This window comes from Amblyomma maculatum, chromosome 10 (genome assembly GCF_055883805.1).
Source record: "Amblyomma maculatum isolate TAMU_Amacu chromosome 10, ASM5588380v1, whole genome shotgun sequence".
NCBI classification, from domain to species: Eukaryota; Metazoa; Arthropoda; class Arachnida; order Ixodida; family Ixodidae; genus Amblyomma; species Amblyomma maculatum.
The window spans coordinates 68,390,305-68,462,393 of record NC_139353.1 but is presented as its reverse complement, the minus strand read 5'-3'; the positions used below and the strand labels follow the sequence as shown (position 1 = coordinate 68,462,393).

Below are 72,089 nucleotides of genomic sequence, written 5' to 3'. Positions count from 1 at the left end.
AAACACGACTTCATTCAGGTGATGTGTGACATACTGGGGTATCTTACTGCTGTATGCCTATTTTATGTGTGAAATAAAGCATAAATAAACAAATTAGTGAAGGAATAAATTATTCAATGAGTAGCAAAGTTCATGCTCTCCAAGTATAACCGAATGGGGAGACACAGACGGTAGCCATTCCTGTGCCGCGTCATACCAATATAATTAAAAACAGAACTTGATTGTCTTTTGAAATTTTTTTCGCTTCACTGAAGCTAACCCCTTCTGATTAACCATCTAACTGTTGCCTACAGATCTAGAACATTGACCTTTCGTAATCATAACCAAATTTCGAAAATTGAATTCCGGGCACATTTATCGGGGTTCTGCTCTAACAATTAGGGATAGATGTCCAATTCTACATTTGAGCTGTAGGAAAAAGGATTCTGACGTTTTTTACCTGTATCATCCCAGTAAGAACTTTCTTTTGTTCTTTTCTTACAGCACCGAAGGTGAAACCGGTTTCAAAGGACAAGAAGGTTCAGCCTTCTGGAGTCAGAGCAACTGGCATAAAGCAATCTCTTTGATTGGCAAACTCTTCCTTAAGCTGCTTTTATGCACGGGTTTTGGAGTAAATACTGTGAGCAGGCTACTGTGTAGTCTCTTCTGTTCTCATCCTTCTGGAAGACAGCAAAGGCCATTAAGACACTAATTAACATCTTGTGATTCCAACAAGAAGAATAAGATTGGGATGGAGCGCATTTGGCAAGCCCTCGCAGACAATGACTACCAGCTTACCGGTAACGCTCAAGAGGAAACTATACAACAGTTGCATCTTACCTGTACTCACCTATGGGGCTGAAACGTGGAGGCTAACCAAGAGAGTTCTACTTACGCTGAGGACAACCCAGAGGGCTATAGAACGAAAAATAGTAGGGGCAACATTAAGAGATAGGAAGCGTGCAGAGTGGGTCAGAGAAATAACTCAAGTTACCGACATTCTAGTGGAAATTAAGAAGAAATGGGCATGGGCAGGACATTTAGTGCGAAGAGAGGATAACCGATGGTCGCTTAGGGTAACAACCTGTATTCCAAGAGAAGGAAAGCGTAGCAGGGGGCGGCAGAAAGTTAGGCGGGCGGATGAGGGTAGGAAGTTCGCGGGGGTCAAGTGGATGCAGCTAGCACAGAACCGGGTTAAGTGGAGAAATATGGGAGAGGCATTCGCCCTGCAATGAGTATAGTCAGGCTGATTATTATTATTATTATTATTATTATTATTATTATTATTATTATTATTATTATTATTATTATTATTATTATTATTATTATTATTATTATTATTATTATTATTATTATTATTATTATTATTATTATTATTATTATTATTATTCCATACCAGCTAGTTCTTGGGCTAGCCATGTCTTTAAATAACTACTAGCGGTGTTCTCATAATATGTATCAAATCTCAATCCATAATAACAGTTGCACTCAACATGACACATACAATAATAGAGTTGAAAGATCAGTAATGTATAATAAATCGTTTTTATTACAGCTTAACAAACCGAAACCAGCCCTTTTTAACTACGAATATTTTACAGCATGCCATTCTACTGCATGCAGTCGAGTCATTGTCTTTCCCGCGGTGGAATTTTATTATATGTGATAGCCATATATTTCTAAATAAATTTTCTTTGTGGGTGCTTGCTGACGAAGTTCACTGCTTGATTGGTTGGTTGTACAACTTTTAATTCCATCGGAAACGGGGAGTCGTGAGCCCGCGGATTAGAGGCTGGCCGGTAGCCCTTGGCTTGTTGCGGCCTCTTCCGCCAGATGGACGGTGCGGTGCTGGATCGCAGGGTCCGCGCTTCGCAGCAGGGTATCCCAGGCTTCTCTACTTGTTATATTTTGTCCTATCCCTGGAGATTGTGGGCACTCCCAAATTATGTGGTCGAGGGTCCCTCTCGCCCCACAGTGTTTGCAGAGATCATTATCCCTAAGGTCTGGTAGTGCGTGAAACACCCAGACCGGGTTCATGAACGTATTAGTTTGTAGCCGCCTCCACGCGACAACTTCTCTATTATTTAGTCTAACATCTGCCGAGGATACCAGTCTACGTCCCAATTTAAAATGGTCAATGAATCCACGTAATTTTGCAGACGCTCGTCGTATGCCCAGTGTTCGGGAGGGCTCGACGGCTACTCGGATGTAGAGAGCTCGGGCTAGCTCGTTAGCCGCCTCATACCAAGAACGGCAGCATGAGCGGGTGTCCAAATTAACTGAATTTTCCTATTTATCGTTCTTTGGGTGAGGATTTTGGCCGCCTCCAGCGATATCCTCCCCTTCCGAAAATTTGAATGGCAGTTTTTGCTGTCGCTAATTATGAACTTGGCTTCTGTTCCTACGCAAGCTAGCGCTATCGCAACTTCCTCCGCAGTCACTGTGTTGCGGCCTCTGAAGGCTGCCGCAGATACCGGTGCCCCTCTGCCATCGACTACCGAAGCTACCGCCGCACCTGCTCAGCCATTTGCCGCATCAACATAGACTACTTCTTTTGCACCTATGTTCTTGAACCGTCGCTCTAGAGCTTCGGCTCGTTTGGCCCTTCTTCCGACATTACATTCTGGATGCATATTCCCAGGGAAGGGGGGACTACCAAGGCATTCCTGATTTCACTATAAATTGTGACTTCTTTTTGAACTCCCCTGTCTGGGTTGAGGCCTACTTTTGCAAGGATTACCCTGCCCGTCTCGGTCGTGCTTAGTCTCTCTAATTGGGAGACTCGCACTGCCTCCGCCAATTCTGCCCACGTGTTATGCACCCCGAGTTCGAGCAGTCGTTCGCTCCAGGTACCCATGGGCAGTCCTAGCGTCTCCTTAACGCATCTTCGAATCAGGCAGTCTAACTTCTCTTTTTCGCCGGCCTTGATGTCCAGGTAGTGCGTGGCATAACTGATTCTGCTTATTACGTATGCCTAAATTAGTTTTAGTAAATTTCTCTCCTTGAGGCCCCTTCCTTTAGTGGCGACCCTACTCAAGAGCCCGAGGGTTTGCATCGAGTAACTTTCTAATTTTTTCAGGACCTTTCCGTTATGGCCGTGGGATTGAATCCTCAAAGTCTTGATCTGATCTACTTTTGGCACCAGTTTGCCCTCGACCTGAATATGAAACTCCCGGCTATTCTTGCAGCGGAGGTACTTTGGGTTATAAACGAACAACTCAGATTTATGCGGGGAGCACGAAAGTCCCCTTTAGCCGCGTAATCGACAATAATGTCGGTCGCTGCCTGCAGGCGTTCCTCCGTACTCGCATCGCTCCCATGGTTAATCCAGAGGTTAATATCGCTCGCATACATGCTAAAATTTAGCCACTTGATTTGGTTAAGTTTACGTTGAATAGGAAAGGCGATAGCACTGATCCCTGTGGTGTGCCTTTGCTTCCTAACTCTATCGTAGGAGATTCTAAATTTTGAAATATCATGCAGGCTTTTCTGCCCGATAAGAAGTATTTTATGTAGTTGTACGTTCTCTCCCCTACTCCGAGCACTGCTTGAAATCTGGCGTATGAGCATATAGAGCAAGCAGCACTGCACATCGCACTGCCGCATTGTATTGTAGCGACACGCGTGGCGAAGAGCATCTAGCAATTCGTCTCATAACACTTCGAAACGTTTGCCTCGGTCGGGCGCTGCCGCCACCGCTGCTCCAAATTTCTATATATGCACACTGTTGCCCCTTAGCGGTTACCTCCGCAAGAGGTGACCAGGACGTGATCAGAGGTGTGTTCGAATCATGTCCGGGTCACCAGCTGTTCCAGTCACCAGGAAGTGCCGACCGCGTCTACATTTATTGCAGAGTATCTGGAGGAGCAGCACCGCCGACTGAGGCGAAATCTACCGTGTTCCGAAGCGCTCGTTCTAGCACTGGTCATCTATTCACGTGGCTGATTGATTTATTGATTTATAGGAAGGGAAAGGCGCGGTAACTGTCTCACTTGTTTTCTGTGCACACCTCAACCGCGCCGTAAGGGAAGGGAGGAAAGTGAAAGTGGAAAGAGAAATAGGAGTCGTCGTGAAGGGCTACGGAGTAATTTTGACCACCTGGAGATCCTTAACGTGTGCTGACATCGCACAGCACACGGACGCCTCTTCATTTCTCATCCATCTGTGGAAGCCTCAACCGCGCCGTAAGGAGAGGAAGGAAGGTGGGAGTGAAAGCGGGAAGAGAGAAAGAGGAGCCGTAGGGAAAGGCTATGGAGTAATTTTGACCACCTGGGGAACTTTACCGATCCTACGGGGTTGGGCCGGTGGGCTAAGGCCGCTTGCGGCAGGGGCTAGCCAGCCACCGAATTTTCATCTGTTGTAGGCCGTCATTGCACCCGCCACCGTTCGGTGGTGGTGCACGACGGCAGTTGCTGCGGCGCGCGTCTTTCTCTCCCTCCTTTTTTTTTTCTTCTATATCTTGTCTTCTGCCCGCACGAGGCAGCGGAGGTGGCTCAGCTACAGAGCCAGTAGCAGGCCCGTGCATTTTCTTTTCCTTTTTTCTACAGCCGCAACAACACAACAACTGACATCGCACAGTACACTGACGCCTCTTCGTTTCGCCTCCATCGAAACGCAGCCGCCGTGGTCGGTTTGAGCCCGGGTACTCCGGCACAGTAATCGGGCGTCTTACCACTGCACCACCCCGGCGGGGCTGCTGTTGTGGCCATGGGAAGAAGGAAAAGAAAATGCACGGGCCTGCTACTGGCTCTGTAGCTGAGCCCCCTTCACTGCCTCGTGCAGACAAAAGAGATTTATTGATTGATTGATTTGATTGATTTATAGGAAAGAAAAGGCGCGGTAACTGTCTCACTTGTTTTCTGTGGACACCTCAACCGCGCCGTAAGGGAAGGAAGGAAGGTGAAAGTGAAAGTGGAAAGGGAGAAATAGGAGTCGTAGTGGAGGGCTACAGAGTAATTTCCACCACCTGGGAATCTAATGTGCGCTGACATCGCACAGCACACGGACGCCTCCGTTTCGCCTCCATCGAAACGCAGCCGCCGAAGTTGGGTTCGAACCCGGGTCATCCGGCACAGTAGTCGGGCGTCTTACCACTCCACCACCCAGAAAAAATAGAGAAGAGAAGGAAGAGGGAGAGAAAGACGCGCGCCGCAACAACAGCCGTCGTCCACCATCTAAGCGGTGACGGGTGCAATGACGGCCTACAACAGATAAAAATTCGGTGGCTGGCTAGCCCCTGCCGCCAGCGGCATTGACCTTTCGTCCCACCCGCGTACTTGGGTTTGCTCGGTACGGTGGCTCCGCAAGAGATTGAATTGGATTGGATTGGAAAACATTTATACACCGGCAGAAAGTGGTTCAAGGTGAGTTCTTAGTCGCGCTAGATGGCCGTCAGCCCATGGCTAACCGCGACCTCGTTGGCCCGCTGCACTGCCCGAAATTGGATCTCCGGGTCAGAGCTGAGCAGCACGGCCTCCCACTGCTGGGAAGTTAGGAGCTGAATTAAGTCCGAGGGAGGTGGATCCTCCGGACAGTTCCACAGGATGGGGTCTAGTGTGGCTCTGTCGCCGCACTTGCTACACTGGGGGGAGTATTGCCCGGGGTACATGAGCGAAAGTACAACGGTTTGGGGTGGGAGTGGGTTTGAAAGCGACGCTATGTGGTCTCCTGGGTCTTCGTGAGCGATTTATGCGGTGGAGGGAAGATGCGTCTTTCGAGGTGAAAGTGGTGAGAAAACGACAGGAGAGACGAAGAAAGCGGGCTGTTCCGAATAGCGTCTACCGCCCTCAGGAGCCGAGCTGTCTAGCAATTCGCGGCGCATGCTTTTTCAATGGGCGTCATGTATTATTATTATTATTATTATTATTATTATTATTATTATTATTATTATTATTATTATTATTATTATTATTATTATTATTATTATTATTATTATTATTATTATTATTATTATTATTATTATTATTATTATTATTATTATTATTATTATTAATTATTAATTGGTTCACAGGATGGGAAAGGCGCAGTATCTGTCACACGTGTTTCCCTGGAAACCTGAACCGCTTGCGCTGCCTCTGGAGGCGGTAGATGCTAGTCGGAACAGCGCGCTTTCTTCGTCTCTTCTGTCGTTTTGTCCCTTGCGGAGCCACCGTACCGAGCAAACCCAAATACGCGTTTCAGCCCCGTAAAGCCAGGCACTGCTCAAACATTTTGGTTGGTTGGTTGGTTCATAGGAAGGGAAAGGCGCAGTATCTGTCACACTTGCTCTGTGGACACCTGAACCGCGCCGTAAGGGAAGGGAGTAAGGTGGGAGTGAAAGTGGAAAGAGAGAAAGGGGAGCCGTAGTGGGGGGCTACGGAGTAATTTCGACCACCTGGGGATCTTTAACGTGCGCTGACATCGCACAGCACACGGACGCCACTTCGTTTCGCCTCCATCGAAACGCAGCCGCCGAGGCCGGGATCAAACAAACATTTTCGCTCGAACCTGTTTCCGGGAACGTTCGGAGAAAGCCTTTATTGGCTCATACTGTCGTCGAACAAAGCTGTCCGGGCGAGCGCCGCACCTGATTGGTCGACAGAGAAGTGACATCCTCAGCCACCAAAATCGAAGCGACCAACCAAAATTCTCATTTTCTCTAGCGTTCCTGCCATCTGCAATCCCACACTTGAACGTGCTCCAAGGAACGCCACGCGACAGTAGCGATGGTGTACCGTCCCAACACCAACGGTGTGGGGAGAAAACTTGGAAGACGCTTAAGCTTCGCCTTCAAGAGTGGAACGCGATAGCCTTATTGCACCTCGTCGAGAAAACTTACTAAACGCAAGGGTATTGGGGCATCCTCGCACCGGTACCCGCGCGGCCCGAAGGGGAGAAGCGGGCGAGCGAAGATAGTGATCTAAAGAAATGAAAGACGCTTGATTCTACAACCTGTGAGGGTGCACGGCGAAACGTCAGGGGCGAGTGGCGCGCCACGTGTCGGGGCAGCGCCGCGCATTGCGAGGAGGGGTTCTTCTGTGTTTGCCGCAAGATGGCTCTGCATGTGCGCAGAGCGCAGAAGAAATGTAGCGGAAACGTACTTCGCTACTCGTGTAACTGCGACTTCTGTAAGCAACATGCTCATAATTACCGATATACACTGCACTATAACGTTCTACGGCATGTTTCTAAGGCAACACCGCATTCACTAGAAGCGCTTTTGTACCGCTTTCAAGCATCGAACTCGTGGCTGAGCGGTAGCGTCTCCGTCTCACACTCCGGAGACCCTTGTTCGATTCCCACCCAGCCCACCTTGGAACTTGCTTTTCATTTATGAAGTGCATGCCGGGATTTATCGCTCACTGGACGCCGACGACACCGGCTTTTCTGCGACACGAGCTCCTTAACGCTACCGCGTTAAAACGACAACTAGCGTGATGTAGACCTGGAGAGAGGAGGATGTGCGCAGGCTTTGTAAAAGTTGTCGGTCAGAAGCGCTGCCGCATCGTGCTTACATCACAGCATCACAGATCAGTGTTGGTCTTCATGACCGGATGTCACGTCATGATGGAGTCACGTCACAGTGAGTCTCCCCTGATGGGGCTGGTACAGGTGGGTCACCGCCGCTTGTGGCGATGGCTAGCCTGGCACCGAATTTTTATCTGTTCTAGGCCGTCATTGCACACGCCACCGCTGGTGGTGGACGACGGCTGTTGTTGCGGCGCGCGTCTTTCTTTCCCTCTTCCTTTTCTTTCTTATCTATATTCTCTTCTATCTGCTTCTATCTGCACAAGCCCCGCCGGGGTGGTGCAGTGGTAAGACGCCCGACTACTGTGCCGGAGTACCCGGTTTCGAAGCCGACCTCGGCGGCTGCGATTCGATGGAGGCGAAACGAAGAGGCGTCGTGTGCTGTGCGATGTCAGCGCACGTTAAAGATCCCCAGGTGGTCGAAATTACTCCGCAGCCCTCCACTACGGATCCTCTTTCTCTCTTTCCACTTTCACTCCCATCTTCCCTTCCCTTACGGCGCGGTTGCGGTGTCCACAGAAAAACAAGTGAGACAGTTACCGTGTCTTTCCCTTCCTATAAATAAATCAGTTTTTTAAATCTATCTGCACGAGGCAGCGGAGGTGGCTCAGCTACAGAGCCAGTAGCAGGCCCGTGCATTTTCTTTTCCTTCTTCCTACAGCCACAACAACAACACAGTCATCATTGCTGTCCCTATCACTATCACTAACTACCACTATCATTATCGAGCACTATCTACACTTACTGAAGCTCTTCAATAACAACTTTAAAGGTAAAAAGCGGCGGTGGTCACCATTTTTATGGCTTTGGCATGACACTAGACACGGATAAACTGCCCATCGTTAAACGTTCGCCTTGGATAGTCCACTTCTCAATACCGCACTTGATCGTGTAGGGCTGCATACAATTATGATAATGTCGTACATGTTTTCAGTGATGTTGAAGACCTAACACGTGCATTTCGTGTACTTCTTATTACAGCGTTGGAAAATGCGTATATCATATTGTTAGAGTGAACCCAAGCTACGACTGATGAACAGCCCGAAAATCTAGCTGTGCGTGCATCAGCATAGAACGCTGGAAAACACACCTATTAAACCGGTAAGGGTTGAGTTTTCTGCTAGCTCAAGAAGAAAGCAACTTTATCTGTCACCATTCATTCAACAGTACCGTTGTTTTTAGCATTCTAAGTGCAACTGTTATTGTGCGTAGGACTCATATTTATGTACTGTGTAAAACATTACTAGAGACTTTAGTGACTAATGTAGTCAAAAGGCGAAAGCCTCAGGTTTCTTCTTGTCTAGCGTTCCTGCCATCGGCAATCCCACACTTGAACGCGCGCCAAGGAACGCCACGCGACAGGAGCGACGGCATACCATCCAAGCCCACACTTGTCGGAGAAAGTGTGACAGATAATGCGCCTTCCCTCCAGAAATCTCATCTTCTGTAGTGCTCCTGTCATCTGTAATCCCACATTTCAATGCGCGCCAAGGACCGCAACTCGACAGCCGCCGCAAAATTCGGTGGCAGGCTAGCCCCCTACCAGTCCCAGCCCCGTAGGGCCAGGAACACGAAACCGTTTCATTGGTTTGCGCTTCAGTGCATCTCTGTTCCGCCATGGAGCTCTTCGAGGTGCCATCGCTGGCGACACCGACCAGTGCCTGCACCGACGGACGGACGCGACAACCGTAGGCGGCCATTTTAAGGCGACAGTAATGCCTCATCATTGTAAGCAGGCGCCGTCGGCAGAGGGTGTCACACTTTCGATGGTTGGTTGGTTTTAGGGTTTAACGTCCCAAAGTAACTCAGGCTATGAGAGACGCCGTAGTAGGGGACTCCGGAAATTTCGACCAACTGGGGTTCTTTAATGTGCACTGACATCGCACAGCACACGGGCGCCCTTCTTTTCGCCTCCATAGAAAAGCAGCCGCCGAGGCCGGGATTCGATCCCGCATCACTGGGAACAGTAGTCGAGCTCGAGCGCCGTAACCACTGCGCCACCCCGACGGGGCACTTTCGACGAAGATAGTTAAAAATAAATAAAATAATCTTGTCTTCACGGAAATCGAACCTCCATCCCTTGAATATCCAGCCGAGCGTTTTACCAACTGCGCCACGCAACGGATCGTGAAACGTTCATTATAATTCCCCTTGTCTGCGTGACGATAGCGGGATTCAGCGGGTGACAGATACTGCGCCTTTAATTATCTATAAATGAATTTGGAATGCCGTTGACTTTGAATGCGTTCAATGGAATTTAATGTCGAAAGAAGGGCCAAATGAGCCGAAGCTCTAGAGCGACGGTTCAAGAACATGAGAGCGAAGGAAGTACTCTATGTTGATGCGGCAAGTGGCAGAACAGATGCGGCGGTAGCCTCGGTAGTCGATGGCTGAGGGGCGCCGGTATCCGCGGCACCCATCAGAGGCCACAATATAGAGACAGCGGAGGAAGTTGCGATAGCGCTAGCTTGCGTAGGAACGGAAGCCAAGGTTATAATTAGCGACAGCAAAACTGCCATTCAAAATTTTGGAAAGGGGAGGATATCTCCGGAGGCAGCCAAACTCCTCACCCAGGGAACGCTGAATAGGAAAATTCAGTTAGTTTGGACACCCGCTCACGCTGCCGTCCCTGGTAACGAGTCAGCTCACGAGTTAGCCCGAGCTCTCTACTTCTGGGTTAGCCATCGAGCACCCCGAACACTGGACGTACGACGAGCGCCAGCAACATTACGGGGACATCATCGACCCGTATACACTGATACCCCGCTAGATGTTAGCCTAATCTTAGAGAAGCTGTCGCGTGGAGGCGGCTACAAACTAATACGTTCATGAAGCCGGTCTGGGCGTTTCACGCGCTACCAGACTTTCGGGACAATGTTCTTTGCAAACAGTGTGGGGTGAGAGGGACCCTCGATCACATAATTTGGGAGTGCCCACAATCTTCAAGGATAGGACAAAATATTAAGTAGAGTAGCCTAGGATACCCTGCTGAGAAGCGCGGAACCTGCGATCCAGCACCACACCGTCCATCTGGCGGAAGAGGCCGCAACAAGCCAAGGGCTACCTGCCAGCCTCTAATCCTTAGGCGCACGACTTCCCGTCTTCCCAGGCACGCGTGCTGGGGGCGGGGAAGAGGACGCCCATTTTCGATGGAAATAAAAGTTGTGCAAACGACCAACCAACCATGCATAACGAAGCTTACCCTGCCGGGCATCCAATCCAGGCATCCGTGCCGCGCTTTCATTGCCGCTTCCTCGAACACAGCACAAAACAAAAAGCAGACCCAGACGTCTACAAGGCGTTAGTGCAGCGGGCATAAGCGGAATTTCAAACTTATTTACAGGATAGAAACAGGCAGTATCTGTCACAATTCCCCGCGGACATATGTAACACGCCCTAAAGGAAGGGAGAGAGGCGGTAATGAAACAACAGAGGGAGATAGAGGTGGCGTAGTGGAATGGCTTCATGGCCTAATCGTACTTTAGTGATTCAAAGTGCCCTGAAGAATTTTTTGGTAAATGTCTGGGGGGATGGTGGCTGATCCTGACCCTGATGGGGCTGGGACAGGTAGGTCACCGCCGCTTGCGGCGGGGGCTAGCCTGCCACCGAATTTTTATCTATTGTAAGCCGTCATTGCACCCGCCGCCGCTTCCTTGGTGGACGACGTCTGTTGCGACGCGTGTCTTTCTCTCCCTCTTCTTTTTATTTCTTCTTCATTTTCTCCTCTGTTATTGTTGTTGTGGCTGTTGGAAGAAGGAAAAGAAAATGCATGGGCCTGCTACTGGCTCTGTAGCTGAGCCACCTCCGCTGCCTCGTGCAGACAGAAGAAAAAATAGAGAAGAAAGAAAAGGAAGACGGCGAGAACGACGCGAGCCGCGAGAACAGCTGTCATCCACCACCGAAGCGGTGGCGAGTGCAATGACGGCCTACAACAGCGGCGGTGACCTAGCTGCCCCAGCCCCATCAGGGGAGTGTCTCTTCTCTTATGTCCGCACATAGCAGCGGAGGTGGCTCAGCTACAGAGCCAGTAGCAGGCCGTTGCATTTTCTTTTCTTTCTTCCTACAGCCACAACAACAACAACAACAAAGTCTGCGAGCCTGTGAGTACAGAACAACACGTTTTTCTGTTTGTTTTTCTTTTCCCGTTTTTGTAGCGACGTCACACAGCAGTGCCATGTGCTGAGGGCGTCCTTTGAGGGCTGTTAGTAGCTTTTTTCGTGACCTGTGTCCGACTATAGAAATCTATTCCATGCGACTCTTTTAGCTCACTGCAGATTCAGTAAGCTATCTGGCGCCCAAAATGACCGCAAAAGATTTCACCGGAAATTGGTTAATCTAGTGACGTCATCACTAAGCGACGTCATCAGTCAGTGATCTCATGAGAGGTGTAATATTATAAAAAGTGATGTATCATCGAGTGATGAGCCATTAGTCATTGTCACTATATCGGCGCTCATTCTTGATAAGGGTGGAACGAAGAGGTGTCCATGCGATGTCAGTGCCCATAAATGATCCCGACGTGGTCGAAATTACTTCGTTGCCCTTTACTAGAGCGCTTCTTTCTTTTCGCTTTCACTCCCACCTTCCTCCCTTTGCTTACCGCGCAATGCAGGTGTCCACAGAACAAGTGTGACAGATACTGCGCTTTCCTTTCATGTGAACCAATTATTGTTATTAATATTAATATTATTTTTACTATTAATGTTACTATTACGATTATTATTATTATTCGGCCAGCGTGGTGCGAAGCAAGCTTGCACGTGACGACGCGTAAATCATTCAAGAACATTCGAGAAATGTCCTTTTCACACGTTGAAAGCGATGAAAGCGCGAAACCTCGTGTCTGTGATTCAAGTATCAGTGTGAATTCTTCTGTGGCGTCTCTTGCTGTATAAAGTTTGTTTTGCTCCTCACTTCTGACTCCGGCCTTTTCTCCGGCTTGAGCCGGCTAAAGCTGGGGAACAGACGGCCACTCCATCTGTCACTACACGTATAGTTGAGTTCTGGTTGAGCTTATCACACAGTCGAGGGCATCTCCTTTCAATCCGGAGAGTAACCCCAAAAACAAGTGGCGCATGGTTAATAAGTATAATTAAAAACGGGTGACATTGACGTGACGTGAGAGTGTCAAGTCTTGTAATTCATGAGTCATAGGTCATGAGACAAAATATGCTGAGTCTTACTACATAGGTAAGTAGATGCAGAAAGGCGTCAGCTAGGAGCCACCAGCGTCGCCCCAACGTTGTTTCCGCCTTCTCCCACCGCAGTTTCTCCAGCGACCTCTGCGTTATTTCAAGACATGGCGAGCCCTGAACAAACCGCTCTTAAATCACACGATATTTATTCCAGCACACTATCGTAATGGTCATTGCTTGTTTTCAAACAAACGGGAAAAATATATACTAGGCAGTATGCTGCTGGCATATTTATTTCAAAACAACATATATACAAAAGCAGATTAATTGTAAGAGCCGACTAATCAGAAATTTTTGGATGCCAGTTGTTCTGATTCCACAATGCTGAACTTTCTTGCAGTGCTTTGAAACCGGCTTCATGTCGGCAACCGTGATTTTTTTAATTAAGAAAAAGCGCGTATTGTCATTGTCGTCATCATCACTAGGATCAACAGCATTTGTCTTTTTAGTATACAGTAAGAACAGGGCCGGCTTGCACGAGAAAGTCCGAGCTAAGTCCAGACTTAAATGGTGCCTTTAGAAAGACCAAGCTCGTGTTCCGAACGTCGAACGCTTCGGGTTCATGTTCACCAGAGTGGCTTCCCAGAACGGCCTCAGCAACCACTTGGGGAATTTTTCCTCGTAACACAACCTTAAGCCGCAAAAAGCAATGGCACGGATTTTACACAACGCAAAATTGACGGACTGTGTACATCTTACAGCAGGGACAGTGCCAGCGCATCCCTGTATTTCCCTAATTTCTCTACTTAGACACCTGGCGTCCTTGTACGTGTCTTAACCAAGACAGCACTAGAGTCGTAATCATACAAGCGACTTATTCAAGTCAGGACTGAAGCCCAGTCTTGACTCCAGTCTTAAGTGGCCATGCTAGTGGCCTATTCTTTAGACTCCAGTTAAGTATGGACTTAGCTAAGACAGTCTTAAGATTGTTTTGTGCAAGCGGGCCCTGGCTTGTTTTATTTATAATGCGAATCTTATTCACGTAGGTCGAATGAGATAAACTGTTTGTATTAAATTATGGGCCTATGCGTAGTAATGTGGTAGCCATGTAGGCCTCAGAATGAAACCGACCAAAAAAGGTAGGCGAGGAGGAGAAGAGGACTGCCACTTAAGTGCAGAGTTGGACATGTAGTCTGCGGAGTTTTTTGTTTTTATCCGGGATATTAACTGTTTTATCAAATTAAAAATTAAATACAACCTTCATACGACAACATTCTGGCTTGCCTAATATCCCAGGATTATCGAAAAATGTATATTTGCTTTAAGTTACGGTTTAATTTAATTTTTTTTTTGTAGTTAGAGCGCCCGACCTCAACCTCACCTTTTGAATTTGAAGTGAAGCTGAGTGAGGTCGCCAATGGTCACTTGAATAGTGAGGTGAGGTCGTCTGGGGGACCTCAACCTCAATTGCTTTGGTTGACGTTGAGTGAGGTCTTCGTGAAATAGTTTTTGAGTTTGAGGTTAGGTCGAGGTTTTTGAGGTCAAATTCCCACCTCTGGCTGTGAGTATTGCCGACTGCGCCATCGTCTGCTGCAATGCGCGATTCTCGTTCTGTCCATATTGTCGTATGGCGTTTGACAACTGCTCTTTAAGTGTAATTCTGTTGCAGGATTTATCACTTGAGCGACAGTATTAAGCTAATTTACCCCATTAAGCAGCATTTTAGACTGTAAACAAAACTGCCCGATTTGCTACGCCCGGCTTGCAGTGAGCCTTTTGGGGGTGTCCGGAAGCACAACACAGAATATTTGGGAAGTTTTAAAAGTAGACTGCCTCTGAAATGACGCAGCATACTTTGTCACACACTACTTCAAAGCGCTGGCCAACATTTAACGACCGGCCACCACTTCTGGTGCTCCGCGAAACGAGAAAAACGTTGCCGTAAGTTTTGTTTACGTGTGTTCCTAAAGGTCACCCTCCTGGGCCTCCCAACTCGCACCCCTATGTATTTCGTGGTAATTTAAAAATTTTCCGCCTCTGAAATGGCATTTCACGCTTTCACGATCTTTTCTAGGATGTTCATAGTTGCTCTTTACCAAGAAACCACATCATAGGTACCCCATGAAATTAGAAAAATGTTTCGAAACGTTTCGCTTCCAAGTATGACTATGGTTTGGTTTGGTTTGGTTTGTGGGGTTTAACGTCCCAAAGCAACTGAGGCTATGAGAGACGCCGTAGTGGAGGACTCCGGAAATTTCGACCACCTGGGGTTCTTTAACGTGCACTGACATCACACAGCACACGGGCGCCTTGCTTTTCACCTCCATCGAAAAGCTGCCGCCGAGGCCGGGATTCGATCCCGCGTCCATGGGAACAGTAGTCGAACGCCGTAACAACTGCACCAACCCGGCGAGAAAAGTATTACTATGGGCACTAAACCTACTTTAAAGCGAAAGCCTTTAATGGCTCCTGCTGTCGTGTACAAAATGCGGCCCGCTTTTGCGGCGGAGTAGTTTGGCCGAGGCGGGATGACGTCATAGAGGTCTCGACTAATTACAGAGCACCACCACAGTATGCGCGAATGTGTGGCTTATATGGACATATGTCAATCAATGATCAATTACCAATGAATGAACTTAATTACCAATTGATGCCCAATTAGGTTATTCAATAATTAGGTACTACTTTATTATTAATTAATTACTAATTGATTACGTATTTACTAATTAGCGCCAGTTGCGTAGCAGAATGCGGATCTCAGGTTCACTACTGTAGTCGTTAAAGTTCCTCGTAATTTTCTCACCCCCCAATCTGTTGCAGCGTCGCGACCGCCCGCTTTGTTTTCAAACGCGGGGTTGGTCTATAATCACTTGGCGCTCGGAAGACGACACAGGACGTTTTCCGAGGCGAAGACGCCCAGGGCACAAGACATAGCATACAGGCCACCGAGAGAGAAAATAGGTCAAACTTCCCGTCGCTCTTTTGGTGGGTGGCTTACGACTAAACTACAATTCTTTTTAACAAAGTGTTCCGTATTCGAGGAAGTACTATTCACACACTCATAGCCAACATCACAGCTCCGTGAGAAAAAGGCGAACAATCGCATAATACTTTATCTTGCAGATCAGGTGCAATACTTTCGCCAGAGATAAGAGCTTTTGGTGAATTCATACATTTTAAGGGGTATTTGCTTACAGATCTACAAATACATTCCTTGTTGCGTCATTGTCATCAGTTTTATGAAAATAAATGTTAATAGTGGGATTCAGCATCCACAGGTCCCTAATGGGCCATGTGGCTCTGAATGCGCCGCTAGTGATGGCTCGGAATTACTTTAGGACAGCTGGGACACTTCGGCGTTCTCCGAATTCCACACAACATTGGGTATTCTTTCATTTTGCCACAATCAAACTACGCTCCCTCTACCGGATTGCATCCGCGACTATAGGTTTTGGCAGCCTAGGACCTAGAGCGACCGAGGAACCGCGATAGCTTAATTTGCGAAAGCCCGTTGGAAATGCTTGCAATGTTGAACTAAAAATCACGAGGGACTTTAGCGACTCAAGTAGTGAAATGCGAAAGCCTGAGTGCCGCACCCTGCTGCGCAACTGCCATTGATTAGTAAATAATTAATCACTACGTAATTGTTTATCAATTAGTAATAAGTAGTCAATCAATGAAATACTTGAATTGTCATCAAATAGTAATCATTTAATTATTAATTGACAATTGATTGACATGTGGCCATATAAGGCACGCATTCGCGCATACTGTGGTGGTGCTCTGTGATTGATCGAGACCTCTATGACGTCATCCCGCCTCGGCCAATCAGAGTCGCCGCAGAAGCGGGACACATTTTGTCCCCGACAGCATGAGCCATTAAAGGTTTTCGCCTTAAAAGTAGTCCTTTATCGCTTGGAGACCAACTCAAGTTTCCTTGCCGCTTATCCCCGTCATCCAGCAGGCGGTTGTCGGTAACACATTTCATCAGGAATTTTTCAAAGTAAACCCAACGTTGCAAAGAAGGTGGCTGTGCTATTCACAGACAGGCAGTTATTGTTTTCATTACAACCTCTAAAAATGTGGTTTATTCCGATTAAACCTCTACCGGTATTACAAGAAACCGCTGAACTGATTTCATCACGGATTTGATTTGATAATTGGTTCGACATAGCAGAAATGGGTCATGTTACAGTCTTTCATGCAGCATATTTCCCCCTTCTTGCACTGCATATCTTCGCATGATTTGCCATCGTGCTTGTAGCGGCTGCAGTCTTCGTCCTCCCTCAGTACGACGCATGTGGTCGTCACAATTCTTTCTGCAATAACTGAAAAAAGGACGCTGATGAGAAATGCGAGCTGATATATTGTATATATATCATTACAATCCCAAAGAGCTTGTAGGTTGTCCATACGTATTTATTTTCAGAAATGGTTCATTCCCAAGGAAGGCAGCACGAGGAAACCCTGACGAAACAAGAGTCCCAATTCTGGCTGCAAACAACACTGATAATGGTAACCAACCTTAAGCTCCCCTCACTGCCGACACAGTGAGAGATTGATGATTTGATTCATATGATGTGGACGGGCCAGCAGAATTTCAGTCTTCCACAAAAAATAAAATTAAAAAGCACTGCACAATCTGCATTGGAGTAATGCGAAAGCACGGGTGTTGCGGTTGGGTGCTTCTGGTTGCTTCTAGTTGTTTAATTCACTTCTTGTTTAGCTATTTTAGATCTTTGGTACTTTCAAATTGTGCGCCAACCCTTCCTATCCCCTTTTTCGGCTCTACTTCCGGTTGCGTGACGTCACATCCTTGACGTCACCCTAATTTATTTGCTTAATTAACGATTTTAGTTATTGGTGCATTCAAATTTCACGTTAATCTCTTCCTATGCCCTTTTTTGGCTCGACTACAGGTTGCGTGACGTCACCTTAATTGACTGATTGAATTAACTATTTAGTATTTGATACATCTCGACGTCACCTTAATTTACTGACTGAACTATTTTAGTATTTGATACATTCATTTGTGGCGCCAAGCCATTGGCTCGCGGTAAATAAGCGGAATTATGTAGAGCGTTTCACGATCCGGGGCGTGACGCAGTGGTAAAGCGCTCGGCTGGGGGTCCAAGGGAGTCCTCCGGTGGAGGCTAACTTTTGTTTAATGATGAGGAGTCACACACCTCTTAAGCGTTGCTAGGCAATGGTGGCAGAAATTGGCGAGGGGGCTGCGCAGCTGGTTTTGGTTGTGACGTCACGCGCATGCGTAGAACTAGGCTGTGTGGAACCACGTGAAGCTGCGGTCTGACACGGGTAGTGAAGCTTTCGCTTCAAAACCTTCCCTCGTGCGATGGAAAGCGACTCAGCTCATCGGTCACCCTAACCGGCAGAAAGTACTGGTGGATGCCGGCATTAGCTGATGGGACCCCGGCTGGTATCCCATCGGTTTTGTGCCTTAGGATTTAAATAAAAATGCTTGCTTCCTCCTCCTTAATGCATGAGTCTCGCGGTGGAGCTGCACCTGTTGCGCAACTTCCTCTTTACAATCTATATTATTAGGCGAGAGCCTTACTTTGCTATGTTTGCGAAAGTGTACGTGTCCGCAAGACGTTGAAGCAAAAAGTGTAAGCAAAATATGAAAGCATAATATGGAAACACAATGTAGCGTGATATGATAACACATTAAGATTAAACTGGCAGTCGTAAATGTGTATGTAATGACAGGTGGTGTGTAAATGCGATGTCATGCCTAGTCATGTCATGTGAGTGATTATAGTTTACTTTCATGACTCAGTCAGATCGGAGATTTAATATCCATGACTATAGAGTCCATGACTTGTGGAAGTCAGGAAATGTCATGCCTATTAGTCTCTAGTCATGACTCTCAAAGGTGCTTAGTCACGACACTCTAGGAGCTACTAAAGAGCAGCTAACGCACATGCTTTTGAATTTCTGCCTTGCAGATCTCTGCACTGCTCTCAAAGGACTTTCTTTAGGATCCTTTTAAAGGTCCTTTGTTGGTGGTACTGCACAGTTGGGAAGGCAAATAGCACTCCAGACAGAACATAACACTGAAACAAAAAATATCCTATATCAACATAGAAGGAAACGACAAAACCTCTCAAGACGTAAAAATAAATAAGTTAATAATTGTTAGAGAAAGCGCGCACCTAACCTGGCATTACGTTTGGCAGGAGCGGCAAACTCGGGTCGCTCTTATTCATGTGAATGTGTGATATCGAAATCAACGTGCCAGGGCCCTTGCATTCACGTCACCACTAAGCGGTACAGGGACATTCATATGGCTTATGTAGGTCGGGACTTTACACTTGGGCTAGTAGTCCACATTATCGCGTCATGCTCTTTAAGGCGGAAATTAAGGTCCCGAATAATTTTCGAATAAATATAGGCATTTCCATAAAGAATAATGCCCAGAAAACATTGTTAAAAATCATTATATATAGACAGCAATACATATCAGATGAACGCTTAACGAGTGTAATAACGAAAACAACAAGAAAATCTGCGCGATGAGATAAAAAACAAATAACACCACTATGACTGCCAGTTGTGTTGCGCAGTAATCAAGGAGCTGATCTCAATAATATTAAGCTGCATCTAGACTACGTAGTGATACATGAATAGAATAGAAAACGTTTATTTGATAAACACGCTCAGTATGAATGACGTACCCAAAAGTGTTTGGTACATTTGGTGCGCTCACCTTTACGATACATTACATCTCAAATATATGCAAAGTGAGAAAATAAACGAAATCTTAGTTATGACGAACCATTTCGAACAAAATATAAGGGAACACGAGGCAAGCATTAGCCACTTCTGCCAGCATTGGACATGTATTTTAAGAAGTATCCACGAAGAGCTAAAGACATATCACTTTGATAGAATGTGCATGACCTGAGCACTGCTTTTGAAATGAAGGCTGCTAATGAGCAACTAATAAAGACTAATTGATAAATACCACATGTGGTGACCAGTGACACTTCTCAAAGATATCTAAATCAATTTTGTTGGCACGAACAGCTTAATAATTAGCAGAAAAATTATAACTGCAGTTTAGTACACCTCTCTACATACATGAATTATGTTAGGTTTTTTTTGCTCACCAAAACATAAGATATATGGTTTCATGAAGATATAAGAACAATAATTCACTTCCTTGCCTCAGCCATTTGCATTTAACGTCCATCTTTGGTACTAATGAAATTTAAGCGGTTGACTGAAGCTTGTAGTTGTCGATAACAGCCACGCCATGTACATGTGATTATAGTTAGGTAAACCCCTTTAGTTTATCCTCAAAGAACAATTGCTTTATTGTGCCGCAATATTCCGCAGAGATATTAATTAACTCAAGTTCCGGTTGCAGAATTATTCTCTCAGGACAATAACAATTATTAGCACGACACCTGAAAGCTCTTCTCCGCGGGCTCAATGTGAGGATGAAGCAGCAGATAAGCCTCACTGTGTGGAACTGATCTAATACCCACTCTGAGCAACTTACAACGCGCTGGCATTTGTCGCATCTGGCACTGCTTCCACGTCTCAGGAAAATCTGTCCACGGAGCTCAGTTCAACATGCGCTTCGTTCTCTTTGTTTAGCTGGCTAATTGCATTTTCTTAACAATGTTCCACTCCAAAGCTGTTGACGACAAACACAATCTTCATTTAGTGCTCAAAACGCCACACTGTTCCTGTATTGTGACAAAAAAAAAATATAATTTTCGAAAAAATATATTTATTCATTAGCATGCTTACCAACGTCGGCCCAAAAGTTGAGCGCCATGCATAGAAGGAAGCCAAAGGCAGCGAATGCGAGAAGAGCCCCGGGTTTCATGGCAAAAATTGGTGAAAGTACACGCTCTGAAGCAAAGGCGTATAGAGCAGCAGATTCTCCTGGTAGGATAACGAGTGGAAACGTTCCTTCCTTTATATGCGTGCTCAGTGCAGAAAATTACAGAGATTGCCAAACACTGCCCACCGGAAAAGCGGAGGCGTCTCAGTCGTGTTGGCCTTGCCTCGTGGAAACTTTGCCGTAAATTTTCTCTCAGCAGGTCTCTTATCAGTGTTTCTGGCATGATTTCTATTACAGTACGTCCATAGCAACATGCTGGGAGTCGTAAAATCTGCGCTCGTGCCTTCTCACTTCGTGTGCACTACATGCAAGGCTAACACCGACATTTGCAAGCTGGCGGCATTCGCAGAAAAGAAATCACAAAAACATGCGCAGTTCGGCACATACAGTCTTAGTCAAAAGTTCTGAAGCCAAACGCTTTTCGCCTCAGCCGTACAATGAAGCTGTCATGGCGCCATTAATGACTAAAGGGCAGGGCCGAAAAATGCTGTGAGAGAATTCCTTGCTGCAACAAGAAATTATTTCCCATCATTTGAAATAATATTTGGCCTTTAATGATGGCGTAACGGCTTCATTTTGTGAGATGAAATTGATTTGGCTTGAGGACTTTTGGTCAAGAGTGTGCATAAAATATTTGTTATATTTTATGTTGCGGGCCAAACATACAGAAAATGAATTTTGACCATGCTGGACAAAGCGGTTGAAAGATGAAGGCCATCTCTTGTCCTTGCGCATCCAGCAAATTGCTGACAAATTGGCGACGAATTGGTGACGAATTGGTGACAAAAGGTTGTTCGTTCGAAGCCCGCTGCCGGACACCCACCAGCAAAAATGGGTAAAAGCGTCCCGCGGCTCTACAGGGGTGTGCGTTTGGAGGAGGTTCCGCAAACCCCGCTGTGCTCCTTTGGGGCAGTATAGTTTCGAACGCTTCATATTGCAAAAGTGGTTCGAGTTACCGTGTCTCATGGGGTTCAAAGAAGGGCCACATAATGGGCTATTGCCGAGCGAGGTGGTCTTTATTGTTGTCCGATGGCGGAACGAATCACTATCCCATCGACGCAACTATTTGGGACCTATGACCCCTTTCCCAAGCATTTCGCCCCAAAGAGCCGAGCACCGGGCCGGAGAAAAGCTTGCACCCAGTGAAAAACCAGTGGTTACACGGCGGCACCAGGGACTGAATCTGGTACCTACCGAATGCGAGGCGGATGCTGCTCCGCAAGGCCACCGCTCAGCCTCGCATTCGGGAGGTAGCAGGTTCTATCCCTGGTACTGCCAGATGTCCACCAGTTATCAATCGGTACAAGCATTCCCCCGGCCTGGTGCAAAGCTCTTTGGGGTGAGGTGCTTGTAAGAAGGGTCCATGAAACATTTGAACTTGGGCCCGCCCAAAGGATCCCTTTTCATCGAAGCGGTGGTCTTGTGGTAGAGCATCTGCCTCGCATTCGGGAGGTACCGGGTTCGATCCCTGGTGCCGCCGGTTACCCACCGGTTTTCAATGGGCCTGGTGCCCGACTCTTTGGAGTGAAGTGTTTGGAAAAGGAGTCATAGGTCCCAAATAGTTGCGCCGTTGGGACGGCGCACTTTTGTATGACAAAATTATATAAACTATTTTCTGACATGGACGATAATGTGAGCGCTAAGTTTGGGGGAAACAGAGGGAGCTATACCATGACACTTGGAGCTTTCTGTGTAGCGCCAAAGGCAAAAGGAAACAAACCAAAAAAGTTTGGCGAATCTGCATTGTAAAGGGGCGGGTACGCACTGAAAGGAGAAGAAAGTATACGAAAATAGCGTGGGGAGCCAACAGTAACGAGAAAGGGAGAGTGCGATCGGGGTATGACACATTGTGATTGCTGTATTGGATCCAGAGAGTACAGCGACGCCGTCTCACACTGTGGTTGACAGTCAGCATTGGCAGTCTATGCAAGGTCTAAACCTGCCAGCGGCGCCACAGCTCCTTCTGAAGTTACCTATAATGCTAACTCATACCCTGACGCAATAATGCATTGATCCGCTCTTCCGTTTTCTTTTTGTTCTGTAATATAGATAGCACACAATGCCTCCTTAATTAACAATTGATCTTAATACTTCGATATTGTCGGTTTAGCATGCATGGCGTAACTGTATTCTTTTACGGCTAAAGTCATTCTTTGCTTATGGTGAAAATCTCGCGTGCGCGATATCTATTCGCGAGATCTTTCCACGAGATTCCGCGGGATCGTTCCTGCCGTCTGCAAGGCACAGTAGGGGGGGGGGGGGCGACGACGGGAGATGCCGTACTGCCAATTCCCACACTTGCAAGAACACTGCAACGAACACACTCCAAGGAACGCCATGCGAGAGGAGCGACGGTGTACCGTTCAATCCCCCCCTTGTAGGAGCACTGCAGCGAACTCGCTCCGAGGAAAGAAAATTCAGTTCAGGACGAACCCTGGCCTTGCTAGCAAAAGCTATGCGAAGAACGCGTGGTTTACCGTGGGCACCAGCGACGCTTCAGCTTTCGCATTTCTCCTCTGCAGATTCTGCAGTACTCTTGCAAGTTTTTTTTTTCTTCTTTTTTTTTAACAGGAAGAACACGAATTTCACATTTCATTTTGCGTGCATCTATCCTTCCAACAAATTCACGAAGGAATTCTAGGCAAACGGCTTCGGGTAATGCAAAAGTAGCTTGGGCGCGCTGCCTTTAGGATAACTTATTTCCTATACCAGCCACGTTGAGTGATGCTAGCGATCTGAATCGCGGAGATACACTACACGGGAAAGGAGCTGCAATTATAAGACTTCAGGCTGTTTACTTCAGGAAACTACGGCTTTAACTTCACGCTGTTTTCAGTATTCAGAGACCCCCCCCCCCCGCCGGCGGGGCTGCGTTCCGATGGAGGCGAAACAAAGTGACTTCTCTTTCAAATTTTCCGAAATTCCGAAATTTCCGGAGTCCTCCAGTAAGGCATCTCTCATAGCCATGGTTGGTTTAGGATATTAAACCCTACAAAACGGAACTAAAATATTCAAACCTAATAAATGTGTTACCCCTATAATGGTCCCGCTGTTCGAGAAGCTTCCCGTCATAATTACTCAACCCCAAAATTAAGCCGCACATTTCATTGGTCCACAGAATATAGATGTGTTACGAAGGCTTTTTCTAACGAGTCAGTACCAACGTCACAATGCGAAAAAGCCGCGCCTGTCTTGTGTTTTCTATCTGACTTTCTGTTTCTAGCCACGGAATGTGGGCCTCCTCCACCATTATCCACCATCTACCAGTCATATTACTATCTCCTCTCCATCTTAACTCTCGATAAGCGATATTCAACACCTGGCCACATGCATCTTCCAGAAACTCCCTGCACCACCAACAACCCACCTCCCTCCGCACGACCTCCAACCTCAGAAGCTCAGCAAGCAGCAGAACTAATAAGCGAGAGTGAATTAGAATTTAGCAACAAAGGGGACCAACTTGTTACTTTCGAGGAACATTTCCTCAGCAGCCATCTCGACTATTCATACCCCAAGAAAGGGGCTGTCCGCCCACCATCTGCAGCCCTCAACCCTACCCACCGACAAACCACCACACATCACCTCACCTCTACCTTCTAAAATATGCTGACGAATGTGAGAAGCTTTGGCTTTGAGTAAAAATATTCACAGAGTGAAAGCAGCACTAGAAATCATCGAGAGAGCCCAACCGCATTCGCAAATTGCAGCATCCGATGACTTAATGCCCCATCGTAACCTCTTTCAAACTGTTGACCTTTGTTTTCTAGTGCCTTGAGTAATACCGATATGTTATATTCACGACATTTGGCCATCCCTACAGGAAGTTTGGATAGAAAGTTTGATGTCAACTGTGATAACTACGACGAGCAACGACGAGCAGAAAAAGCACATTGATTTCTGAGAACATCGTGTTCTTATAGATCACTGCTAGCGGACTATGCACAGCTTATAACAAGCGCTGGATGAGTGACACAACATCGGCTCGCTAGTCGCTCGCGACATCACATCTCATCCACCCTTAGACAACACTATGCAGTCATAAAATCTGATGGTCGGAACCAATCAGGCTGTCGACGCGTACGTTGGCTACGGCGAGGAAGCACCGCAGCTTCGTTGTTAGCTGGCAATTATGCGGAAAGTTAAAAGTGACAGTGCCGGCCATCTGTCAGCTTGCGCTTTCAAGCCACTCTGTGGTCATGTGAGTTTCTTCGGACGCAAACATGAAATATTTGTTTATGGGAGACAGTTAAGATTATTTTCGTGCTCTTGATACGAAAAACGTTAATGTCACATCATTAGTTCACTTGCGAGAGTCCTTGACTAATTGGCCGACGTGTAAACATCCGCTTGTTAGGAGTCCTGCTAGCGTAACTTGTGTGGCCTAGTCGATAGTGTGCATGGCTCTCAACCTGAAGGTCGCGGATTCGAAATTTGACTACAACCAAGACATATCCTTCTTAACGTGCACATTTCAGAAAAGACCTCTTTATTCTTTTGAGAGATATCATCTAACTCGCATTTGTCTGCCGTGTTTTCATCCCATTCGCCTCACTCGTGACGTCAACATTTAACGTGAGCGCTGTGAAGTGCTTGAAATTTTCGCTCGAGGTCACGTGGCTGTGACGTCGATGCCGTTCTAACGCAACTCTTCAAGGACAACGTAGGGTTTCGTTGGCGAAGATTCCTATAATGCTTCCTTATTAGAAAGTTAGGCGCTCGATTTCCCAACCCTGTAGGCCCGACGAAGACCTTTGAAAGAAGAATGTGTGTATCCCGCTACCAATATAAGCCAGGGCCACAAGCGAACAGTTGTTTTGCCTATGCCAAAATCTCGAAGTGAAATCCACCCGAGTCCTTTTTCCGGCGCTTGTAAAAACCAGCTCGGTCTACAGTTATTTCACGCAGGTGCGAACTAAAGTTAACGCGCGCACCATGAGGTTTTTGCTTTTTTGTGTTATGTTTTAATAAACGTGGCCTGTAAATGGAAGCTGTGAGGCGTGATAAGCCTCAAAGCTAGAAGAGGGTTGCATCTGACATGTTTTTAAAGGCATCTTTTGCACAGCGGCTTTGTAAAGAACATGAGCGGAAAATGGGTTGGCGTTTATAAAACCGGAAGGCAAAGATTTATGGCAGCGGCAGCCTTTGTCACAAAACGTTTTTTCTAACCTCTCATGGCAGGAAATGCGCCTCAAATATCCATGCGCTACGAAATGCGAGCTCTTTTAATGAATTTTCCAATATGAATTATGGTGTCAAAGTACATCAGAACGTTTAGCGTTACAAATAAAATTGTGTTGCTTTAAGCCAGCTCCACTGTCTTCCAAGCAATGGAACATTACGTTACCAAAGTGCTTTACAGTAGCGAGCTATTTAAAGTACTGATAATTTACACCTCAATATATTTTTGTTTTATGACGTATTGCCGTAAACTTCAATCCATTATTATTTGGTTTTGCAACGGGACCTATAGTATGGTTATGCGGGCTCAATAATGAAGGCATACTCCTTTTATTGTGATAATATTGGAATACATTTGCACTACCAGTGGATTTTTGCGTCTAGCTCAGGAAATAAAGCAAAATGAACTGTGAAACAGTGTGAAGCAGTGTGAAGCAGTCACGCGAAAGAAGGCGTAGCCTTAATGTGTCTGGTAATAGAGTTCTCAGTGTGCAACTGGAACGGATGATTCTTTCTTTGATTTATTGTGGACTTCATTTCAGAGGATGTGGACTTGACGATACTGAAAAAGCTTTGACACCTTTTGTTTTTGTTTTCTTGTTTTGTTTTGTTTTCAAGATGAAGGCTAGTGATAACAGGTACCCAAATGTATGCGCACTGGTCGCAACGTAGAAATGCAGTACCAAATGCTGGTAGACACTTAAGTGCCGCTTTTAGGGGTATGCAACAGTGCAAGGGCTTCAGCCTACCGGCACCCATTGTAGATCCCCGTTCACCCATATGCACTTTTCTCGTTGTATGTAGTGTGAGCCACCGCCTTGCCAACATCGTAAGCGGTCAACATCTCTTGCTGCCAGCCCCCTGCAACCTCTTCCTTGCCCATCCGTGCCTTTCGATTCTGTCGCCATTGACTTATTCGGCCCCTACCTCTCACGGCCGCCGGTCATCGATGGGTTGTAACCGCCATTGACTATCTGACGCGCTACGCTGAAACAGGCCCTCTTTGCTCCGGTTCCGCTTCTAAACTTGCCGAGTTTTTCTTGCGAGTGATCGCCTTGCGTCATGGTGCTCCCCGTATCTTAATTAGCGACCGTGGAAGACATTTCTTTCCCAAGTCCTGGCGGAAGTACTCCACGCTGCCAACACCATCCACACATATTCTAGTTATCATCCTTAGACCAATAGCCTCATCGAACGCTTTCACCGCATCTTGTCTGACATGATACCCATGTACGTCAGTCCTGACCATAAGAACTGGGACAACATTTTGTCTTTCGTTATCTATGCCTATAATTCCGGCGTTCAATGCACTACTGGCTACAGCCCATTCATCTTAGTTTATGGCGTTAACCAGCAACCCTATTCGCCACCACCTTCTCTGCTCCTGCCTCCCCATCTGCGTCGTTGGCCGACCAGTTTTTTACACGTATGGCCCATTACCGGCAAATTGCTCGCCGCAATACTGAAGCCGCCCAGCATCATTCATCGGTGTTCACAAGATCACGCGCAGCGTTCCAGGTTGTGGCTGGAATAAAGACGTTTGTTCGAGCGGTGGCTCACAATAGAAAATCCTCTAATGTGTGCCTGTACTTTCCCGTGCGTACTCCTTAGAATGCAGCCGTAAGCTACTAGATTGTGCGAAGGGCCAACAAAGATGGATGTAAAACCCCGCTTTATTCAAGCCTTACGAACGGGCCTTACTGGCGTAGAGCGGCGTGTCTAACTTGGGATCCGAGGGACCTGGACGGTTGGATTCCCATCTCGCTCTCCCATCTCAAAGGCACAGCTAGAGCTGGCATCGTCTTCCCACTCGACCAAGTAATCTGGTTTTGTAAGGTGACGACGAGTCAGCGCACGACCATGTCTCCTGCTGTCACGGGCCAGAGCCATGCTCTTCATTCAAAACACTGACGCCGATAACGACGACCCCGGTTGATCTAGAGTACGGAACTTCTAACTCTTCACTGTTAAGAAAACGGTCGACGAAGAACAAAGAAACATGCCACAAGTGATTGTAATATGTGCCTGTGTTATTCGTTCTTCGTGGCATTTGCACCGTATACGTAAGTGAGAAGTATCATAAACTTGCCCGAACGTTTAACGTTCAAAATACGACGCAACAGTAAAATAATATCGATCCCTGTAACTGACTTATATGACCAATAATTTTCTTCTTGTTCTCTGAAGGAAGAATAATGGGTGATTATAAAAATATTTCCTTGCAAATTGGGCCTTTGTCGAAGTGTACTTTTTTCTCAGAGTGACCGTAGCAGGAAAGGTGCATGCAGGTGATATAGAACAAATGCAATGAGAAGATGAGAACATAACATAGGCAATGATCGTAAAGCGGTTAGACCGATCATCTTCATCGTTAATGTATGTAAAACTACACACACTGAAGGGCAAATATTTATCTCTAATCTCTGCTACTGACCCTGGCTCATACCAGTTTGGGCGGCCTTATCAAGACTTATGCACCACTGGGCGCCACAAATTTCGACACCACCCTTCTAATCAAGCACAATCTTACAGCGGTCCAATATAAAATCGAAGGCGTCGATATAGACCATGTTCTGATAGAGCTTTTGCCACAAAAATGAGGCCATCCAAGCATTTTCATCTTAAATTAATGTAGCTCTCCACGAATACGACGACGCAAATTTAGCTCTCTTCTCACAGACCCTTCATCTCGTACAGCACCACGGGTTGATTATAGTAGGATATTTTAACGCACTCAACACAGCCTGGGGCTATCGCAAGGACAGCGCCAAGGACAGATATTTACTGATACATTTACAACAGCTGAGCTTCACGCTCGTTACTGACCAGCATACCCCAACACGGCTGGGTAACAGTGTCTCAGCAGATGCAACACCCGACCTTACTTTCTGCCGAAATATACATGTAGAGCAGTGAAAAAACACAGGACAAAACCTCGGTAGTGATCACTACCTTATATCTACTGCCTTTACCTCTGGATCATGCCGAAGAAAACGGCATAAAACTCTCCTGACTGACTGGGACAGATTCCGCACCTTCCGTCACCAAACAGCACCATCCACAATTGAGAACATGGACAAGTGGGTTGCTGCCCTTCGAGAGGATATTACCCGCCAAACTGAGGAGACCCCAGAAGAAATAAACGAAACAACACCGACAAACACCTCCTGCACCTGTGACAGGCCCGAAATTCAATCCAAGCACGTTGGAAGTCGCAGAGGCACAACCGCGCCTGAAATTGAAAATTGCGCAGCTTGACCAACGCATTGAGGAGTACACCCTAAAACTAGCTCACCAACAATGGGGACAGATATGTGATAACATGCAAGGGCAGTTAGGTCTTGCTCGAAATTGGAGCATACTGCGGTACCTTCTTGACCCAGCCAACTCCAAATCTACCCAATGAAACAGCCTAACAACGCTAATGCACAAATACCCGGGAACCGACGCAGATCTCCTCTGAGACCTACAAACAATATACATGAGCTCCCATCCCTCGACCACCCTTCCAAAATATTCGGGGCCTACCACTACAGAGCTTGACGCCACCATCACCGACGCCGAAGTACGCTTCTCCACAGCTTCGCGTAAACTCTGCCTCCGGTGTGGACGGCGTTACCAACAAATCTCTACGAAGCTTGGACGATGTGTCAATTACAGCAGTTACAAATTTCATGAATGAATGTTGGGTGGAAGCGAGAATTCCTGCATCATGGAAGCATGCGAAGGTAAGGTTCATACCTAATCCGGGCAAAAGGCTAGCCCTTGAAAACATCAGGCTCATGTCTTTAACATCATGTGTGAGGGCATGGGCGAGGACTTAAGGCTGAGAAAAGGCTGGGCGGAAATTGGGCAAGGCATCCAGCATTGAACAGGGCTCAGGTAACGGAGACAAACTTTAATAAAGAGGCATGGTGCCCCACTACTCCGCTTCACGTCTCCGCGCCGAAGCACGCGTTCAACAGACACTCGCACACACACACTGCACTAGGCTTGGCCGCTTGGCCTCGGTGGAGCGATGGAGCTGTAAGCGGTAAGTGGCGCCTGTGGTGAGTCGCTCACACATGTATAGTGAAACTAATGGAGCATTTTATCCTCAATTGCCTCCACACCTATGTCCAGGATCGTCATCTCCTACTAGCCACAATGTTGGGCTTCCGTTAGTACGCGATGGACGCGATGGACGCGTTAGTACTCGATCAGGAAGTACGCGATGGAACCCGGCGCAAGCTCCCATTGCTACCCGAAAAAAAACAAAAGCTCATGCAATCTTCCTTATCCAAGATTTTAATGAGCAAAGAAGCGAGTGGTCATTCTCATGAGTGCAGCGGACATTTCAGCGAACAAGGTTTCGTCCATGGACTTCGCGGTAAACAGTTCGGTGACTAGCTGCATAAGTAACTGCGCGCGCGTTTTAATTTGCGCATATCACTTGCGAAGTAACTACCTTCTGGCAAGATAGAAAATATGGTGCTTTCACGGAGCAATACGCTCCCCGAACAAGGAAGAGTCGGGGGAAAGACAGGTCTCATTCTTCTGAATGAAGGCGTTGACACGGAAGTTTCACTGAAGTGAATTAAATATTCTGCAGCCATGGGCAGCGGTATGCATGACGAGTAGTCTTAGGCAGCGTCTGCAGTGCTGATGCGATTTCAAATGTCAGAGTACGTTAATAAATGAGAAATAGAGCATTACATGGTGTAATGTCCTGAGGTATGCGTCAGCAAAGGTACTCTGCGCGGGGAAAACAAATATGCGCGCTCGAACCATGATTGCCAATGATGGTATCAGTGCGCAAGAATTCTCTGCGTGGGAAGCACTTTTTCACTCTTGCTATAAAACTTGAACGACGCCTTCCCCTACCCTATCTTCTCTGTTCTACTATGTTCAAGGGAGCAGGTGAACGGCACCGCTTTCGCCGGCGCTATTTGAAGGCAGTTAGCATCGGTCACACGCCTGGCAGCTCTGCTTCATCTAGCAAACAATTCTTACAATTGAGATTCAGGTGGTGCTTGCTGATGACTGGTGGCGTGGAAGCTTCAGTTCCTTCCATAATGGCAACAACAACGCTGTCCAGTCCTCGTCCTCGTCCAAGTAAACTTATCGACCGGCCCCACGCTTCGCCAGCTAGCTGCCTCGATGAAGTGCTGTTTGGCTAAATGAATAGGCCTAATACCAAACGTTAAGCTTAAACAAGACGATCGAAGTGTAAATAAATAAATACGTGAATGCAACATTAGCTCAGCAACTAAAATGCATAGGAAACGATCTCACTGCAGTAGTTCAACGCACGTTATCCCACTTAGTACGTCACGCGGTGCTGCCGAGAGGTTGCGCCACGGTATGTCCCCGCGCTCAATACCCAATCTGTCCCATACGTTATACGCCGACAACATAAATGTTTCTCCTCCTCCTCCTCCCCATATACTTCCTATCTGGCTCTTAAGTTCCACTCCATGACCGTAACCTCTCGCAAATCGCCGTCGACCGGCCGGATGTCAATCTTGTAGTCGTTTCGCGGTAGTGCTTTAGCTTTGTAGGCTGGTCTTTGTCTTCCTACGTTAGTTGGCTTATTGTCCTCGCCAACTGTGTTGGCGTTACTAGTTTCGTCTTTCCGTGGGCTTTTTTCTGCTGGATGCTTTTATCCACACGCCTACTAGGGTTGCTCGCTGGAACTGCAGATACTGTTCCCAGTTTTTTCGGTCTTGTTAGGGTGTGCCTTCCTTTGGTATTTCCGACAGATTTACTGCAATGTTGTCTTCCTCGCCCGCGTCCGTTTCCATGTTCCTGAGCAAGTTGAACGGGTTTCTCGTAGTGATCGACGGCTCTTCGGCTGGAATCATGCTGTCGCGTTCGTCGATCGATGGCTCTTCGGCTCGACGCATTTGCCGTGTTCGTCGCCAGGCCTAGGGGCGACGTGGTCACATGCGCGTCTCTTGTTTTGCCTTGCGAAGTAGGCCCAAGCAAGGCCGGTTTCCGCTTCGGAAGCTCAAGTGCCGATAAAGAGTTATTGGATGGTTCCACGTACCAGAATTAGGTATCTACGTGAAGCATCCAACTTGCTGCGTCGATCCCGTCGGTTTTCGCTGGGTACACAGTGAATTCTTTCGCGGCCTGGCGTGCTCAAAGCAGGACCTAATTTGAGGCTCGTCCGCTCCGTCTGTCCCCCTAGCTGCCTTCTCTGGGATCGGAAAGCGTCCGAAAATGGCGAATTATGTTTACAGCATGGAGGAAGGAAACAACTTAGGAGAGGCCCTTGCCGTTCCCAGTGAGTACTCCCCTGATGGGGCTGAGACAGGTAGGTCACCGCCGCTTGCGGCGGGGGCTAGCCTGCCACAGAATTTTTCTGTTGTAGGCTGTCACTGCACCCGCCACCGTTTCGGTGGTGGACGACGGTTGTTCTCCTCTAACTTGATGGCACATACCCACACAGGAGGATCGGCCAAGAATTGGGGTGCAGAGATATTAGATTTTGAGATGTATAACTACATCGCAAAAATAGAAATAATTGCTAGGGAATAGAAACGGAAATGTAAATATGAAAAACCAAAATAAAAAAGAGTAAATACTAACGCACGCAGTAGGAGAATATTGATTTATATGTACAGTATAAAAATTCAAAGCATATTAGCAAGGTAGACGTTTTGTTTCTATTAAAAAGCTTTGAATGGCGTTAAAAACAGGCCTGTGGCTGTACCCAAGCATGGTGGCACCGAATGATAATATAATCTGGCGGTTGTTGTTGCGGCTCGCGTCTTTCTCTCCCTCTTCCTTTTCTTCTCTATTTTCTCTTCTGTCCGCATGAGGCAGTGGAGGTCCCCCCGGGGTTGGAGGCGAAACGAAGAGGCGTCCGTGTGCTGTGCGATGTCAGCGCACGCTAAAGATCTCCAGGTGGTCGAAATTTCTCCGTAGCCCTCCACTACGGCTCTTCTTTCTCTCTTTCCACTTTCACTCTCACCTTCCTCCCTTCCCTTACGGCGCGGTTGCAGTGTCCACAGAAAACAAGTGAGACAGTTACCGCACCTTTCCCTTCCTATAAATAAATCAGTTAATAAATCAGGCAGTGGAGGTGGCTCAGCTACAGAGCCAGTAGCAGTCCCGTGTATTTTCTTTTCCTTCTTCCTACAGCCACAACAGCAGCATTCCCAATGCATTGGCGAAAGTGTGGCAGAAGTGACGTCAAAATTTAGGGTTAGGCAAGTCGGGCCATTAGCAATGGCATCACTGTTGCTATGAAAACTCGGGCCACTAGCAACAGCGTTGCTAAGGGCCCGAGGTACACTGATTTACACTGATTTATTTATAGGAAGGGAAAGGCGCGGTAACTTTCGCGCTTGTTTTTCTGTGGACACCGCATCTGCGCCGTAAGGAAAGGGAGGAAGGTGGGAGTGAAAGTGGATAGAGAGAAAGGGGGGTCGTAGTGGAGGGCTACGGAGTAATTTCGACCACCTGGGGATGTTTAACGTGCGCTGACATCGCACAGCCCACGGACGCCTCTTCGTTTCGCCTCCATCGAAACGCGGCCGCCCGAGGAAAATGCGGAAGATAAATGAGAAGGGGAGACATTGCAGCGTCCGGTCGCGGCGCGGCCGCACGGCCATGCCGGCTTCAAAAAAATGACGTCGGGGCCTAAGTTCTTTCCTTCCTCCATGGTTTACAGCATGCTCCGATTCACAATTCCCGTTATTATATTGCTGCGATTGTCCGATAGGTACACTGCAAGTTTGGCAAGCTGGTTTGGTAAGGCTGCTAGCCGGGCACGCGGGAACGATGAGATGCCACGAGGCGCATCCCGACGCTCGGCAAGTTGTTGTCCTCATAAAAAAATGCCCACGTTTATGTTACTTCTTAATGCGAAATTTGAGCGCAGCTCATCAGCTGTTTCATCTTTTCGATAAATTGAGGCAAAACGAAGAGGCGTCCGTGTTCTGTGCGATGTCAGGGCACGTTAAAGATCCCCAGGGGGTCGAAATTACTCCGTAGCCCTCCACTACGGCTCCCCTTTCTGTCTTTCCACTTTCACTCCCACCTTCCTCCCTTTCCTTACGGCGCGGTTCAGGTGTCCACAGAGCAAATGTGACAAATACTGCGCCTTTCCTTTCCCGCGAACCAATAGAGAAAAAAAGAGGCAAGGATTTCGAGCAAGGCACATAAGCACAATTACATACTTCTTTTTTTTTTTAATCTTTCACACGTATTCCTTCAAGAAACACTCCACTAACAGTTCTTGGCTGTCATGAAAGAAGCTTTGTGGTCCGAGAAATGAAGAGAGCAATTGAGTTATCGGGAGGTTGCGGGAGGCAGCGCGTGGGTCCATAGGAACGTTGCGCAACGAACAGATAGCAGCGACTCGCTGACGCCGCTAGCGAGTGAAGCGAGCCTGGAAGCGAGTGAGAACGGGATGCACGCGCCCTGATCCGCCGCTGTACGGTTGCTTTCTGCGGATGAAAGATGCGAGCGCTATTGTATCCGCCTCCGGACCGGTCGTCTCGGTGCACCCGCATACTTGCGGAGCGGGTCGGCGTTTCCGCAACCGGAGAGCACCCTCGCCTCCACTCAGGAAGAGGGGGGGGGTCTCCTCTTTCTGCATGGCGGCGACGGTGTTCTACGCAGCACGTTGTGTTGACTAGCTAGCGACGTCAGTCAGTCGCTGCTAGCGCTGCCTCCGGCGACCCCCCTTTTTTTTTCCTCGCGTGCTCCGGTGGCTGCGCGCGCTCCTGCCCCCCTCATTCGCCGCTGAGTGTACCCCCCCCCTCCTCCTGCGAGGCTCCGGTGGCCAAAGCGCCGGCTCGAACGGGGGGGCTGAAAGGGGGGCGGAACTGGTTACGAGGCCGACGCCGACGCCGCCGCGAAACCCAGGAACGGCCGCCAAAGAGCTGTTCTCTAAAATAGCGCATACCACAATGGGGATTGGTCACGACCAGGCAGTGATTACAGCTTCTGTGATTCCATTCTGCAGAACTGAGATTAGAATTTTGATCAAATCCAGTTCACTGACAGTGATGGTTGAGGGTGGAGCATGGCTTGTTTAAATTTGTGAGATTAATAAAATAATAAAGAAAATAACGAGCAAAAATAAACAATACATAAATAGGTATAACAGAAGTATATAAAATAAAGTACATAGAATTATAACGACCAATTATGATGGAAAACGTTTTGATTCTAGAAGAAAAATTTGTACGGCAGAGCATACATTCCCATTGGCACGTCCCAGCATAGAAGCGTCAAAAGACAGAAGAACCACTGACGACAAGCGCAAGAAGTTAAATTTCTGTAAAGGTATTTCTAAAAACCGCCTCCTTAGCGATGTATATCGGCGACAGAAGAGCGAAAGTGTTCACTGGTTTCTGGCTCATCACAATATTGGCACAAAGGAGAGGCTGAAAGACCGGGCCTGTGAATGTAAAAATTTAGCTGAGGGACACGACAACGAAGTCGAGTAAAGGAAACTTCAAGCTTTCGAGACCGCCAAGTTTTACTCCTACAAGGGAATAGAAGGTGTCGAAAATCATCCAGGGAATTCGTAAGGGCAGTAGTGCGACATTCTCGCATTAAAATATAAATACGAAAACGTGCTGCCGTGGTGATCGCATAGGTTGGAAGGAGGTCGAAGATCGGACCACTCGGGGCTGCTTTTGCTAAAATATCAGCAGTCTCATTAAAATGAAGGCCCTTGTGACCAGGAACTCAAACAGTCCTAATCGATTGGACATAAAGAGGGATGAGAAATTAAATGTGCGAACTGCGACTCATTAGACGCAGATAGGGAAGTACACAACGATAATGAGTCTGTAAGTATTGAAGCCGTTGAAGAAAAATTTAGGAGCATGCGCAGAGCTAGAACTACTGCTAGTAACTCCGATAAATCTGGAAGTCTGAGTGAAAAAGACCAGTCAAGAGACTGAGAGAAAATTCCCACACCCCTTTTTCTTTATATATCGAGGCATCAATCGCAATTATAACATGTCAGTGAAAGGTCCTCAAGTATGTAATATGATGCTTATGAAGGGGAAAAATAATTTGGCATTACGCGGATAAATGTATTCGACGATTATATCCACAAATTATTTGATTGGTTTGACTGGAACAATTTCAGACATTTGCACATTTAGTGGTCCCAGCAAGGATTCAACAAAATTAATATGAGGAGACTGAAAGCGAAACAACCTTACACTAAAGAATTCCTCTTGATGATTAAGGGAAGTCAAGTTGGTCATATGCCGCTCCGAATCTTATAATTTTAAAAATTTTGGATTGTCAGAAAGCGAAACCTGGAAGTAAGGTGTGGCAACTGTGCTTTAAGGTATAAATTACTGTTGGACACCAACTTGGGCAGTCCCAGCTGACGAAGTTTATATGCAGCGGCTCCAGGAAACAGGACACAGTGATATTCTAAAATTGGGCGAATACACATTTTATAAACCTTCAAAAGAGCGTACCTGTGCATAAGCCTACGCAGCATTCCTGCCACCCTGACTCCTTCCGCAGCAACTTACTCTAAATAAGTCTGCCAAGTCAGAGAGGCGTCATATGTGACCCTGAGGTACTTTATAGAGCACACCTGAGGTATCAAATTATTCCTGCAAGTTAGTGACAAGTTAACTTGCTGAACCTGATAAGAAATCTATAATACTACCCTGATGAAAATTGTAACTGGTCTTACTGATTTATGAACAATTCCCAGCTGGTACAAGCTGGTTCCCATTGAGTTCCAACTGAGTTCCCATAGTTTGTCATTTGTTCCAAAGGGAACTCAGTAGGAACTCAATGGGGATCAACTGGGAATTGTTCCATAACCCAGTAAGGCCAGTTACGATTTTCACCAACAATGCACATTTATGTACCTTAAGGCATAAGTGGATATATGTAAATCATTGGTTAAGGGCATCTAAGTATGACTGCAACACCCTGCAAAAAAACTGTCATCAGCATACACATATGTAGACACATCAATTATCGGAATAGAATTGAGTAAAAGATTAGAAAGCAAAGGAGAATAACGTAAACACTGGGGGCACCCCTCGTGTTTGTCTGAATTTAGATGAAGATACCCCACGTTGACAACAGGAATATTTCCTGTCAGTCAGGAATGCTGACACTCATGCAACAAAGTAACCTAAGCCTAGAACTTGCAGTCTGCGCTGCAGGGGCCTATGTTCAACACTGTCGTACGCTTTATTGATGTCCAGAGTAAAAAGTAGCATATTGGCGATGCCGGCGGGCTAACCGGAGACGGCTTTCTAAATCAGTATGCGTATACCATATTGAGCAGCCCGGCCTAAAACCAACTTGACAGGAACCCAGCATTCCCCTTTCGGTAATGAGGGGCATGACTCGGCCATATAGCACACGCTACATCAATTTCACCAGATTCGTAGTTAAAGAAATTGGTATAACATTATCTAAGACTAACCCTTCACTTTGCTTTTTAAGAACAGCTGGGTAACTTTTGATAGACGCCAGACATCCGAAATCCATGGGGTCCTAATAGAATAATTTACAAACTCCAGCAAACCTCTGGGTTATTTGTCAAAAATTAGTTTAATCATTTCAGAGGTGACCAAATGATTCACAATTTGGGAGAGTGCAAAAATAGATGCATTAACAAAGTCGTCATACTGATTACCCGGACGTTGTGAAGGCACGGGGAACAACCGCAGAAAAACGACGCTCAAGGCGAGAGGGGTATCCAATGTCTCGGGGAGAGAAGCGCACGAGACTCCGTCGAGACGAGTTAGAGAAAATACTGCTCCGCGAATCGTTATGTAACCAGTTGTTATGTAATCCAGATAGCGTTTATTAAATTTGTTTTATTGCGATTAGTTTTCATCGTTTAATCAGCCCGCGACTGACACGATACATCGATGGGACGTTTTTAGACTCGTTTCGGTTTCAAGCGGTAACCGCATGAGACGACAGCCCCTAGCGATCCGTCGCGCGACGCCGCCGCCAACGCCTGTGCTAACCGCACGGAGCGACGGGGCTCAGCGACAGAGGCGCGTTTTCAGCGTAGCTCTGTTACCGCCGCCTCGTCGTTCAGTCAAGAGGGGTGCAATTGCGTTATATCCCGTTTCTAACACTAAACAGCATGAAGTACAATAAAACTGATGAAATTTCCTGTAACGCATCGCATTTTACAGGGTCACAGCGAAGCGGTGCGCTACTACACTGCAATGCCGACTTGCATTGCAAGCAGCGACTTTCTCCTGTTCCTTTCGAAAATTAACAATATCTAGCCATACTAGCCTTTTTTTTACTACCTTTCCAAGCTTGAATTGTCTCGATGTTTTCCTATATACACTGATCAGACGAAGTGAGCGCGTGCAGGCACCAGGTTCTTCTCCCAAACCGGACTAGGAAAACAAACTTAACACGCAAAAGCCAAAACAAAAAAGAAGAAAAAGCCAGAGCGGAAGTGGAGCATCCCAAAGCTTTCTGCGATTGGCCGCGAATAGTCGCCTCATGCGGTTAGCGCTTCATATTTGACTGTATCGCTAACACATCCCGTTATATAGTGGCACGAGCAGAGGCACAATATTTTGTTTTGTTTTTTTAGTAGCCTCGCCATAATGTATGTATCGCTAACACAAAAATCATTTATGATGCCTGAAATCTGAAAACAAATTTCTGATTTAAATTGTGGAATTAAAATAGCTTGATTTATTTAGTTTAGCTATCCGCCTTAGCGCAAATTTAAGCGGCATTTTTCTTTAGTGATTTGGTCACCAGGGGGATCAGGTTTGTTGTTGTTGTGGCTGTAGGAAGCAGGAAAAGAAAATGCATGGGCATACTACTGCCTCTGTAGCTGAGCCACCTCCCCTGCCTCGTGCGGACAGAAGAAAGTAGAGAAGAAAGAAAAAGAAGCTGGAGAGAAAGACGTGCGCCACAAGAGCCGTGTTCATGTGCGGATCGATGACCGCCAGCAGCTTTATTGTTAATATAAAAGTCATAGAACTCTATGCACAGATTTATTAGTTATTTATTTCTAGTTGTACGTTAAAGAAACTCATGTGTTGGAAATTTCCGGACCTCTCTACTACGGTGTCTCATGTACGAGTCGCTTAGGGATGTTAAACCCCATAACCTAAACCAACCAATTTGGCAAATGTGTGTCAAGCATAGATGCCATCAATGCGCGATGTCATTTTAATTTTTGACGGCAGTTAATGAGCGACGATCTAGCAAATTGGCGGCACGAGGCGCACGGCGATGAAACAACATAAAGGAATAATATTTCACAATGAAAAGTACAATATTCCCAACCGCACTGTGATAGCGATGATATAGTAAGTCATTTTTTTTTTTGTTCAGGGTGAAAATGGGCGCGACCAGTGCTTTAGTTTTGCATCACTTAATGACGGCGCCGCAAAGGAATTAAGTTCACGCAATACAATATGCTCCAACAAAGCCTGATTGGCGTTTTTGGCGCAGTGACGGCGACACTAAATTGTATGTTCGTTTGTTAAACGCTGTCTCGGTGAACCTGCTGCTTCGCTTTGTGTTCATCGTGTCAGAGCGTAATAAACGCTGCACCTCGCCTTCCGCGTCTGGCACAGCGGCGCCAGCGGACGGCATTCTCAACTACTTAACAAAATACGCACACGTTCCTGTGATCTTCGCCGACATGCTATTCCACACTTGATCACTTTATAACGTTATACATAGCCTCCTTTATACAGTATGAAGGAGGCTATGTGTTATAACACCACTGCACTGCGCGTAGAACACGAATTGATCTAAATGGCCGGCGATGTAAAAGAGCAGGCTCCCTGAAGTGTTCGCCTGTACACCAACACACTTCATATTTTCTCATCGTTTGCTGACTAAAGTAATAAAGTTAATGGCCACATAATCACTGGTGGTACTGTTCTGAATAGACATACCAAAATAATTCAGTTTTGCTAGCTTTATAACATGTTAGAAGTCTACGAATGCGGTCACTCGCCGTTCTGACGGCGGCTTGGTCCGGCGGTCTGGAAGGAAGATGGCGCCCGCGGCCACCAAACCTTTGGGGTACTCTGAAAATTTTCCAGTGACTCTATCGGGAAGCGGTCGGCCGGCGGGTGAGCGCGCGAGTGAACGTGGGCTCGGTCGAGCTGCCGGCCGCGCACGGCTCAGCTAGCACGGCTCACGCGGTCGCTTTCAACTGTGCGCTTCCGTCCGCCTCAGTTTTTCTTAATTTTTGCACATGAATAGTGTTTTAGATTACCTGAAAAGGTTACATTTGGACATTGCTGTTAATTATGAATTTACCACCTAAATGTTCTAAATGTCGACGCAGCATTCTGTTCAGTTTTCTTTTCTTTTTTTTTTTTTTTTTGCTTTCGTACACTGCACGAAACACTAAAAGTAATGCGCAGGAGCAGTTCTTTTCATATCATCTTCTTGGTGTAAATGCACTGTACGGGTGGTTACAGAATATATTTGCAAGCACATTTCTCTTCGTTATTATGCATCGTTACGCGATGTTGGTGCGCCTTGAATTTGAGAAACGTGACAGCGCAAAGGCATGCAACCACAAGACACAAGAGAGTACAGCGTGGCATAACGCTTCTGTCATGTGTTCTCTTGTGTCTTCTGGTCGCGTAATTTTGCGCTGTTACGTTTCCTAAATTTACTATGCATCTTTCATGTTATGCGATCTACCCTATCGATTTTAACGCTGTCGTGTTAAGGAGCTCGTGTCGCAGAAAAGCCGGTATCGTCGGCGTCGGCGGCGTTGGCCGTGAGCGATAAATCCCGGCATGCATTTCATAAATAAAAAGCAACTTCCAAGATCGGCTGGGTGGGAATCGAACCAGGGTCTCCGGAGTGTGAGACGGAGACGCTACCACTCAGCCAAAAGCGCTTCTAGTGAATGCGGTGTTGCCTTAGAAACGTGCCGTAGAACGTTATACTGCGGTGTATATCGGTAATTATGAGCATGCTACTTACAGAAGTCGCAGTTACACGAGTAGCGAAGTACGTTTCCGCTACATTTCTTCTGCGCTCTGCGCACATGCAGAGCCATCTTGCGGCAAACACAGAAGAACCCCTCCTCGCAATGTGCGGCGCTGCCCCGACACGTGGCGTGCCACTCGCCCCTGACGTTTCGCCGTGCGCCCTCACGGGTTGTAGAATCAAGCGTCTTTCCTTTCTTTAGATCACTATCTTCGCTCATCCGCTTCTCCCCTTCGGGCCGCGCGGGTACCGGTGCGAGGATGCCCCAATACCCTTGCGTTTAATAAGTTTTCTCGCTCTCTCCCCTTCCAACATCCAGCGTGCGTCACTCGAACAGTGGTGTTTAGGTGACGCGGCTCCTCTTTCCGCTCACAGCGCGATTGCTAGGTGCAGCGTTGTGTGCCGAGCTGCTTCCGAGGAATCATGCTTCTGCGTGGTGCTCCCAAGCGAGATAGAGGACGATCCCATCAAGGCGCCAGCCCCATGATCGCGTCCGCCTTCATGGCGCGTCGCTGCCCGGCTTTCTTCCTCCGAGACACCGAGTTCTTTGGTTCGTTCCGCTTGCTCAGGCGCACGTTTCGTTGCCGCGCCGAACGCTGCGTTCCTCGGCACTCACCGCGTGATTAGTGAGTGCAAAGTCCGACGCGGGGCGCCTCATCAGTGATTGCTGTGCCGTAGCGCATTGTCTTACACTCCTTGGCAGGTCGACGGGTGTTGTATTGCAGAGCCTTGCGCGCTCGCTCTTGAGACGCGTGTAATGGAAGCGGCGCCGTCTACCAGTGCCGGTAGCGCTGGGCGGTGCGAACGAGGTGCAATAACGCTATCGCGTTCCACTCTTGAAGGCGAAGCTTGAGCGTCCTCCAATTTTTATTACTTGCGCAGCCCATCAGATATGCCAGCAATAAATGGCAGTTTACCGCGGGCCGCACCTACATATCTTTTACTTCTTTTTTTTAGTAAAGCACACCCCTTACTATATTCCTACTCCCTTTTGCAGTGCACCAAAAAATGATTACACAGCAATACAAAGACGGAGTCTTCAAATTTTTATTCAGCACATTATACATTGACCCCCTCCGCCACCAGAGCCCCAATATCTAGAATTTGGAAACCCCACTTGCCCCTAGCTGACTGCAGCGTTTTTTTTAATACAGTATTTGCGCTTGTAGCCCTGTGTTAGTTCATTAATTTCCTCTTTCATGAAATACGCTTATTTTGCCTCCATCCTTTTTTGCTTATCTATTTTCTTTTAGAGCGAAGCTCTTTTTCGCCCGTTCCTGGGTTTCGCGCCGTCGGCGTTGTCCCTCGTAACCAGCGTCTCTTTCACTCCCACCTTCCTTCCTTCCCTTTCGGTGCCATTCAGGTGTCCACAGGAACAAGTGCGACAGATACTGCGCCTTTCCATTCATGTGACTCATTTATGAAAGGCACACTTCAGAGCTCAAGTGGACTTTCACTCCCACCTTCCCCTTCCCTTATGGCGCGATTCAGGTGCCAATGAAACAAGTGTGAAAAATACTGCACCTTTCCATTATGTGAACCAATTATGAAAGGCACGCTTCACAGCTTAAGTGGAAGACGTGACCCCACATGGTATACACTGTAAATATGATTCAGGTGTTCACAGAAACAAGTGTGGCAGATTGTGCACGTTTCCATTTCTGTGAACCAATTATGAAAGGCACGCTTCAGAGCTCAAGTAGAAGACGTGACCACACATGGTACAGACTGCAAAGATTGATTGATTGAATGTTTGATTGAATGTCCTTTATTGAATGGGAAGGCTCATGGCCATGAATGGGGATAAAGGGGAACAGACAGAATCTTCATTGTTTAGGTCGTCACTCAAATCACATTGCTCTAATCACGCTGCAAAGATACAATTCATGAATAATTCCAGCGATCTCCTGCCTAAGAATGTGCACCCAGAGCACCATGTCGCTCGCCGCAAGGCACGCGCAGAAGCTCTTCACAAACACTATGGCTTCCAGCCAGAGACCGTTTACGTAGACGCTGCCTCATAACCCTCCCGCCCTGCGTTCGCCCTCAGCGCTGTCTCCAACCCTTTGCAACTGGTCGCGGCAGGTACAACTTCCCTGGAGGCGGAGGAGGTGGCGAGTGCCCTCGCCATAGCTACTACCCGAGCCACCACCATCTTTAGCGACTCTAAATCCGCAGTACGGAACTTCGCTCGCCGTCGGATCTCTGGGCCAGCCTTCCGGTTCCTCATCTCCCTCCTCCCATCCGAACACACTATTCAATTAATATGGGTGCCCGCTCATACGGGTCGCCCAGGCAACGAAGCAGCTCACTCTTTTGCTCGAGGATACGTCAGCAGAGCAGTGACTGCCACCGCCTGGGGAGATGCTCGCGAGCGCATGGTATTCTATCACAAAATCTCTCTCCATTACCGTGATCAGCGAACCATCTACTCTCCTCCTCATAAATCTCTGACTAAGCTACAACAGGTGACGTGGCGCCAGCTTCAGTCCCGTACATTCCTATCCCCTGCTTTCTTAGCTTTCATCGATCCAGGACTGTTCTCGCCGCAGTGCACCCTGTGTGGGGGCACCTAAAGCTGATTTTGAACACATCACGATCAAATGCTCGGAATTCCACCCTCCAGCCACTTGGCAACTCTCCGACCTCGAGCGATGGGAGGCTGCGGAGTCCAGCTCTGATCCGGCCGTTCAAAAGCGGCTGATGGACTGGACTTTGGGTGTCACTGGGAAGCACCAGCTTCCGGCCGCAACACGCAGCTAAGAGCCGACCCGTCATTAGGATTTATTCACTTAGGGCTCCCAACATTGCATAGTTTTTCACCACCGCCACCCACGCCGAACTGCAGGGTAACATAGCAGTAGCCGAGAATTCACACACTCACAGAGAAAAGCATCATATTTTGATCTAGCTTGCGTTCACCACGGTAAAAAAAAAGCTTTTCAAAAAAGTCTCGAGTGGCATTGTTTCAGCATAAGCTCTTGGGCGCCCGCCCCTGGGTTTCGCGTCGTCGTTGCCATTGTCCCTCGTAACCAGTTGTCTGTAACTGTACATACATGTCTTGCTCAAATTCTTTGCCTCAATCTATCGAAAAGCTGAAACAGCTGACTAGCTGCGCTCAAATTTCGCAAGTACCATAATCTAAGGCCCACATATATGTGCATCTCTGACCTCTCAATTTGTTTCCTTCTACTTGACGACAGTTTTCTTCCCCGCTCCCCTCCTACCCAGACAACACACCAACTCCCAGGGACGTCCCGTTTAAATCTCTACCTCCCACATCCTAACAAGGTAATCCGCAGGACGTCCCTACGAGCTCCCTTCTGGGCTATGTTCGAACCTCTAAAGAAGGATCTCCGTGGGACGTCCAATTTACTTGTCCTTTTATAAGACCATGCTAACACATTCCAGGGCAGTTGTAAAGGATCATGCACCCTGTCGCACGAAAGCAAGCGAACAAGAACCGCACAAATTTGCTTGAAATGTCAAAAACAATAGGCATCATCACTATAACTAGAAATTAGCGCCGTCCCTGCTACGATTCTCAACAGTTTCTAACTAAACTTCAGTTGCGCTTTTCCAAGAGTCTATGTTGTGTGGTTCCACTGATTGTACATTGTGGTTTTTCAGAGCATACGGACAGCGAATGTAATCTCATAACTACATTAGCAGATGCATGGGAATTGGGCCCTTTGGAAAATATATAAAAGGCGGTGACGAAATATGCGGCATTACATGCAGCCTACCATGATATGAGAGGTAATGTTCAATATGAATCGTGTTCGCAAAAAGGGCATATGCCAATTGCAACAGTTAGACGTGGTGCCGAACTATCACGGGGTACAACTTCGTGGCGCCCAACTTCTCCGAAGAACACAAACCAGCTCTAACTAATGGCTTTATTTTTATTGTCGACAAAGAAATATAGTGACTCAATTAACAGAATGTGGCATGGGACATTGGTTAACTGTACTGCTAACAAAATATATCACTATTCAAGGAATTATTTTATATAGCTTGGCACATATGCAGTGTATTACTTGCACATATCCGGAAACCCTAGTTGTGGAGTGTATATAGAAGTGCTTGAGATGTGTGGTAATCTCAAAATTGTGACTCCTCTCTTATTTGCAAAATGTGAGTATGCGCGTAAGTTCTGTGTGTGTAGTTTCTCAAGGATATAGTTTCCTCTCTGTGTTTATTATGCATAGTATGTGACACCCAGTATATAGGCAAACGCAGAAAACGTGTATAGTACAGTTTGGAGCATGCAGTGTTCAACGCCCCCAAATATTGCTTTGCTCGTGGGCGTTCATCGAGTAAGTGAAATGTTTTTTAGCCTAATATTATTGTATATTTTTTTAATCGTTAGTTCAACACAAAATAATTATAACAAATTTGGGAATGGTCACCTCCAGCATAGTGGTCTTTCCCGTTGAAATTCAACTCTGCCTCCAATTCTTCCCAAATCATTATTGCCCTAACTGTCCCAATACAAATTAAAGATGGCAGCTTGAGTCTGCTCATAACACCAGCATGAGCTGCGATTCATATATTGCATGCTTCTTACGAGGCCTCTACAAGACAGGGCCTAGAATAACAAGCAGACGAAAATCTCCTAAACAATGTCCCAATAAGCTCCTAAAGTACCCCAAACATCTCCCATATGGTATTGTTCGGGACCTCCTGAGGAAGTCACTTCTTGTTTCACTTGGGATGTGTTCGGGATTTTTGTGGAACTTTCCGGACTTCTCTAGGGCATCCGAATCCCCCATAATCGAAATCCCTGGAATGTCCTTGGGACGCATGTGTGTTGGACAGTTCCTCAACCTCCATGTTTTCATCGGCACATACACGCGCGGACAGTTTTTCATTCTCTAAAGAGGATGCGCTCACCGTTCATGTTCTCAGTTATGGTTTTAATTTTGTAACTCCATGGATGTAACTATGATCATCTAGAGTGCTAGTCATGGAGGAAGGATGGTGCTAGTCCTCCGTCTCCGCACTCCTCCCTATGGAGAGAGGTGTCCGCCCTCGTAATCATGGAGGAAGAAAAAACTAGGAGGGGGCGCCGCAGCGGAAAAGTGAAGCTAGTCATAAAAAATATAATGGAAAGAATCATGGGAAATTAACCGTCACGTGATACGGCAAGCGGTAGCCGGTAGCTGGTTTCGGTTGCGGTTTCGCACGCTTCGCTCTGAAGGAATGACTTCGCGTGGCCTTCGCTACGCGACGCCTGCACTAGAAACCTGAGGCGCGCTGCGAGCAGGCGATGGATGGAACTTCGGACTTCTAGACAGGCTGATCCCGTGGGGGCTGCCGCCGCCGTGCACGTGCACCCGTGTATTTTGCGAAGTATGGCTGGGTCCCCTCAGCTGCGCCATATGAAATGCTTGCGGGGCTCGGCGCACAAAGACGAAGCACGCGAGAACAAGAAGAACGAGGGGACGAAGCGCTGATCATCGCTTCGTCCTGTCATCAGTTGTGTTCTTGTGCTCTGTCTTTGCGCGCTGAGTCCCGTAAACATGGAATCAAACCAACTAGCCCAACAAAAAGTACTGCCATAAGAAATGCTGCGTGCCGGGATGCAAGAACTACTCATACCGGGGCTGTCGCTCCAACGGTGAGTATCCTGTTATGCTCACTCCTCGAGAAACGAAACGTTTGTTTGTCAGGGCATGTGCATGTATTGTTCGAGACGAAAATCGTTTGATTCATTTAGGAAATGCAGACCTCAAATACACATTGTTACGCTGAAGCCAGTTCTCCATGAATGCAATGTTATGTCGAATTCATAGTCTCCCTGACGAAACCAAATATGAAAAGGCTACCTGCAGTTCTCACTAGTGTGCCTATAAACACGGAGTACAATGCAACAATTGTAAACAAAGTAACTTATGTGTTACGACGAGACGCACAACTTTCGGCTGTCCACTCCGGTAAGCTTTCCGCGGGGACATACAAAGTCACTAGAAAATACCATGTACCCTGCTGCTTCTGAGTCTGGCAACTATATGTTGGTTAAATTCCCAAGAATCATTGCGCGCAAGAGAGAGAAGGGAGCGGCGTCAAAGGAGGTTGGCTTGCGGAGGCTGCGCGCGCTCCTTCCTAGTTCTTTTTCTTCCTCCATGGTTACATCATAGCTGCGTGTTGCCCTGGCGACGCAGAAGAAACGCGCGCACGTGCTGCATGCTGCTGAGCTTTTGTTATATTTGGCGGGTCGTTCCCTGCAAAGCGCATTCCAATGTTCGTATACGTCGAGTTTGAGTCCAACCTGATGACGGCTGTGGTCGAACACACAGAGATTCGGCATGTGGACTGTAAAACAAATTCGTTTAACCCAATAGACGCAGATGACTTCGACGCCGGCGAGACGTATCGCGTTCATAGGTGCTACGGAGACAACTCGGACTGTGAATTTCTCAACGCCAAGATCATCCACATGACAGGTAAGCTGCGAGACGTGGCCTGAAATGAATGTAATGAATGTCGGCAATCATAATCGATAGTCTTACATAAAAAGGCGCTTATATAATTGGCTGTGGCTAAAGGTACGTTGAACGGACCCGATCAATGGTCTTAAAGGCACGTCCGACGGACCCGGTGCGTTTTTCTCCGGGATACGTCGGATGGATCCGGGATATATTTTTCAGAGGTACGGCGGACGTACCCGATCAGGGGGGACCCGACGCGTTTTTCTCCGGTGTACGTCGGGAAAGCCGGTACGGCGGACGGACCCCATCGGTCAGGTTTAGGCCCGACGGACCCGATGCATTTTTCTCCGGGATACGCAAGGTAGATGGACCTTGGGATACATCGGAAAAGCTGGACGGATCCGAGACCCCCGAATGTGTGGTTGTAGTGGTTGTAGCAACAACTTAATAATTATTTTATTTTACCATCAACGTTTACATGATGGCGTTTACTTGGTAGCGATAGGGCGATAGCCAAATGTAGTCAAATCGAAGTTGATACGAGGTGTGCGAGGTGCAGGAAGTCATGTCAAAGTACGAAGAATAGTACAGTGGCAAGAATAGTGCCTATAATGGGTGATAGACTACGTTATGGCATGATGATAGGTTTACGTGAGTTGGACCTAGGCAGGGCGGCAAGCACGACCGGAGCGCAAGCGCATGTAATCGCGGCCAGTCCGCGGCTCGCACGCCCGCTGACTTGGTCCTCGTAGTCATGTAGTTTTGATTCTTCAAAATTTTGTCACTTTCATCTGTGATGAGATGCGTCACGTAACGCGTCGTTTTCTGCTCGTATTGTGGTTTAAATGTGCATTGCGGTGCTGCAAGTTCTACATAATACAAGCGCCGCTGAAAAAGCTGGGTACCGCCGGCGTGTCTCTAGCCCAAGCATCACGTCATTTTTGTTTGCTGTACGACTGGAGGTGTAGGCGCCGGTTTGTGCTTTCCGTGAGATGCTGTGATGTCCGGACAGGAGTGGTGTGTGAGACTACGAGAGTGCTGTGATAAGTGCGCCGATGTCCGGACGGGGGACGGAGTGTCCATTTATGATCTCCGATGTTCCACGTACATGTCAGTGTTTATTAGGTGCAGTGGTAAGTCCAAAAACGTCGCTTAAAGAGAGCGTCGTGGGAATTTTTACATGCGCTGTGCAACAGTCAGAAGTAATCGACAATTTGTTATCAGACTGCACTACAAAGCTCAAAACTCGAAAAATTATATTTATACAAAGTACATGCTTATTGTTTACATTTGTGCGTTTTGAAGCCTCAAAAAAAAAAATTAAACGGTAATATTTTAATCTGGACTTGCACAAAGATGTTGGGAATGCACATGATACAGTTATTGCATGTTGGAGTGGACATAAAATTAAGTGCCCAGCCCACGCCGCCGAGATGCGCATTACTACAGGTGAAATATATCAGGCTTCTGTAAAATATTAGCTGCCTGGCACAGCACCTTCCGGAATGTTCAGGCTTTGTACTATTGTTGAAGGCCACTTTATCATTAATAAATGAACGAATATACTTTGTGTTAATGACTAACGCTTTTTCAATGCATTATGTTCATTTTATTTTGCTTTTTCATGCTAGACGAACACAAATGGCACACTTTTAAACTTGTCAGTCCAAAGCTGAATATGAATATCTGCCATGCATGTGACAGCTGTAATGCTAGAAAGATTGACGTGTACAGGATGTACGTACATGCTGCAGCATCTCAGCGACACATTCGGCTGCTTGCCCGAAGGTCATGATATTTAATCCCAGTGATGGCAGCCGCACTTTGTTGGAGGCAAAATGCAAATGCATCTGTTTCCTGCGAGATGTCAATGGAAAGTGCAAAGCCCAGGCAGTCAACTTAATCTGGAACTCTCCACTACAGTATTCTTCATAGCTACATACGTCACTTTAGGGTGTCACATGCCACAGGTAGGGTGTGTTGTTTTTTAGATTTAGTAACCTCTCATCTATGCTATGCAACATTTGGCTAATTGTAGTTCTCAAACAGCTGTCGAAGATGAAACCGAAGCAGTTCTTGGCATGGGTTCCTGCTTGGATTAATTTGCTAATTGCAGTTCTTTGAAACTTGCATCAATGCTGGACAGTTCAAATAGCAGGCTGTTGAATTACAGGGATCATGCATTTCAGTTCTGACAAATGGAATGCACAGGTGCCCTTAGGCAAATACATAAGTGGGTGTATGATTATGATGCATATCAAGGGTCGACAGAAGGCCATGTGGAGCCAGTATGGTATTCTTCATGAAAGCTAAAATAAAATTGCACAACAGCTGCTGTCCCATGCAGAAAAAAAATGGTCATTTTGTGTATGATGTGATTAATATCTGGTTTAGCATCCAAAATAACTACGGCTATGAGGGACGCAACAGCTGAGGGCTCTGGTATATACTCGACCACCTGGGGCTTTTTTACATGCATCTGCATCCTCATTAACGATGGTCTCGGCCATTCTCGGTGCTATCATTTTTCTCACCTGCAAGAACGAAGAAAATGACAAGCCTTGAGCAGACAAAAAATTAGGGAGACACCTAATCTCGACCTGTAAGGGTACGATGCATCAGCGTTAATGGCTCTTGTCTGTAGATCCCACTGTGGATTTCCATTAATTTACATGCCCTTTGCTACAAACCTAATCACTAATTCCTTAATTCATGTCTCTGTTATCTTACACATACTCATTAGCATACGGTCTTAGGCTGCCCTGTTATGTGATAGACAACCTGGCATAGACCTCTGTAAGCCTCACGTTAACCAAACTACAAACATGCCTTCATCGCCTTTCTTACTCGGAGCTGAAACGTCCCAGAACACATTTCAGTATAACTTTGTAAGCTTGAGTTAACAGCTCCTGCCATTCGTGTGGCCTCGTGACATTTGTTTTTTGGCACTTTTGGCTTGTGCACAGGGTCCATCTGTTAATCATGCTGGTTAAAATGCATGAAAAAGATATTTTCGCACAAACATTAGTGGCAGATGTTCAAGCGGTGCACTGCAGATTCTGAAATGTATACCTATGCAAGGATGGCATTATCACTTAACATCACCAAGAGTTCTGTCAGTACCTGCAGTTACATGCAGTTCTGTCAGTACCTGCAGTTACATGGCATTTCAATGCCCATGAAAGGACCACCTCAGACAATGGTTGTTACCACAAGACCTGTTCTAACAGCGTGCTGACACCTTTATACTGAGCCATGGAAATATATGCATACCTTAGATAGCTCATGATTGTGGGTCTCATTTATTTTTATGACTTCCAAGGAGTTCCTGTTGTCAGAAGTCCTACATTTTATGAAAGCGGGACAGGGTAAATATGCTGCATAAAGATACCAAGCAGCTTGTACAAAGAAAATTAAGAGTGAAATGGCAGAAATTTTAAAATAAACAACAAACTACACTTTGTCAAACCTGTCATCGAGGAATGGAAATCATGCAGTCATCAAAAACATATAATGGAGGGAATTTTAGGTCATCTTCACAAAAGACACACCCACACCTGACACGCAGTTTCATACTTATGAAAGAGGACAAACAAATATGCAAGGAGTGTGGAGCTAAACTAACAATAAACCATATCTTACATGTGCGCCAGACTCGAGAAAATAAGTGGAAAACATTTCGTACAATTTTGCAACAGATCCCTCTCCATCCCAGCATGATCCTAGGAACATTGCTTCATTTTCTCAAATGAAGCAATGTTCCTAATCGAGCTACATTCCAATGAATATTTTAGTCCCCCCCCCCCCCATTACACACAAAATAATTAAACCTTGTTCTTGGTACATGGCAGCATTAGTTGCTTATATAAAAATCAACACAATGCCGTAAAGTATACCTTGGTTAGCTATACTATATGAGATAAGCTTTCGGTCTGGTGTGGCACTTATTCACGTGACAGGGCTGTCATGCGTGTCTAATGTCCCTGCAATCGGAAAGTGACCTTTTCCAAATTCTAGCATAATTTTAAGAACCGTGAAGGTGATTCTACAGATCTCTAAAGACGTGCGGGTGTTTGGTTTCGACTGGAGTACTTAACTGTTTTATCAGCGTCCGCCTGCTTTGTTTCTTGAAGACAGCCTGGAGTGAGAGTGTTAAAGATAATACATTTTTGAACATTTAGATCATTTCTGAAGGCGTTGCTTTCCATTACGGGGCCCACAAAAAGCAGCTGAATGTCAAATGCCACATAGGTAGGCTTTCTAGCAAGACAGCGGTGTAGCATGGAAAATTGCTCCGCCGGTCCAGCGGTGGCCACGGACTTTAAAGGCGAACTGTTCGAACTTAAACTACTGACCACACCTGAAACACAGTTGTGAATGCTATAAAAATCCGTCTTCTCCTCGATCATTGATACGTCCACAGTAGAGCATTTATGCGCCTCAGGGTAGGTCAGCCATGGGAACACGGATGCATGGTTGTAGCAACGATCGCTTGCATGACACCCTCTGCAAAATTCCAAGAATCAGCTTCTGAAACGAAATGTGCAGCGCACATTTTCTACTGCGTACCAAAATCCGGCGACGCATGCATATCTCCCGCTCGTTTCAAAGCTGAGGCCGTTCAGTCAGGTCTTGCTAACCTCGGGCAGGTGGGTTTTTAAACTACATGTTCGCAAAATTCAATGATGAGAAAAAGGTATGCAGATTGAGCACTTGTCTGGCCATCCCCTAAAGTAATAGTAGTAATGCACTTTATTTAGGACTCAAATTAAGCATCTAACAGGTCGGCTGCCTGTTGTACCAAGGCTAGTACCAATGAACATTGCGGTTTGTAGGAAAGCGGATCATTCACGCTTCCGGCTTTCCAGTTATGTACTCATGTATTGCGGTGCAGCATGTCTTCGCCTCGACGAGTCAACGTGCAGCTTGCTGCTGTAGCGACGTAGGCTTCTAGTAGATTTGGCATGTCTTGCCACGACTCTGAGGTAGAATCTAAAGGAAGGATTTAACTAGAAACATCCTATTTCATCTGTCTGCATGTGAGGAACGAGCATATGGCATTTCACATACAGCGTATACACATACTTTGGACTGCCGAATGTTCTGCACGACGAGGTGTATGTGTTGCGCCGGCGCTCGATCTTTGGAGTTCGATGCGGGATCTAAGACAGCGTGAATGCTAGAAATAGCTCGCTTGCATTACGGGCAGATCGAGGTGACAGTTTAGTGCGAAGCGAAAGCTGCTAGTGAATGTATCTCGATGCCAGCTGGTGGAGCCGGTGCAGTTCGTCGTATCTCCTGCAGCTATGTGTGTGACAAGTGATGCTTGCCGTACACAATCCTGAGTGAAGACCGTGATTTACGTTAGAATGGGCGAACTCTTCGTAGCATCTCGTCGAGAGATATTCACGCGTAGCAAGCAGAATGCAGACATACGCGGTCGACGTGCATAAGCCTGTATATTGACGTCCACCGTATCTTTACAAGAATCGAATGGGTACGTCGAACGTATCTTTAGACACTTCGTATATAATTTACCCGGAATGTATGCCATGTGACTACTTTGCGGATGACAGTTGACAGTGCAGGCGTGCTTGACCTTTTCATTGTGTGGACCGATTTTTGTACCTAACGATTTCAATCTGAGAGTACTATAGTCGCCCGATCTGGGTGGGTCCCCCGTAAGTCATAGTATAAACTTAGCTGATACAAAGCGAAGGTCGCTGCAGTCTGCTCCACATGACAGACGGGAGTCGCAAGCTGCTAACTAGCGCATAAGTCTTAGTGCGGCCAGTTATGTTTTTGTTTTATCGCACACTTTCTGTGGTTGATATCCTATTTATCAACACCTTGTTTGCATTGACACCCGGCGCAACGAACACGCGAGGTAGAGGGACCGCTTCAGCTGCTAGCAGTGCTTAAGGGCGTGCATTTGTGTGGAAGAATGGTTTTGTTTGTTGCCTCAAAGTGTATTTCCATTTTCTGTTACTGTTTTGCTTAATTTTAGGCGACCGTTTCATACCCAAACTCATTTGCTTTAGAAAATGAGTCTAGGTGGTAGTTGGACTCGGTGCCTGTCTTACGGGTTTTCCTCGCTTGATGCCCTAGTCAAACATGATATTGATTCGAATAAACTGGCATCATGCGCAACAATGCCGGCCTGGAAAAAAGGTTCGTCTCTGACAGTGTGGCAGTATCTTGCCTTGTGGATATATATATGCCTCTGGCTTCAAAGTATCCTCATGGCATAAATTTGGAACTTATTAAAAATGCCAGGAACTTGAAAAAATGCATCAAGGGCTTCTGCTGAGGCTCTGTCCAATCGCAGAATGTCACTGTGTAGCTGTGTCTTGTGGGGTCCCAGCTTTCACTATGACAAGCTTTTTAATGCCTCAAGGGCAAAGGTGGAGTTGCTTTAACATGCTTCTGATAAACAGGAGTCACTGTCACTTCCAACACGTTAATTCTCTAACACACCCATGTTGTCCTAAACTTTTAATTTGGCCTTAAGTAGCTTAATATTGAATTAAAACAGATTTCATTTTGGGGGCTTAACATCTACTACTCAGGTTATGGGGGTCACCATAGTGGAAGGTCTCCCAGCAAATTTTACTGCCTAGGGATGTTTAACTTACGCTGATATCTCATAGTATGTGGACACCTTGTGCTTCAGATCTGTTGGAAACATAGCCACTGCAGCAGAGACCGAACCTGGGTCTCCCAGCTAAGTAGTCGAGTACTTTTACCACTGAGCCACTGCGGTAACACTTAGTGAGATGAATAGGTTAAATGTGGGAAACCTAGTCAACAGCTTTCTTAAAGGTTTAATTTCCTTTTTTGCAGAGACACTGGAAGAACTGGTCAAATTCAAATCAAAGCGACCGAAGAGATGTGTCAGCCAAGAAGAGGTCGACCCTCAGGGGCCCAAACAAAAGGTAAAAGCACATTGAAATAAATCAGCTAGCATTTGGGAAGTGGGTTTTCTGCAAAATTGGTGTGCATCTCTTGGAAGGTTGCATCTGTACTGACTGAACATTTTTGATTACTTCTTTAGGTAGGCAGCTTCTAGCATGGGACCTTGGTGTGCCATATCATGTTTTTTTACCTATGGTGCTCTTACGATTCGTTTCGAGTTTTGCGATTGCAGGGCATCTTGGCAACGGTTATTGTAGTAACAGAAAAGCTGTTGTTGCCATGCGTGTGTGGATTACCAGTTTTTGTTCGCCCTCTGATGAATTATAGCCGAACTCGTAACAAGGTACCTGCTCTTTGTATGTGCTATGCTAATTTTACAACTTGGCTTAAGAAATCTCCTGTTTCAAGGGCAACGAACCTAAGGTGGCCTAAAAAGAATTTAGTGCTATCTAGAGTACACTGATAAAAAGTTGCACTGTCAAAGTACACAACTGTGCACAAAATGGCGTAAATAGGGCTAAACAGTTTCTGGCTGACTGATTATATCACATTACCAAACTGCTCTTCGCAACTTTTACTTGCATGCTAGGAGGAAAGATCCATTTAAAGACTGACACTCATACTGAGCATGTAGATAGCATCAAAGAGATGGCGATGGAGTCACCAAAGGAGGTGACACATCAGGACCCAAACCATAGTTTCCAGCAGTGGAAACTTTGTATGCAACAGTGCACAGACAGGAGAGGAGATTCTATGCAAGATGATAGCGGGAAAATTGCATAAGTGTGCAGTACAGTCGAGCCTACTTATGACGAACTTAAACAGTCATATGAATTTCGTTTGTTGTATCCGAAGTTTGTAGTAAATAGATTTGCCTACCTCAGCTGGCAAAGAAGCAGAGTTCAACATTTGTGGCGTTTATTTCTTTAAGGAATCATTCGTGAATGCGTCTTTCTTGAAAGCAAACGATTATGAGCCGCTTTCTAATCTGTGCAGCATCATCATGTGCTGGTTACCGAGACTCCAGCTACTTTATGAATGAGATAGCACGCACATAGATTGGCCTTGAGGCCCGTTTTATAGCAGGGTTGACACTTTCTCATGTTGGGGAGGGGATACGTTATCTGGGAGACGCTATCTAGTGTCCTCATTGGTGGGAAGCGCACTCTTGACTGCGGGTCTCTCTGTTTGTTATAGTGGTGTGGCCACATATGTTCATTTTATCTGAGCCCCAGTACACATTTGGTGGTAGCTCCACATTTGTGTTGGTTCTAACTGCAGTCATTAGATTTGAGCTCTACTATAGCGTGTTTTTTTTAGGGAAGCAAAGGCATAGTACCTCTCTCCCTTCTAAGTGAACACCTGAACAGCATTGTCAGGGACGGGAGGAAGGGGAGAGTGAAAGAAAAAAAAGAAAGTGCCGAAATAATTTAGACATCATGGGGATCTCATTGATTCGGAGCGGAAACGGTCTAGATAACTTCTTTGGCTAGTGCAAGATACAGTAGGTTTGAAATCTCGCAATGTGTCTTGCCACATATCCAGATGAACAAGAAATTCGACTCTATGAAAGAATAACACACATCAAAGCAATGCACAAACATGGAGGGAGGAAACAGCAGAAGGAAAAGAGCATACATAAAAACAACATGTATCGAAATAGCACTCTATATAAAACAGCTCAGCAAAAAACAGTAGGATGACAGAGCAGCTCAGTATGCGGCAGCGTTCCTCTAAGTGTGTGTACGGCAGAAGTAGACATTATGTATTCCTCTCTTGCTTGGTCTTCGACGGTGCAGTTTTATCTGTATTATGCAAAGCAGAATCTGGGAAATGCCATGTTACTGAAAATTAGCCAAACCTAATCCAAAATAAGATAGCCAAATCTCAATATAACCAGTCATGCGGGACTGCAAGAAAGCGTTCATTATTTTTAAATATTATTGTAATGAAAAATCTGAGGTTATAAACCAGTGGTCAAGCCTAGATATGAAAATGACATACCTTGGCTGTAGACATGTGTGCAGACAAAAAAAATCTCAAGTAAAAATTGCGCTCTGACTTCAAACTGATTTATTTGAAGAAATCAGTTATTTTCTTGTTCCGCATGCAGCACACACAACCACACACCATTACAACACTGCAGCACATACACCTTACACTTTACGCAGCACCTCTTCGGGTAAGCAATAGAGGCTTTACAAAAGTTAGCACCATCTAGTGAAAGAAACAGAAACTGTGCGCGGCGGCCATGTTTTGCTCAGTCCGCCCGCGCCTCCCATCGAGTACGCTGTCAACGTGCACCTTCGTAGAACCCGTGCATGCACCGTAAGGTGCATTGGAATGCTCACAAGAGATTGTTTCATTTTCTAACATCGCAGCAGTCGCTGTTAGCTCCAAGCTCTACTCGGAATGATGCCAGCATGTTGTTGCGTGCCCTTCCGCAGCCAGCGCACCGTCGTAGACGCGCACGGAATCAAGGTATACGCGTGTATGCGACCGTTCGTTTGCAGTCCTAATCGGCTTTACAAGGGTCACTTGCATCATGTAAAGCATTACTGCACGTCCCTCTGACTGGGAGCTAGCTCACAGAATGTGCTATCACCTAAAACAGCAAGGTTAATTGTTTTGCGCGCGGTTTGCTAATTCACAGCTGCCTGAAATTCACTGGAATTTTTAAATATGTCGCTTTCTTGTTTATTCCCTATTTCAGAAAGCAAACATTTGAGCCGTAATCTCATATGAAAGCGCTGACATTGGAAGCTTCGAGTAACTCGGGGGAGGAAAAACTCGGCTGAAACGAAAAGAAATTTGAAAAGTCAACTCACATTACTGCGAAGTGTTTGTGCTTTGTGCAACTGGCTGTGTTCATAAAATTAGATTTATATTATATCATATCGTTATAGAAAAATTAGGGGGTCACTTAAGCTCCGCCGTTAAAGGTATAACGCGATAGTGTCTCTCTCATACACACACACGCACAGTGTTTTTTTTTCTTCGCACGTTATATTTTAGCTCTTTTATTTATTTATTTATTTCTTTTATTTACCAAATACTGCAGGCCCTAACTGGGCCCTAGCAGGAGGGGCGAAAAGAATACAATGGAGTGAAATACGAATTCATCAACGACTCGTAGAGCAATTTGTAACTGCGCTCGGCAGCGCAGCCGGTGGGCCCCGGCACGTCTCGGCTGTCAAATTACGCTTCTAGGCGTCTCTAACAGAAACCGCCAGAGACCGAACAGAGGTCCAAGCACAGCACCTAGTGTTAAAACGTGAAAAGCACGAACAGAACGGCGAGCGCTGACGGACGGACACAAAGCGAACGGATCTAGAGCGAACAAAATATGGCAGCCAGCGCGGGATCAGGGTGCCGCTCACGGTTGCCAGACGTACTTTTGTAAACCCTCTATTGCACCGAGCGATGAAAATACAGACTTTGCCCACACACAAAAAAACATCAGAGTTCGATATGACCATATCTTCAGTGTTCCCGGAAGTTTAAAAACCTTGTCGCCATCTTTCAAAATGATTTCGGCGGTCGATCTGCAGAGGCCGATTCGCATTTTACCTGTGTAGATTTTTTTGCAGCAGAAGCTGCTCTTATCTTATCTTCCTGGCACCTTAGCTGGCTGCAATTATCGTCAGATCTCGCACAAACTTCGCAGTAAGATATCTCGCTAGAAAAAAAAAACACTTTCCCGCATGCGTGAATGGCACAATTATGCATGACTGACCCACGAACGACATACAACACAAAGAAAACGGCAGGCCACAGGTGGCTAGGCCTGCTGGCTACTGCATATTAAACCACAGTTTTGTGATGGCGCTAGGATTTGGCGCTAGATATGCTGGTAATGATAGCTCATGGATCATACACATAAAAATGGTGGTTTCTGTTTCACGGGAGAGTTGCGAGCTGCAGCGCTGTTAATTTTAGCCGAATTCGTAAAACTGATGTTCGTAGATTATAGAAGAAAAAATAAAATATTTACATTATTCTGAAATATACGCTATATTGAAATTTGTAATTTTGAAATATTTTTATATTGAAAACATGAAATTAGTTGGGGATCTAATAAAATTCGTTAATTTGAAAATTTTGTTCGTATGGTTTTCGTAGTAATGAGATTTGACTGTACCACGGACATGTTAACATGGTTTTCATGGTTAACAAGGCTTCAGTAAGCAGTGAAAAGAGCGAAGTTTGCTGAACAGACTGCAACTCGCCCAGGTTTTTGTTTTGTGGAGACAGTAAATCATAGCGCTGTTGCTTTAATTTATCAACAAAAACGGTAATTTTTTCTTGCAAATGCCACTGCCGTATGAGTTTTCCTTTCCCTCCTCAATTGTGACAGCGCTTATTTACTTGTGCCACAGTGCTGAATAGTACTGGGCTGCGCTCTTTTGTCATCTTGGTGTTTTGTGTGTGTATGTGTGTGTGTGCATGTATGTGCGCACGCCCACGCGCTGTTCTGCTCTTCTTTCATGTCTCCGCGTTTTGAGAAATTTGAGATGGCAAAAGTGCAATGCAAGCTTAATAGCGAGATAATATGTTTATTTAGAAAGAGAGGTTGTTAGGCCTAAATGGAGAACAAGGATTCAAAGAGTTACTTGCTAGACGTTTCAAGCTTTCAGTATTCACACACTCAAGTAATTCGACGTAAGCATTGAAAGCAAATAAATGATTTCAGTGTGTAATACAATTTGCAACGTCACGAAACAGTTATGACCTTTCACAGTAGTCTGTTTTATGGATAGTTGAAGGATTCATTTAGTATGTTCGAAGTGTGGTTGGCTTTTCATTCACGGCACCTATACGTTGAGAGATAGTTTGTTTATGAGCATGCTTTTGCGATGTGTAATGCTGTTTTACCATTGCAATGTTCGTGTTGTTTTTTCTGCCGTTCCATGCTCTTGTCACACACTTTATTGTGACGTTTACATTTCTAGGGACTTCATGCCTCGTGCACGCCAGCTCAGCGGCTGGAGAGAGATCACGCTGAGCGGGCACAGAGGCAGCTACTGATCGAGCGTGCCCTGCACGACTATGAGGCAGAATCGGCATTGGAGAATGCTCTCAAAACATTGGAGAATAGGCTGAAGGCCATTGAAGATCAGCTGAGCCAAGCAGAACCAGGCGGCCGGAGACAGAGTTCACAGTCAGCGGCGGACAGCAATGACAGCGTGCCTAGAAGCGACTACTCAGTCCTCCAAAGGAAGTACGAGGTCTTGCAGCGGGATATCAAGGAGCTCCAGGCTCATAACTCTGAGCTTAAGAGAAGGCCAAAGTCTAAAATTTCTCAGAATGGTGAGTGCTTTGGGCAATCATATTTATGGTTTCTGAATGGCATGAACTCTTTGTCACTGTTGACACTTTCTTGGTTCTGGCATCATCTGCTCAATTCTGGCATGAAGCTTTTGCACCCCGTGGGTCGCATTGAATATAATTGGTACTTGCTTGAGGGATGAAGGAGAAAAATTTGTTTCGGAGGGGCCTGACAAGCTTCCAATTTCGTTTGTGTTAAAGGGGACAGACATGAGCCAACTCCTGGAGCAGACGTTCAGCCGGGACGGCCTACACGCTCCAGGAGACCTCCGTTACGGCTGAACTTGTGATGGGTGAGTCTTGGTGGGGTCCCAGGAAGGAGAACGTAGCTAACATGGCGTCGTAATAATTGTGTTTATTGTTGCTCATGTGGGTCCTACTGTTAATCACTTGTTGGGTGGCTCTGCGGAACACCCCAAGTGGAAAACAGGAATGGGAAGTGATCCATTCATGAACATAAAGAGGGAGATGCCAAGAGAATGAAAAACTGTGTAATAATGCATATAGCTTGATTTTGTATGTGTTATAATGGTGCTGTTTGTGTTCTGTATATGTGTTTCCACAAGAAATAATACAATAATTCATCTGAGTATGGATGAGAGCATAGTAGAGTGAAGTGAGCGTGTGTAAATTAAGGTAATTTTGCATCTTAAGGGCCATCCTTATGCCGTATACTGTTTTTTTTTTGTAAGGCAGTTTATATGTCTGTTGAATGCTATGTGGCAGTCAAAGTCTATGCCAAGAAACATCGCATGATCAGTAACAAAGTGTATGTGAGAGCTAGTTAAGAGAAATATGTAAAGATGCAGGAATAGTCTTGTCAGGATGAAAAGACCACAAAGCTAGATTTAGAGGCAATAATATTAAGCTTCTTATTTCGGCACCAGGTTGCTAAGCTTGCTGCATTGGTATTCATGCACATGCCAGGTGCTAGAATGGTAGTATTATCGACATATAATGTACATTAAGAAAAGTTCGGCGTTGTGTATCGCACTACTGCCACCGCTTCATTCGCCGCTTCCTGTATAGCACTTTCTGTCTGGCCTGAGCATTGCAATCGCTCAACACCTCATCCCCATGACTCTTCAGTCTAGCATGTACGAAGCTGCGCGAGGACACTGAACTCTCTTCGCTCTCTGTCTCGCTCTATCCTGTCTACCCCGCTTGTATGCTTTCGTTGCAATAAACAGTTTTGCCCCAGACTCTCTGGAGAACACATCACTGGCGATGAGGATGGGATTGCAGCAATCCCGAGCTTGCAAGTTCAGTCAGTACTGCGCGTCAGGCAAAGCTGTCGACACGGCAGCGCTTGTGCCTTCGGCCACGATGAGAAAATTCTTGCCCACCGAGCCCTCCACCTGGCCAGTCTACTTAGAACGCCTCGAGTTCTACTTTCGAGCCCACGACATCCAGTTTGATTAGAAAAAAACAGGCTTTCCTCTGCAGTGTATGTGGCATCGATGCGCAAACCCTGCTGCGCTTGCTGTGCACACCCAAGGCACCTTCGGAGGATTCCTTCTCAGATATCATTTTCAATCTCCACGCTCACTTCATCTGGAAACCTTCCGTCACTATGGAACACTTCAGCTTCAACAAGAGAGACCAGCAACCTGGCGAATCGGTGCCGGATTATCTCGCAGCTCTGTGACTCTTGGCCCGCCACCGTGAGTTCGGAGATTGGCTGGATGAGCTTCTTTGCGACTGCATAGTCTGTTGCCTGCATCAAGAACCCTCAAAGATGTCTCCTGGCTGAACTGGATCTCAAGCTGTCTAGGGCCATCCTACTGGCACCTGCGGCAGATGAAGCAGCCACCAAGACAGATGAGGTTCGCCGCTCGAGGGTCCCCTGGGAAACGCATCAATTGCAAAGGAATCCCAAGTGCCCTGATGTCAAGCCAGCCAACCATCCTCCGAGCCACCAATGTTGGCATTGCACCAGCGAGCATGACGCATGTACAGGGTCGTCCACTTCTAGCTATAACACGGTCACTGCTTTCAAAGCAACATTGCGCCCGACGTAGGCATATATCGATGCAAAGCGATGCGAGCACAGAAGGACCTGGGCGTGTTGCTTCACATGGCCTGCCACTAAGCTATATTGCTTGGCCGAGTCGGACGCTGTGACGCTTTGAAAGCAGTGACCGTGTTATAGCTAGAAGTAGACGAGGCTGTACATGTTCCTATCATTCCACCATCTGTCACTACTGCGGCAACAAATGACACATCAAGAAGGCCTGCAGAAAGAAGGCAGCAGAAGAAAAAAAAACTTCCAAGCCTGGTCAGCGTCGAAAGTTTTCCCGCAAAAACAAGTACTCTCGTGGACGCAACCATCAAATTTTGCAATCACCTGATTCAGCTCAAGACGTAGACTCTACGACTCCAGATAGTTTTCACCGTGAAAATCAAGACCACAAGTGTACGGGTGGTGCCAACTATGGCACTTCTCCAGCATTCGATATGCATGGATGTCCTGATAAACAGTAAGCCTCTGACCAGGGAGAAACTTCAGCTGTCAAGGTAAGACATAAGGCCATCTTCTCTACAGCTGCGCTCATATACAAAGAAAAGCTTAGATTGTGGGATCATTAGAAGTTGCCGTCTCATACAGAGTGAACAGCACTCGTCTTCACCTTCTCGTTCTTCGAGGAAATGACACCAGTCTGTTTGGGAGAAACTGGTTTTCTGCGTTGGGAATATCACTCTGCGAGATAAACCATGCATCTCAAATTAAAGTTCCACTTACCTTGTTGAACGCCGCCTCTGCATACCCAGAGGCCTTCGCTGAAGGACTAGAGAAGAGCTAGGGACCGTTTGTTTGCATCGAGCTCAGGGCTGAAATCACTGCCATCTTCATGAAAGCATGTGAATTTTCGGTGACTCTGCTGCCGAAAGTGGACGAAGTCATCGACGTTCTTGTACAGGAAGGCGTCTACTAGCTCGTGCGTTCCTCCCAATGTGTGGCACCGGTAGCATGTGTCGTTAAGAAGAACGGCAAGATCAGGCTGTGTAGTGATTACAAAAGCACCGTTAAACACGAAATCAATATTAAAACATATCCTCTTCCAACCATCGATCAAATTTTTTCGAACCTTGCTGGATGCACTGTATTCTCACAACTAGACCTCAATCAAGCCTATCAGCAGCTTGCCGTGGACAGTGGCACAGCCGATCTCCTAACGGTCAATATGCGCCGAGGACTGTTCAGTTACTTGCCTGCTCTTTAGAGTGTCGTCCGCAGTAGCCATATTTTAGCGTTACATGGAAGAGCTCCTCTTGGGACTACCTGGGGTTCACGTGTACTTGGACGATATAGTGGGAGGTCAGGATGCCTACGAGCACAATGCCTGCGAGCTGGGCTGAAGCGCATAAGGGACGACAAGATTCGTCTGAGCGGAGAGAAATGCACCTTCGGCACGCCAGAAGTAACCTTCTCTGGATACTGCATTGATGCTGCCAGTATTCATCCAGCCGAAGAAAAGGTCGAAGCACTTAAACCCAGTCCAGAGAACAAGCAGCAACTTCAGTCTTTCCTCGGACTGCTAAACTTCTGTTACAAATTTTGCACGGTGTAGCTCACACCCTCGAGCATCTTTACCGCCTGCTTGCAAAGGACCAGACGTGGAGACTGTTGTGGGCGCCACTGACGACAGCGCCCCAAGCGGCAAGCTAACCAGGCGGACCGCCGGGAGACCCCGGCATGGGCAACCGCGCCAAGCAGAGCGAAAACGGGTGCCAGTACCTGATGTATAAATCAACAGTTTTGCTTGTTATACCGGCTATGTCTGCCACATGGTGGCAGCGGTGGGATAACCAACGCAGCGTGACACCCAGAAGGACAGCGAGCCCAATGTAAACGGTCACAGTGTCATGCCAGACACTCGCGGCGCGAACGAAGAGCACGCGAGCGGCTCTCCGAGAAGGATGTTCAACCCGCTTGCCGTGGAACTGCCGACAAAGCTCGATTTCTGCAAGCCCGAAGATTGGACACGATGGCACCGCAGGTGGGAACGCTACCGACTCATCTCCGGTCTGACAGGACAGGACGAGACGACGCATATCAACACATTACTCTATGCCATAGGCGAAGAAGCGGAAGATGTGCTTGCTGCTTTGAAACTGACAGACGAACAGATGGCATCATACTCCGCCGTGGTGAGTGCTTTTGGAAAGCATTTCCTAACTCGAAAGAATGTCATCTATGAGAGAGCGCGATTTAACTCTCAGAAACAAGAGCACCATGAAAACGTCGACGCATTTGCGACTGAACTGTTCAAGATGGCCGAAAGATGCGATTACGGAACTCTCAAAGACGAACTGATTCGGGACAGGCTCGTGGTCAGCTTGCGAGACGTAAAACTCAGCGAGAGCCTGCAGCTTGGTGCAGAACTCACTCTTGAAAAAGCAATCACAGCTGCCTGCAATTCAGAGCGTGAAACATCAACGCAAGGAAATTCACTCCATCGAACAGCTAGCTCTCGACATGGGAGAAGTTAGCGGCCAGACAAACGTCAAAACTCACCGGAACGAAGCGAAGGTGCCTTTCAAGTCGCGCCCTCAACATACGCACAAGACGGGAGATGAACGCTGCAAGTGGTGTGGTGGTGTGCGTGACCACACGAAGACACAGTGTCTCGCGATAGACAAGACATGCAACCAGTGTGGGATAAAAGGCCACTACGTCCGCGTCTGCGTGTCTAAGCCGAAGGACGAGACCTCGAGTATCCGACAACGACCAAAAGATTTCGGAGAGCTATATCTAGGCGAAATCAAAGTGGGAGTGAACACGCTTTGGAGGATTACTGCTACCGTGAACAAATTGCCTTTTACCTTCAAGGTCGACACCAGCGTGGATGTGACTGCAATCGCACACGACCAGTATGACAGAACCGTCATGGGACCCATCAAGTCAACGCAACAGCTGTTGATAGGCCCAGGCCAGACAGCAATAGCCACTGTTGGCTACATCGATGCAACAGTCACCTGGCGCAACACTGAAGTCCAAGAAGCAGTCTTCATCATCAAAGGATTAAAAGAACCGCTGCTCAGTCGACCAGCTATAGAATCACTTGGGATTCTACAGCGTCCTCTTGAGCTAGACGAAACCCTCGCACAATCAACTGATGTCCCCAACTTCTTGGCGTCATACCCAAAGCTAACGTCTGGGCTTGGAGTCATGAAGACTGAGTACCGCATCAAAGTCAAAAAGGATGTTGAGCCGTACGCAGTCAGTTATCCTAGGCGCGTGCCTCTTCCACTGCTTCTACTTGTGAAGAAAGAACTAGAAAGGATGGAAGACTTGGGAGTCATCCAGAAGATCGAGCAAGCAACCGAGTGGTGTTTTCCAATGGTTGTCGCACAAAAAAAGAACAATGAGCTGCGCATCTGCGTGGACTACGGTCAACCCAACCAACAAATAATATGCGAACGTGTGCTCATGCCTACAGTGGACGAGTGTCTTGCAAAATTAGCAGGTGCAACAGTTTTCAGCCACCTAGATGCGCGAGCAGGGTACTGGTAGGTGCTACTGTCCAAGGACTCTCGCGAATACACAACCTTCATCACACTAGCTGGCAGGTTCCAGTTCCTGAGGCTTCCCTTCGAAATCTCCACAGCACCAGAGTTCTATCAACGAGAAATGCTCTGCGTGCTCGAAGGACTAGATGGTGTGAGTTGTCTACAAGATGACATCATTGCCTCAGGGAAGACAACTGAGGAACACGACTACAACCTACTGCTGGTGCTGAGGAAGCTGGAAGATGCAGGTGTTACCCTCAACATCGACAAGTGCTCCTTTCGACAAACAGAAGTAACGTTTTTAGGACACGTCGTAAACTCAACAGGAGTAAGCGCCGACCCAGAAAAGGTCAGGGCCATAGTCCAGCTCGGTCCACCATGTGATGTGCCAGAAGTCAGGTCTTTGTTGGGCTCTGCAAACCACCTAGCGAAATTTCTTCCAGAGTTAGCAGACTTTACGAAGCCTCTCAGAGACTTGCTCCACCAAGACGCCGACTGGCACTGGGGCCCAGCTCAGCAGCAGAGTTTTGACAAACTCAAGCAAGCTTTAAGAAAGACGCCGATTCTCACTCACTACAATGCTCAGTCACCTCACAGTGTCTGTGGATGCTTCCTCATACGGTCTTGGGGCTGTACTTCTACAGCAGTCGCACGAAAATCTCCTACCTGTGGCATATGCATCACGTTCCCTTACGGATACAGAACAAGGATATGCCCAAATCGAAAAGGAGGCACTGGCAATCACATGGGCTTGCGAACATTTCCGCAAATACCTGCTCAGATCAACCTTTCACGTGGAAACGGACCACAAGCCGTTAATACCGCTGCTGACAACTAAACGACTTGACGAGCTGAGTCCTCGCCTTCAACGTTTCAGGATGCGCCTCTTGGAGTATGACTACACCATGTCCCACACTCACGGCAAAAAGCTGTACACAGCTGACCTTCTGTCCCGGAAGCCATCTGGGAAACCAGCAGACAAAGAAAGAACTCTCGAGAGTGCTGCGCGCGAGTTTGAAGAATTAGCACTTGAACAGCTCCCTGCTTCAAACCAAATGCTGGGCAGAATCAGGGCAAGCATCCAGTGAGACGAAACACTTTACAGGGTGGCTACCTTCTGCACTACATCATGGCCAACTGTGCATGGGCTATCACCTGACCTAAAAAGGTACGTCGAGGTGGCTAGTGAGATTTCGCTCGTTGATGGTCTGCTATTTAAAGGCGACAGAATAATCATCCTGCCAAACATCAGAGTAGAGGTTCTGGAAAAACTCCATGCAGGCCACTTGGGCACAACAAGGTGCCGAGCGAGGGCCAGAGAATGCATATGGTGGCCAGGCATAGGCAAGCACATTGAAGACTACGTGGAAAAGTGTCCAACTTGCAGAGAGCACAGAAAGCCAGAAACAGAACCCCTGCTTCTAACCCCATTGCCAGCGCACCCTTGGGACACAGTTGGCATGGATCTCTTCATGCTGGAGGGGAAAGAGTATGTTGTAGTAGTAGACTACTACTCCCGATTTTTCGAGCTAGAACAGCTGCCGAGGACAGCTACAGAAAACATAGCCTTAGTCTTGGAGCCAATGTTTGCACGGTACGGTGTTCCACGGACAATACGCACAGACAACAGGCCGCAGTTCACTTCCACAGAGTTCAAAGAACTAGTGCATCACTAGGGGAGCCTCACACACAACCTCAAGCCCTTACTACCCGCAGAGCAATGGTATGGCTGAGAGGGCTGTGCAGACAACAAAGCAGCTTTTGAGGAAGTCTTCCAACATACACGAAGCACTGCTTGCCTACAGCGCCACACCCAGCGTGGAAGGGTTTTCACCAGGAGAACTCTTAATGAGTCGTCGTCTGAACACCACAGTACCAACCACTTCGAAGCTACTAGCCCCGAAGTGGGACGACAGCGAATTCAGACAAAATAATGAAGCCTACAGAGTTCGTGCAAAACGATCATACAACACCCGACACAAGGTACGGAGCCGAGAGCGCTTACCACCAGGCACAGCGGTGCGCATCCTCTTTGGAGCTGCATCACACGGCGTGGTAACACAGCTAACATCAGAACCAAGGTCCTACGTTGTACAAACCGACAGAGGACAAGCAAGACGTACAGCAAGACACCTGCAGCCATTGCAGGACACGAGCACCACAAGAAGTGGACGTGTTTGTAAGCGACCAGAACGCCTGGACCTGTGAGATCAAACCTTTCAAGAAAGGAAGGTGTTGTGGGTGCCACTAACGACAGCGCCCCAAGCGGCAAGCTAACCAGGCGGACCACAGGGAGACCCCGGCATGGGCGACCGCGCCAAGCAGAGCGAAAACGGGCGCCATTACCTGATGTATAAATAAACAGTTTTGCTTATTATACCGGCTACGTCTACTACAGAGTTGATGGCAAGAAGCCGACGCTTTCAAGCGCATTGAGGAGCTCATACAGACATCCGATGTTATAGTCCATTACGATGTGCACAAGCTTGCCTGCGATGCATCTGCCTACGGCATAGGATTTGTCCTTAGTTGCGAAGACACTACCGGACAATAATCACGTATTGCATTTGGTTCCCGTACTCTCAACTCGACTGAAAGGAACTATTCTCAGACAGACCAAAAAGCTCTGGCTGTTGTTTCCGGCTTCAAGAAGTTCTATTAATACCTTCGTGGCAGACATTTTAAGGACCACAAGCCACTGCTGGGTTTGCTGCATCACATTCGTCCAATACCTAGCGTAGTTTTGCTGACGATGCTTGGATGGAATTTACTCCTCGCACAGTGTGACTATGAGTTGATCTACCGACCAGAACATAAAATGGGCAACGTTGATTCACTGAGCCGCTTGCCACTACCCTTAACAAATGCCAAAAGTCCTATTATGGTAGATGTCCTGCTGCTCGAAAACCTCCCAGAAGCCTTTGCGGATGCATGCAAGATTGCTTAGCTGACAAAGAAGGACCGTGTGTTGTCGCAGTATTCAAGTGGATTCGTTTTGAGTGACCAGCAGAGGTAGAGGAGCAGTTCCAACCTTAGTTCGTGTGCCACTATGAACTTTCCTCTTACAGTGAGTGCATTCTGTGGGGCTTCTGGGTCATGATTCTGCCGCAACTCTGCGTGGAAGTGCTCCAGCTACTTCACTCATCACACCCAGGAGTCGTTCACATGAAGAGACTCGCGCGAGGTTATGTGTGGTGGCCAAAACTCGACAGTGATGTGGAAGGCACCGTCCGTGCGTGTGAGACCTGCCAAGAATCCAGGTATGCTCCACCGCTTGCTGCAATCCATTCCTGGGAGCAGACTACAAGACTGTGGTCTAGGCTGCATGTGGACTTTGCTGGACTAGTCCAAGGCAAGACATTTCTTATTGTCGTGGACTCGTTCTTGAAATGGCTAGAGGTCTTGTGGTGAAGACTACTTCAGCTGCAGTTGTTCGAGAATTCAGAAGCATGGACTTCCCGACGTCGTCGTATCCAACAACGGTACTTTCTGCGTTCATGCGAGCTGAATTCCAGCAATTCCTCTCCAGGAACAATGTTCGTCAAGCTTTAGTCGCACCCTACCATCAGTCTTCTAACAGACCAAGCAAACAAAGAAAGCTCTTAGACTACTGAAAGAGGGTGACGAACTTCAGCTGAGTCGTTTTCTGTTCCAGCAGCCCTTGCTGTCCTGCACGACTACAGAAAAAAGCCCGGCAGAGCTACTGTTCTCACGTCAGCTAAAGTCTGCCCTAGACTACTTGCACCTTGATTCTCAGGAAGGTGACTCACGACACGGCCAGCTGTCGCAGAAGTTCGGCACTACACCAAATCGCAAGTTTGTGCCTGGTTACTCAGTTTTTGCTTGGAATTTTTCGCCACATGGCTCTTGGTGGCTTCCCACTATCATCTGCTCCTGCAAAGGACCTGTGTCCTATGAAGTGAGACTACTCGACGGTGCGTTCTGGCGTAGGCACGTAGATCGCCTTATCGATCTTCCTTGCCGTTCACTCAAATCGAAATGCCTGAGCTGCACTCCGTGTCAGAAGAGCAGAACGAACAACCCGCTTGCACTTCGGCAGAGGCACCAGCCAACTGACTCCCATTCTTACTTTGCTTGCATTTATCACCTGGACCCGGATGCAGCTGATCCAACTCAGGGAACTTAGATGCCTCCGACATAATTCCTCCGGCAACCGACACTATTCCTCTTCTCACCTCCGACACTACTACGCCTAGCAATTGGGTGGGAGGAGTGTTGTGTATCATGGTACTGCCGCTCCAACTGTGTATCGCACTACCATCGCTCCAAGCGGCGCTTTTCGTATAGAACTTTCTGTCTGGCCTGAGCATCGTATTTAGCTCAATACCTCATCCCTGCATCCCTACGGCTCTTCGGTCCTAGTATGTACGAAGCTTCACAAGGACACTGAACTCTCTTCGCTCTCGCTCTATCCCCTGACTGTCTGCCCCGCTTGTACGCTTTCATTGCAAAAAAAAAAAAAAAAAAAAAAAAAGTTTTTCCCCAGACTCCCATTGGAGAACACGTGTTAAGGCAAGATGGCAGATCATTATCGTATAAAGTATAATGTATAGTCTACAGCATTTCCTCCACTAGTAAACGAATTTATTTTGTAACCTCCCTGTTCCTAAGGAAAAGATTGCTCATTCTTGTTTTATTGCATTTCAAGTACTTTTTTGCTCGGAACAGTAAATGCTTATGCTCTCTCTTGCATATGTTGAAGTGACATACTAGTATCATGAAATTGCTTTGTACTGCGGCAATTATACCTTCTTGCTCTGTCTTTTGCCTTTTCTATTATTTTTCTGAGAAGAAATGATTTTTTTGCTGCAGTTATAATTGCTTGTTTTCATGACTTCACCTCTTTTGCTGCCTGATATACATTGTCATGTGCACAGGAAGGAGGGAGTGCCGCCCACCTTAGTCCTCTAAGTGGATGCCAAGTCCTCCCAATACCTTTACTCTGTCAGACCTATGTCATGATTTTTAAAAATGCAGGGTTTTGGCGAAGTGCGTTTTTTGACGATATTGGCAGCCAAGGACCCGTGATGTTGCATGTCAAGAACTGCTTAGTACTTGCCACTTTTACCCCTGGAAAGACAGGCACTCAAGGAACTGTCATGAGAAGTGCCTTGTCTCGTCATTTTCAACTCGGCATCCATTGCGAAGCTTGTTTTGTTTTTTTTAAGCGTACAATATTTTGCATATGTTGTAACTCCATCACATCGAAAGAAATGTTTTTATAACCGTTCCTCATCTTTGTGCTGCATTTTGCCCTTATGAAGTGGGAGGAGGGTTGAGGGAAAGGGGGTGTACCATGGCAAAACTTTGCTCCCGCTATTGCAGAAACCTGTGCATGCGTATGCAAATGTGTCAAATTACTATTGTCCTTTCTGTGACAGCTAGAAAGCCTCCCCGAGATACTAACTCGAAGCTTGTTCACATGTGTGCCGTTATTATGTGTGTAACACGCAAAAGATGTGTAATGGGGCACAAAAACAATTGAAACATTAATAATGCAACCTAGGAGCTCAACATGAATTGAAAATATATTTTCATTTCTTTGCAGTGCTTGCCTTATTTGTTGTACGTGGATCACTGCGGCTTTTATTTGTGACGTCTGCACCTTTGTGTAAGAAGGCAGTTATTAAAGCAATGCTGCCTTGAATACACTTCAATCTTGTGACAAGCTTATCATGGAGATGCGATGCAAAACCTTGAGAATAAAAGAACATTTGAATAATTATTTGTCATTGTTGTATAGTTTTTTGGTTGCACTGGTCCACAATGAAAGCAATTTGCAGTTGCAATCATACAGTTTAATTTGGTTAACAATATTGGCGTTGCTGAAATCAAGTTTTCTTTTATGCAATGGTTATCGATGGTGACAGCTAGATTCGAGAATGTAAATTGCTTGCTGCAAGTCTTGGAAACAGTTCAAGCCAAAACACGTGCTGGGCAAAATTTTCATTCCTTTGCTTTTATTTGTTCTATACTGCAGACTGTATGCCATGGTTTAAGCAGGAATTTTCTTTTTTTTTTCTTCAACTCTGCCGAATTGTGAAAAAAGTTTTTAAGTGTGCATCTGCTGTGTGATTGTTGATGCTTGCATGAAAAATTTATGGTCATGCTTGTAATGCTGCGTATTATTCCGAAGTTAATTTTAAAACAAGCTCTGATGAAGGTGAAATGACTTGCTTACTATATAATAATCATTGCCCAAATGACAATAAGATGTGTACCGTGATCCGCGATCCGCTACCGTGATTTACCACCGCTCATTCCATTGCGCATGCCCAGATACCCTTGACGCCGATAGATGGCGCCACATACTAGATGTCGGCACATAGACCTGCCGCATCGGGACCAATCGGCTTGTGCGCCCCGCCCGCGCACAGCAGCGGGTCACGGTGGTGGATCGCAGATCACCGTAAGCTAAATATCTCTATTGGCAACAGGGTTACCAGAACAGTGATCTAATCTTTAACTACTAAGCTTATTTCTCTTTAATTGTTTACATACTATACAATAATACGGTTTTCACCATGGGGTCTCTTACAGCCAGAGTCACTTTGAGACATTAAAGCCCACAAACCATTTAAATCACTCCAGCATCACAGTTCTGACCTGAAAAAAATTTGCAGAGTTGAATGACCTAGCTTTGGCCGAACATGTGGCGCCGTCTGGGAGGCGCCGCTGTAAAAGTTAGCTGTCTGGATCCGCAACCGTGGGTAGCACCGACGCTGTGTTCCGATTTCATTTTAGTACCCTTAAGAATAAAAAAATAAACACCGACTGAAACAAGGGCCTGTACTTAGTCATTTCGAATCTCATTTCAAATCTCATATCGCACCCATTGCTTTTCGTTTCGGCTGCGCATTTCCCACGTTTTTTCTTTCTTTTTCTTGTACAGTACTTTGCTCTATAGGTTTCTTTCAAGAATGCACGAGCGATCGCTTGTTTGTATCGAGCGCGCAGCACGCGAAAAACACACACACACACAAAAAAAAACGTGTCTTTTTTTTTTTTTTACTTCTGGACCCAACTCGAGCTCTAAAAGTTGTAACCAGCGCTGACAGGTATTCGGACACGGCCTGTGTTGTAGAGAGCGTGGAGCCTTCCTGCCCAACGGGAGCTTTTTCTTTTTTTTTTTTTCTAGCAACTTGCTAATGATAGTTTCCAGCTGTTCTTGGCGCTCGCTTTTGGGAAGCCTAGCCTGACGTAGAAGCACAACATGGAGAGCGAAGCACATTGCAGAAGTGCACGCTTTCTGACTTGCCA

The 72,089-nt window shown here is 46.7% G+C and overlaps 2 protein-coding genes across 3 annotated transcripts in view; both read left to right on the top strand.

Moving 5' to 3' along the window:
- LOC146176750 (uncharacterized) overlaps positions 1–566 on the top strand; it is a 4,490-nt gene extending 3,924 nt beyond the window's left edge. The window contains exon 3 of the mRNA XM_084581376.1: positions 484–566. Within this exon, the coding sequence (XP_084437502.1) occupies positions 484–566 (83 nt within the window). The remainder of the gene's footprint in view (positions 1–483) is intronic.
- A 46,108-nt stretch (positions 567–46,674) lies between these two features.
- On the top strand, positions 46,675–70,565 carry LOC146176749 (uncharacterized). Of its 2 annotated transcripts, none has more exons than XM_084582947.1 (5): positions 46,675–47,066; positions 53,895–53,986; positions 58,919–59,276; positions 59,496–59,587; positions 70,378–70,565. In XM_084582947.1, the coding sequence occupies exons 1-4, from the start codon at positions 46,862–46,864 to the stop codon at positions 59,582–59,584; spliced, it is 744 nt and encodes a 247-aa protein (XP_084439073.1). In that variant the 5' UTR covers positions 46,675–46,861; the 3' UTR covers positions 59,585–59,587; positions 70,378–70,565. The 2 variants fall into 2 exon arrangements, with proteins under 2 accessions (XP_084439073.1, XP_084439075.1); XM_084582949.1 differs by lacking the exon at positions 46,675–47,066 and adding an exon at positions 47,597–48,184.
- The last annotated feature ends 1,524 nt before the right edge of the window (positions 70,566–72,089 follow it).

What these genes read in the sequence shown, in the direction of transcription:
- LOC146176749 (XM_084582947.1), top strand. Translation starts at nt 46,862, where the DNA reads ATGTTCGTATACGTCGAGTTTGAGTCCAACCTGATGACGGCTGTGGTC. An exon ending in CTCAGGGGCCCAAACAAAAG is followed by an intron (nt 53,987 to 58,918) that starts GTAAAAGCACAT and finishes TTACATTTCTAG; the next exon opens with GGACTTCATGCCTCGTGCAC. An exon ending in GTCTAAAATTTCTCAGAATG is followed by an intron (nt 59,277 to 59,495) that starts GTGAGTGCTTTG and finishes TTTGTGTTAAAG; the next exon opens with GGGACAGACATGAGCCAACT.